At 32.6% G+C, this 72,089-nt stretch overlaps 1 protein-coding gene across 1 annotated transcript; it reads left to right on the forward strand.

Annotated features, from left to right (window-relative positions):
* The first annotated feature begins 4,983 nt into the window (after nucleotides 1-4,983).
* LOC126770629 (uncharacterized) lies at nucleotides 4,984-44,587 on the forward strand. The gene is made up of 6 exons (XM_050490124.1): nucleotides 4,984-5,245; nucleotides 35,593-35,765; nucleotides 36,943-37,129; nucleotides 38,584-38,723; nucleotides 39,800-40,019; nucleotides 44,213-44,587. The coding sequence occupies exons 1-6, from the start codon at nucleotides 5,212-5,214 to the stop codon at nucleotides 44,299-44,301; spliced, it is 843 nt and encodes a 280-aa protein (XP_050346081.1). The 5' UTR covers nucleotides 4,984-5,211; the 3' UTR covers nucleotides 44,302-44,587.
* Nucleotides 44,588-72,089: the final 27,502 nt, after the last annotated feature.

Consider the following 72,089-nt stretch of genomic DNA (forward strand, 5'->3'; position numbering starts at 1 on the left):
TAATTATACATAAGACTATTTGGGTACATAAAGTATTCCTAATTTTGAAAGTTATTAATAGAAATTAATGGGTTGCTATATAATTATAATGATTCTTATAAATAATGTTATGGTACGATATATATACATATATCTGAATGATTTATGTGGTTAACAACTTTTGTTCTATCTACTAGGGTTTTTATTTAAAAAATATATCCAACATTGATCATTTCGTAACGCTATATGTTGCCAGCTGTGATTAAACCGCAATCTGTGCATAGAAAACTTGGATTACCCTTTAAAATAGGAGAGTAATAGAAATTCGAAGTGAAAAGCATGCATCAAGCTGAAATACGGTGCTAGCGGCCGAGTCCTTCGAAATCGAAGCAATATTCTAGAAATAAAACAGGGCAAGTCAATTCATCGTAACGTATGCTACGCATGCGACCAGCTACAATGGATGCTGCGACAATTGCTTTTGATTACACATTGCTGGCCATTCGTATATCTAACGAGTAATTCGGACTTGCCTCTGAATTTTGTGGGGCCACATCTTTGCGCAGTTGGAACATGTAGATTTAAACGTGCGGGCTCAAAGCCATTGAGTTTTCATGTACTTATGTTTTTTTTGCAAATCATATAGAACTCGACGGCTGAAGTTCATCGCAAATAATCTAAACCACAGTAACAGCCTGTGAATATCCCACTTCTGGGCTAAGTCCTCCTCTCCCTTTTTGAGGAGAATATTTAGAGCTTAAATTCGACACATGCAATTTTCTCACGATGTTTTTCTTCATCGTCAAGCACAAGATGAATTATAAACACAAATTCAGCACATGAAAATTCAGTGGTGCTTTCCGGGTTTGAATCCACGATCATCGGTTAAGTTTCACGCATTCTTACCACTAAGGCATCTCTGCTTCTATCTAATCTAAACCACATTTATAAAAACATTTACAGACTGTCGCTTTACTTTTTTTTACACGTTTTGATCAAATTCACATCTTTCACAAATTTTATTCCTACTACTTTAATATTACTTTAACTTAAGCAGTAATATAAATATATCACTTATAGTTTCTGACTGACTCGTTGGTCTAGTGGCTTGATATAAGACCGCAGACCCGGAGTATATATATAGTAAAAAGTTATTGGGTTTTTCTGTCAGAAAAATTCTCAGTAACAGCCCGGAGTCTGGAAGTTGGAAGTGTGAACACTCCCGTGCCTTGGAAAGCACGTAAAGCCGTTGGTCCTGCGCCTGAACTCTTTCCGGTCGTGTCGGATTGCCGTCCTATCGGATTATGAGAATTAATGAATATGTAGTGCACCTGTGTTTGCGCACGCACTTAAATATCTCCTGCGTAGTTGGCTAATCTCTCTTGAGATTGGCCGCCGTGGCAGAAATCGGTCTGGAGGACTTTATTTATTACATTATTATTATAGTTTCGGCTACATTATGTTATCATTATATATTATATAAGTATATCTATATATAATATTTTTACATTTTATTTATATTATTTATGTTAAAGATAAACTAAAATGTACATGGGTTATAGTATCATTTACACGTGATATCAATAAAAAAGTATAGCAAAATCTAGTTGGTATAAACTAAATGAAAAAAAAAGAAAAAAATACTCATTTAAATAAACAGATTCAAACTAAAAACAAGACTCATATTACATTTATTACAATAAATTACGCAATATTTAACAAAGCACGCAACAAACTGGCAACAAACGACAAAGTAACACGTAAAACATCCGGCGCACTTTAATTGCGGCATATCGACCTGCCCGTATAATTAATGGTCGCAGATAGCAGGAGCTAGCGAGATTTGAAATATTGCGTTTCCACATTCATGTGTAAATGTTGGGAGGACGTGGCAGCTAAAAGCAAATTATTTGAATTTTCTTTATCAAAAGCCGAAACATTTAAACAACAATATTATTAGGACATACTATTTGAGCAGTAAAATTTTGTCAGTTTGCATAACATGATATTAAAAAAAATCCAACAGTTTCATTTGACAGCATTAATTGTTTAGAAACAAATATCGAAAAAAAAACATTTATCAACAACGATTTATCAACCCCTGGCCAATTTCGTGCATTGATACAAGAGGAGACCAGGACCCCCCCTAAAAGGTGTCAAATTGGCCCCTGCGGTTGAAATGATTCCAACTTTTTTTTCATGACTTGGTCAAAGTGAAATCTAATTTGTGATTATAATTCATCTCGTGCTTTACGGTGAAGGAAAACATCGTGAGGAAACCTACATGTGTCTAATTTCACTGAAATTCTGCCACATGTGTATTCCACCAACCCACATTGGAGCAGCGTGGTGGAATAAGCTCCAAACCTTCTCCTCAAAATGAGTAGAGGAGGCCTTTAGCCCAGCAGTGGGACATTCACAGGCTGTTTCGGTTCGGAAATGGTAATTAAGGACTTTCCACCAATAAAAGTTTGTGTTACAATTTGTAATTCGAATATCAACTTCAATATCATATTAAATATAGCTGTGTGTGCTGTGCTGTTAAGTCCAATGAGGACTGGATTTATTTGCGGAGAGATCGTTTAACGCGAAACTGATTTTGTTACTGTATAACATGATTATTTCGGAAATTTAGCTATTTTAATTGTATCCTAACTAATTTATTTATGTATAAATAAAGTAAAATAAAAATAAATTGAAGCTAGCATTACGAAATAACCGAAACTCACTGACTGACTGAAAAAAACTGTCAGTCAGAAACTGTTATGCGACGTCGACTAACAATAAGAATTATAACATTAAAAGGATACACATATCAAAATAGCGTATCACGATACCTTTGATTTGTCGAGAGACATATTAAGTGATTTTTTACACAATAACTTTTCTGGAAGAGATCACTACTTGAGTGATAAGACCGCCCTTTGCATGCATCATATTACAGTCCGCAATTATGTTTATATAGCATGACTCTTCTTAAGCTTTTGTTTTCCTTTTTATTTGTATTTGTTTTCTTTTTTTTTTCGTGAGTGTCCAATAAAGTTATTTAATAATAATAATAATAATAACTTTATAGTTTATAGATGAATAGTATTTAATAAGAACTTTATGATAATGCGCAATATTAATTACAATAATTAATAATACCTTTTCACCTCATGAGTTTTTTTCAAGCCAAAGAGAAGTATGAAGCATTTAATACTTAAATTCAATGTTACATTCATGAAAAAAATCAAAGGAATCCTAATTAAAAAGATCAAAGAAAAATAATATAAAACTTTTTCGAATGATAATATCCATTTTTCTCGTTCCAAGGCGTTCGTATGAACACAATAAAGTCGCATTGTTTCCGCGGTTATCATTTTTTGGCATCCTATTTGGTTTACGGTTTTTTTTATATATACAGAACTCCACCTGTTCAAATAAAATAGAGGATTTCAAATTTAGATTAAAATAATTCAATATTTTTGATAAAGAGATTTTTTCGTACATGTTTTATTAAGGGATGCTTTTTTGTTATATATACTTTATTTAAATTAAGGATTGCGTATTTTTGTTTTTTATTTTAATTTTAGTTATAGAATATATGATAAATAAATAAATAGACATAACTTAAAATAAAGGAATTAAAATATATAAATTAAAAATAATATAATAAACAGTATAATTGTAGTACATTCATGTTTTATTTATTAATTAAGTAATAATAACAAATTAATTCGTGATTATAATTGTGTGCTTAGTTTGTGATTATAATTCATCTCGTGCTTGACGGTGAAGGAAAACATCGTGAGGAAACCTGCATTGTAGATTAATTAGACCTAATTTCATTAAAATTATGTCACATGTGTATTCTATTAACCCGCATTGGAGCAACTTGGTGGAATAAGCTCTAAGCCTTCTCCTCAAAAAGGGAGAGGAGGCCTTATCCCAGCAGTGGGACATTAACAGGCTGGTACTGTAATGGATTATAGTGTATAATAATATAATACATTGTGATTTAACTAAATCGCCTCGGATCACTTGCTGACGATTACTAAAATCATTATCATCGACATTCGAATCTAACCTCTTACATAATTCTTGGAAGAGAGTGCTTTATTCAGAATGAAGACTACTAATAAAGCATAGTTTTTCATTTAAAGAATATTCTAGAAAATAATTTGACGAAAATAATAGAGTGTAATGATTATCTAATCGGAACATTTAATTAATTTACAATAATTATTTATATTATATATTATTAAGTTAAAGCTAAATAAAAATTAAAATTGCTAATGTATAAATCATGACCGCGTGGAATGATGGCAGGAATGCTAGCAGCATCGGAACAATTAATATATTCTTAATTAATTGTTTATTAAACTTTTAAAATTCACCTTTATTATTTTAAAAGTAGTGAATTTTAAATTTTATTTAATGATACTTTAAAAAAATAACTTAAATTATATTCTATCTTAATCAAGTGACGGATATTTGATATGAGTTTTGTTATTTTTTTTTAATGCTAGTTATCTGTTGGACTGAGTAAAGTATTGCAAAATTTAAGGTACACACCTGCTCTGCACCTGCGAAAATTTATGTATAAAACATTATGACATTGATATACAGTGCCTGGACAAGTTGAAAAAAAAATCGTATAAAACCACATTATGAAAGTATACGAAAGATAAACCGAAATAAAACAACACATACTAGACAATAAAGAGCGAAACACTAACAGAAGTAGAATACAATACAGCTAATAAACCGGAAATCTCATAAAGAACTACTCTCAAAGTATTTTTCACTTGGGGCACGGAAAACGCGCGGGGCACGCAAAGAGCCCCAAATGACTCGACTTCAGTCTAATAAGAGCAACAAAATTCGCGAAAGAAAGCAAAAAAACACAGACAACAGCAATGACATTTATCTAATTACGGGATCTTGATAAGGGGTGTAAAGGGGGAAGGGATAACGGGGACACGGGATGCTATCCCGCAGTCGGGAGCCAGCATCTGCGCGAGACAGACCTCTATATCACCTACTATCCGCGGAGACATCGCGGAAATAAATTTTAGAACTTTTCTTCAAGCAGAAATTTTCGGTTAAAAACTAAACGGCATAAATGTGTGTTCAATTTATTATTTTTGTGTATTTTATAGAATAGTGGGATATAAAATTGTTTTATGATTTTATAATGTGAAATTATAAGTGAAGTCTAATAGTGATATTGTAATTTAGTTATCGACGATGACTGTCCTTCTCGTGTTTGGACTTTTCGTGGGTAAGTTGCTTTACATCAAGTTTTACAACTATATAAAAAAATATATAATTTCAAGGATTTTTATTTTTTAAGGTATATCAACATTACATATTTTAAATATTTACAGATATAAATATTGATTCAAAAGAGTATATCTGATATAAGTAACAATTACAGACATATTGTCTTTTTTTTCAAATATATTTAAACTTGCTACAACTGAAATTTTTACAAATTATTCATTTAAAAATTATGAGCTATTTATATTTCAATTTTTGCCGGTTTTCTCGGCGAACGATAAATATATATATAGATATAATGAAAGTGCTAAGTTTGTTCGCTTTTTACTTCCTTTAGCTAGCACATATTTAAAACTTTTCTGTCTTTAAAACTTGTTACGTCAACATTTTTTTTTGTTTTAATCTATTTCTCGTCATTACAGTGACGATTATTTTTAATTATCCATTCTTAATTATTTTTTAAAATAAATTTATTGTAAATTATAATGATGATTTTATACGTTATATAAATGTAAATTTTATGTTACAACGTAATTATTTTCTTTATATCTATTTCATTCTTTAAAACTTCAAACGATAATTAGCTTTTTAGTTTAAAATAAAAATGTTTATTATTATCAAATTTTATATCTTAGACGAATTTAGATGAATTTGATGGACTTAGATGAATTTTATATCTCAGAAAGAGGAGATGAATCATTATGAGACTACAGTTTTAGATTTTAATCATTTGCATCTAAAACCTAACGAGACTGGAAAATAAGTTTCTAACCCATCAAAATAGTTCCTTCTTATTTCGTTTTTGAACTGAACAATAAATAAATTAAATTGGCATAACTGTAATTATAAATTATAAAACTAAAACATAATAATATTAAAAGTATATTATTAGACAAAATTTTATTGCATGATATAGTAGTCTTGTTTTCTATATCAAAAAACTTACATACATGGAACGTTATATAGTAAAAATAATATGCGTAGAAAAGTTTCTATGTACCATATGGGTTGATGTTAAAATGTTCGTTGTAATATCGTTATTGATAATAGATAATCGAAGGATAGTCGATGTGTCTTCGTAGTGGAGAGTTTTATAGTTTAAATATGAAAACCATTTTTTCAATTATTTGAATATGATAAAATAAATATTTGACATTATACGTTCAAAGATGGCTCATGAAAACACATGAAAGTTAACCGAAAATTGAGGCTTCAAACCCACGCACCACCGCTTTCTTGTACTTACTTTGTGCTTGTTATAATACATCTCGTGCACGGCGATGAAGAAAAACATCGTAAGGTCTGAGTCGGATGAAGATCTGCCACATTTGTATCCACTATTTCATATTGGAGCAGCGTGGTGGAAAGAACTCCTCATCTCTTAAAACAGAAGTTAACTCAACAGTGGATATTTATAGGCTCTCGACGTAATTTACACAGAGATTTTACAATAATCTCATAATAATATTTTGATTATGTAAAAAATAAGACTTAGCATTGCTCGCAGTCACCTATATTTAAGATAAAATATGTTAAAATCGAGCGTTATTCAATAATTATGAGGTAAAATCATGAATATTTATCAACATTTTTAAATTTATAGTTTCAATAGCTCAGATATAGCACTTCAACCTAGCGTTGTGTAAGTTACAGGTTCCTGAGTGATTGAGTTATTATTGTATGTAATCATAACTGGGGCTGAAAGAAATTCAACGTATTACTTATTTTAAAAACAGACGTTGACAGAATATTAGTTTCTGATTATTCCCATCTAACATAAACGAGTTTTATGAATGTTAGTAAAGGTCGTAAGGAAGTCGTAATCTGCACGGCTATTCTGTTATTTTGTAAGTACTTACTTCATTATTCACCCGTAAATTGTTAATAACCTACTTATAGTGATATACTATTCTGATGCCTTTATTCTTGAAATGTTATAATTATTATTGTTTATTGTATCATCTTCTGATATTTCACGCCCGTTTTCTGTGATGACTTTTAAGTTACTAAGCACTGTAGCAAAATTAGTTTCAAACATCGGTAAGGTTTTTTATATTATTTTTTTATTTACGCTTTAAAAATACGACATAAGGCTTTTGACGTGTACCTTGTATAATGTGTTTCTTGCCTCTTCTTCTTAGTATAATCTACATTCCAAACCAGTGGCAGTTTTACATTTAATTAAATACTGTAAATGACGATTCAAAAGGACCTTTATAAGCCCACTTGAATAAAGAATTACTTTATTTGTAAATAATTTATCTAAGAGATTAATTATAATTTATTATATATTAACATATATTCGTAAACATAGAACATTATTAAAAATAATTTTATTGTTAATAAATAAAATAATGGTTAAATAATATTTGTATCAATAAAAATATTCTTATTCATTTTAATACCGAAACAGCCTGTGAATGTCCCACTGCTGGGCTAAAGGCCTCCTCTCCTCATTTTGAAGAGAAGGTTTGGAGCTTATTCCACCACGCTGCTCCAATGCGGGTTGGTGGAATACACATGTGGCAGAATTTCAGTGAAATTAGACACATGCAGGTTTCATTTTAATACATATTTGAAAAATATTTCTAATAAATCATAATAGTTTTTTCTATTCTATTTAGAATACTATCGTAACTTCAATGGATTTTTACAGTACAGTTTACATTTACCTGAAAGGAATAAGTGAATGCGACTAGTCATAGGGCCAAGATATGTCCGTTTCGCCTGTAAATACTCTGGCTCACTCACTCATATTAACAGAAGAGCAGTATAAAGTTTTATTGTTGTTATACAGCAATTGAAATGTGAGTGATACCTAGGTCTGCACAAATCTCAACCTCCGGATTGCTACCCTTTTCGACCACGAAAGCGAAGACTTAGAAAGGGCACCTCTGTTTGCGTGCATATTTGTGCACAATAATATCACTTTATCACTGGGAACTTGGCTTAGCTCCGTTGACATATGGCCTCCCTTGTTCAAAATATGTTACTAAATAAAAACATTTAAGTTTAATATATTTAATTTAATAAATTATTAATTTTATATATAATATTATTATTTCCTTTTCAAACATTACTCTGAATAGAATAATATAATAAAATTAATTAGTATGAACAAATCAAAATTACTTTCATATGAATTGTATTGAAAGTAGATAAATAGCATTTGACGGTCAGTAAAGATAATTTTTTTATCTTTTTGTTTGATAGAAAAATTATTTATCTTACTCTTGAGAGAGGCTAGGAGCTTCAATCACGTTGCTCCAATGCGGGTAACTAGGAAAAACATGTGGCGGAATTTATTTTGACGTATGAAGGTTTCCTCACGATGTTATCCTTGACCGCCGAGCACGAGTTGAATTATAATCACAAAGTGTGCTTGGAAGTTCAGCGGTTGGAAACACAAGGCAGGATTTGGACCGCAATCATCGGCTATGATTCATGTGTCATAACCATAGGGCCCTCTCGGCATTTTTTAAAATATAATGCTTTATCAGACAAACATTGTATTTAATACATTGAAATAATTTGGTTGAATATTGAATATAATATTAATAAAGCAACTCAATTTCAAGAGCTTAATTGTTGAATTAAGCTCTTGAAAACATAAATATCAGCAATAAGGTAATTTAATAACAAAATAATATTAAAATGAAATCAAGATACTTTTCTATACGCGAAAAATTTATAAATCGGATACGTTATTAATTATTTTATTTTAAAATAAATTGCTGGAAATCTTTGAAACTGAGCCAGAGGAATGAAATATTCTTTAAAATTGGGAGGGTATCTATATGGTTTGGAGAAACTAGGTTATAATATAGATAGTCTATTTGATTACCAAGAAGTTTGTGATTTTGACGTGAAACTTGAAGATTAAGTTGTTAGAATAGTAATGCAATTGCGCTATTCCGTATGATAGTGGCACAGTTTGTTTTAGATCCAAACTTCGGCTTAAGAGCAAATTAAAATTAAAAACTAACTTACTCGCATTAGATAGATAGAGATAGAAAACAATTTAACGAAATAAACTGTTTTAATTTGTAACGATTATTTTCTTAATCATATTATTATTAATAATAATAATAATGTTCTTCAGTCTGACGGCCACGGCGGCCAATCTCAAGAAAGATTAGCCAACTACGCAGGAGAAATTATTGTGTACAAGTGTGAGCGCAAACACAGGACCAACGGCTTTACGTGCTTTGAGAGGCACGGGAGTGTACACACTTCCAAATTCTAGACTCCGGGCTGCTATTGAGAATTTTCTGACAGAAAATCCCAATAACGTTTTATTGGCCCGACCTGGGAATTGAATCCAAGACCTCCAGGTCTGTGGCCTTACAACTAGCCCCTGGACTGATGAGGCAGTCAAAGACAACTGAATAATATACTATAGGAAACACAAGTCCATTAAAAAATCCATTACAATAAAATCGAACTCTACGGAATTTCGTCATTGTGTTATAATATCTTCTATTTAGAGATGATTATTTTCTTACAAAAAATTATATTTATAAGTATATAAGCATCATATTATCTTGTAAAAGTGCTTAAAATTAAGTATTTTACTGTTCTGGTTGATCAACAATACAATTGGCAAAATTGTATCATAAGCCTTTCATTTAGAATTCGAAATCAGATTGCAAGCTTTAAGCACTTACGACATATTACAACTGATACAAAATAGCCCATACTAACATATTGCGCACTATCTCTGTCTGTTATTATATAGACCCTTACAATGCTTTGTCCACTTCTGCCAAATTGCTTTTGGTGAAAAGAGATATCGGTATCTAACTATTCACACGGTATAAAACATTTGTTAGTAAGACCGTAATTGTATTAATCTATAAATAAAATTGACTTTACTTTGAATTTAAGGCAAGAATTATTAGCGTATTTAAATAATTATTTATTAGGTCCTTACATATGGATTTGGCATTCTGTATTATACCTCCCAGAATCTTTTTTTTTTTGTAAAAAATATTTAATTAATCGAAGTGCATCCGTACAACGGTGCATCCGTTGTTATCTATGTACTTTTGCTATCTCATACGTAGTTCATTGATCCCTTTACTAAAAAAACCTTGGGGGCGAGAATCAATAAACTCTGAAGGCGGCTTGGACATCCGCATCGAATCAAAAAAAATCCGAGTTGAATTTTTTTCCTTGTAAGAAGTTGACAATAGATACCTGCCGTAATCGTTTGGCTAGATTTTAGAAAGCTGTAGTGAACGACACCGGCGCAAGTCCACCAAACACTCACAAGTAACTTTTTATGAGCCAATTTTCGTTTAGGGCAGGATTTGGCTGGGTCTCCAGGGTTTAGCCATTGCGGCTCTTCCGATTATCGTACAGTATCCACTTTTCATCACAAGTGATCATATATAAGAACCAGCGCGAGCTTTGTACAAATTAGTGAGTGGGCTTATTTAGAATATATGTAATTACGGGATGTATATAAAGTTTAAATGGTCTGTAAGGACTATGAGAGTGGCATTTTCTTGTCGAAAAAAACTTTTAAAATACGTTTTCCTTTGATTTTTAATCATAATACCTTTAATTAAACTACTATTAACTATGATTATTTACATAATTTTACTGATTGAAAATTGATCGCCTTAATTATAATTTTACTGAAATTATGACTGATGATGCGTAACACGGTTCAATTTTAATGTCACTATTTACATTATAATTTCACGGCTTTTCCAATAATCCTCCACACATAAGGTATCTACGAATATGATCATATAAGTACATACATATATATTGTATATATAACAGCGAGTAAAAAATAAATAAAAGAGTAAGTAAATAAAATAGAAAAATATTTTTCAAAACGTCATCTACTGGTTACCATATTTGATTTCTAGTCTATTCACTAACACCGATGCCAAATCTTGTTAATGGTAAAATAAAATTTTCACTGGTCTAGTGGCTAACTATAATATAACCACAAATCCTTAGTTACAGGGTTCCTGGGTCAGAAAGTATAAAATATTGTGTTTTTCTGTCCATACATGACTAATAGCACGTAAAACCGTAATCCAATACAATCGAATCGGCTTATATCAAAAAAGAAATAAAAAGAATAAAAGAAAAACATAACCTGCATGTATTGCTTCCAAGTCCAATATACGTACGTTTATTAAACCAGCCAAAAGCTTAAGTTATTACATTTTGCATTTTTCATCACTCAGAAATTGAGATAATTAAATTCCCAATATATAAATAAAATCACTCTGAATATGACGTAACAAAATATCTTGCTTTGAAAATCGGGTAAGAGTGACCTTTCCCAGCACAATTGGCTTTTAGCTTCAGTCGTGAGTTGAATAAAGATATTGATTTCACGTATGTAAGTTCAAGTATGTAAAAGTAGTTGTTCTTGGAACTAATAGCGTAGAATTATTATATTGCGTAAGTTATCTTCTTGATGATTGCATTCAGAATATTGGGAATATTTTATCAGAACTTTTTTCGTTTAACTCTATATACACCCGAATACATATAAAAATGACTGTAAAATTAAATGAAATACGTTTATTTGTTATACATTGCTTTGTTTGTTAAAGTATTTATTTAATATTTTATTGTACATATGTATCAGAAATTAAATATATATTATAAATGTTAAAGAGAACTAATTATTAAGAAAATTAGGAGATCTCTATCAGTACTACCAAGAACGAGAAAATAATTTAGAGAATTAAATATAATCGACTCGTATACGTCTAAATTTCTGAACAAAAATAGTTTAATCTTTTTTATATCAGATATTTAATAGATCGAAAAATAGTTCGCTTGCACATGCAATAACATTTTAACACATATTATCGAATGGAAAATGTTAATTTTACTCTACGAAATATTTATAATATAGTAAGCATAAAGTACATAAAAAAGTGCGTCAATAAAATTATATATAGTCATTAGACCAACTGCCTCGTTGGTACTGCACGCAGATACAGAGGAATCTGGGTTCAAATGCCAGGTTGGGTCAATAAAAAGTTATTAAGTTAGTCTGTCAAAAATTCTCAGTAGCAGCCTGGAGTCTAGAAGTTGGAAGTGTGTACACTCCCGTGCCTCAGAAAGCACGTAAAAGCCGTTGGTCCTGCACCTTTCCGGTCTCTCTATCCGGTCGTGTCGGATTACCGTCCCATCGGATTAAAAGAGTTAGGGAATAGAGAGTGTACCAGTATTTGCGTACACACTTGTGCACTATAATATGTCCTGCGCAGTTAGTTAATCTCTCTTGAGATTAGCCGCCGTGGCCGAAATCGGGCTGGAGGACATTATTAAAGTATATATATTTGTACAAAAAGTTGTCAGACCCTTTTTTTTACCTTTTCAGGGATTGAATTAATATTGGTGAAAAACGTGTTTTTTATTTGCTTAGAAAGCTTGACAAGTTTAAGTACAATAGGATCTTTTTTTATAGTTTCTCCGAAACAAACTTCAACACTTTGTGTACCCTTTTAGGGATTGAAAATTAAAATAAAATGCGTTTTATTGGGAATTGGATGTACAATCTGTTGTTATGTATATCAACTACAATACCTTATTTAATCGAGGTGAAAAGATTCGTAGAATCAAATAAGAATTTGTGAAATTTTCATTTGAAAATGGAATAAACTAACGATTATATTAACAGAACGACCAGCAACTTATTTATATTTAATTTATTCTTTCTTTTTTATATAAATTTAAATAACATTTTAAGGTATTTTTGTTATTATAGTAAATTATATACATTGCAATGTTTCGAAAGATAGTTAATATATCGGTAGGCGAACGGGAAATCAGGTCACCTGGTGGTATTTGGTCACCACCGACCATAGACAGTGGCGCTTTTAGAAATATATTCTATTTTATTAAAATATTCCTTAAAACTTACGATTTTATTAATTGAGTGAAAATGGTATCAAGTTCGTTTGAAGTGATAGACCTAAAAGATAGAAAAGTAATGCTAGCAAAATCAATGTCATTAAATTTCCAATTACTATATTTAAAAAAAAAATTGTAAACACATGTTAAAACTATCTAATTAGTAAGTTAGTAAGTAGCAAGTAGTAGGTATGGAGTCAATGTAAACGGCGAGTACATCTCACACCTTCGATTTGCCGACGATATCGTCATCATAGCAGAGTCGCTGGAACAACTCACCGAAATGCTGCGTAGCCTAGGCGAGTCTTCCCGGTGTGTCGGTCTCGGTATAAACTTGGACAAGACCAAGGTCATGTTCAATAGGCATGTCGTGCCGGGACCGATATACGTCGAGGGGAAAGCTCTCAAAGTTGTTAGTGAATATACCTACCTAGGACAGATAATACAAGTCGGTAGGAACAACTTCGAGAAGGAAACCGATCGAAGAATTCGCTTGGGATGGGCAGCATTTGGCAACCTTCGTCAAGTCCTCAAGTCGTCTATACCGCAATGTTTGAAGACGAAAGTCTTCAACAAATGCGTCTTACATGCCATGACATACGGTGCCGAAACGTGGACACTAACTGCGGGACTAGTCCACAAATTCAAAGTCGCTCAGCGTGCTATGGAGCGAGCTATGCTCGGAGTATCTTTGAAGGATAAGATCAGAAATGAGATTATCCGGAAAAGAACCGGAGTCACCGACATAGCTTGCAAAATTATCAGGCTGAAGTGGCAGTGGGCTGGTCACGTATGTCGTAGGACCGATGGCCGTTGGAGCAGACGAGTCCTAGATTGGAGACCGCGAATCGGCAAGCGCAGCGTAGGGCGCCCTCCAGCCAGGTGGACCGACGACCGTAAGAAGGTGGCGGGCACCAACTGGATGCGGAAGGCGGAGGACAGGGAGCTTTGGCACACCTTGGGAGAGGCCTATGTTCAGCAGTGGTCAACGATTGGCTGTTGATTGATTGATTTGAAGTAGCAACCTGTAATCTCCAGCGGCTGGTCTCCTCTACCTCTAAGACGAAGTATTCATCACCGCTGCTCCGATGCGGGTTTGTGGATACGCATGTAGCAGAATTTCACTGAAAGTAGATATATGCACTTTTTTTCAGGATGATTTCTTCCACTGTACACGAGATGAATCGGCAATCACCAGTTGAGACTCAGGCGTTCTTCATCTAATTCACTCGTTTTTCGTCTTCTAGTTCTTTGTGTAATTAGTATTGTGTAATTTTTGATCCTTATGTAGCAAGGCAATTTTAGAAAAAGGAAATACGCTGTAAATAAAAGAAACGGTTTAAGGTCAAAGAATTGTAAATATTTTTAAACGTAAAAATTCTATCTTGCTGTATGATTTTCTACTCCTTATCGGTGATTGCGATTGGATATTGGAACTCATAAAATCAGTAATAATTAAACTAGTTTATTCATTTATATTTTATTAAGAAGACAAAATGGTACTCTAAAAGTACCCACAAACTACGTCCAGGGTGCACAACGAGATTAAGGACTTGCATCCAACGTATTTTTTTATAATTAACCGAACTTAAGCTAAGTAAAGACATTAAATAAAGACTGAAATGAGTTTTTAACCATTTTACCGATCAACGTGACTGTGTACTTGATTCAAGCAATTTGAATCACATTATAGATACTATATGAAAATTAAGAGATACAAACATATATGTAATATTTACAGGTAAGGTTTAGATATCTTCATGAAATATCCATATCCATGAATACCAATTCCACCCCTTTTTGTTATTTACATTTTTTATCGAATCAATATTATAATATTTATTTGAATATGGAAAGAGAATACGGGAAGAAGGATAAAAACGAGGCGCTCCCTGATGATAAGGGAAATAAAAAAAAACAATCATCATTATCATTTGACTTGCTATAGCAAGAGATTAAAATGGGTGGGCCCATTTGTGTTCGGTGCGAGTGTTATTATAAGCCAAGATTTGACTGATTTTTATGACAACTTTCCTTGGGAATGGTTTGGGTTGATTTCACACCACCGTCGATGGTTTCGACACTTAACCGCACAATGTTTTGATAGATGTAATTTACGGTAGCCATAATCAGACTGAAGTTCACGATGAAAACTTAAAGGCAAAGCGATGATGAGAAAGTTTTTCTGTGTATTGAAACATTTCTGCATAACACGGTCTGATTTTGTAGTAGCTACTAAATAACAAAAATGACTGTAATTTTTTAAGCGCGACCGATTTCCGCCTTGACCCTTCTTCGGCTGCAGTTGTTGGGTACCCTATGTAATTTTCAAGTCACTTTTATATTTGTAATATTTGTTAGTATAATATAAATCTCATTCGAATGAAATATCAATTTCAAAATATTTGCAGTGGATGAAAAACAATACGTGTGTTTTATTTTTATGCAGTAGGTATTTTAAGTGACAAATTATTTTATAAAAGAAAATTGTATTCCCATTGATGTACAACTATCTAAGAAAAGACGACACAAGTTTTTGAAATATAATCTTATATTTATTTACTTGAACTAAGCTTATTTTAAAGAAGTAATAAAGTCATAGGACCTACCTACATAAATTAATATGAATGTATAATAACTCAAATAGTAGAAGTAATGAGCAGTTTCCACATAGGTACAGTAAAGTTAGTACAGTATATATAGTAAACCTATAAAAAGAAAAGTTTTAAAAGATAGCGAATAAAAGATTGCTTCAGAAAGATTGTAAGAAAACATAGAATATTTTACGCTCCGTACTTCAAGTAAGAAACGGATCCCCAAAGGACCACTTTGTTGTCCGTATATTGAGGTACTTTTTTATCAATAATAGATTGAATTATCACGTGAAAATACCAAAACTGCTGTTTTCAACTCCTTTTTTATGATGACGACGACGGACGAGCATATGGGCCACCTGATGGTAAGTGGTCACCAACGCCCATAGACATTGGCAAGCAATGTTAATCATCGCTTACAACGCCAATGCGCCACCAACCTTGAGAACTAAGATTTGCCTGTGTTTACACTGGTTGTGCCTGTAATTACACTGACTCACTCACCCTTCAAACCGGAACACAACAATACCAAGTACTGCTGTTTTGCGGTACAATGTTTGAAATTCAATTGAATGAGTAAAATAGTCAGGAGCCAGCTCTTATATATATTCAAGTTTCTAGTTCAATAAATATATGTTTTTATTCAATTATTCGAATAAAGAATACAATGCCTCAATTTCTCACTGATCATCAAATCCATAGGCTGATTCCCAATGGGAGGACAGACACGTCCTCCTTTATCAGGCCTCAGTTGCCCTGGAGAATTGCACCTGTCACACACATGTTCACATTTATATACGAGTTAGAAGTAATTTATAGCCTCATAGATCGATATAATACAGAACGGTTAGTTAATTGCATTTTTAGGCAAATGCCTATTGACATCGCATTCTTAGTAATATTGGAAGAAATATATGTATATCTTCAGACGATAATTATTATGTGATTGCGTTTTAAATTAAGTAGTACATCAAAGTGCCTTTTCTATTCCACATTGCTAGACAACTCATAGACAAAATGTTAAACATACTAAGAAATTAATATCCTATCGTCATGTGTATCCTTATTTCTTTAGAAGGCAGAACGTGTCTTAATAATTAATGTTAGAAGCATTATACTTACCAAAGTTTAACTTGAAAACTAGCCTGTAAGTTACGAATTTCCCAGTAGTCCTATTCCTTGCACGATAAGCAGCTGGATGAATTGGACCCATGTGGAAGAAAGTAATCGATAGTCAAATCTCTTGTTAAAGACATAAAATCTTAGTTCCCAAGGTTGGTGGCGCATTGGCTATAAGCGATGGTTGACATTTCTTACAATGCCAATGTCTAAGGGCGTTTGGTGACCACTTACCATCAGGTGGCCCATATGCTCGTCCACCTTCCTATTCTATAAAAAAAAAAAAATTTTAAATATTCTTTTAAAAAATAATGTGCGAAGGCAAAATTTTGTTTTTATCTACTGCAACAAAAAGTATCGAAAAACAAAAACTGATAAAAATAAATCGTTTATGATACATCCTTTATATAGAGGAACAAGTTAGATTGCACACATATGTGTATCCATAAATTGAATTTTACGCACGTTCCAGGAATTTACGTATTGTTTTTATTCCATGACCAGCAAAATTTGCGGCTTTGCAAGCGTGGAATGCAGTTTGACGAAAATCCTTCTAAATCTGCCATTTTAATATACGTGATGCCTATTTTAATTATATGAACTATACATACCAAATATTAAATTATTGAAATGGCTAGCAACTCTAGTATTTATTAAAAGACCTGGTAATAGTTATATTTATTTTAAAAGAGGAAGTTATTTTTTAATCAAAGACATACACTATTTTTTTTGTACATAAGTCTAAAATATGTTATGACAAAGAACAGTATGTAAAAAGTTGTTATAACTTTTTATAGGCTCACCCTATTTTAATGAAATAAAAATTAAACAATATCTTGGCTTATCTTATAATATTTTAGTTATTTGCATTTGTAATCTTTACGGTTGGAAGATTTTTCCGAACAAACAGACAGTCAAAAATAAAAAATAAATTGTTTTGTTTTCGGAACTTGTGAATTATATTAATTATAACAGAGAGAGTTAGTTTAAAATCACAGACAGGCACTTCAATTATATTTATTTGTATAGAGTATAGATACATAGATAATAGGAAAAAATATTATTCCCTAACGGCATCTCCATAAATATATGATCATTCCTAAGATAAAAGCAAAAATTTAGAGACCCGAGGAAAATAAAACAAATTATTAGGAATGCGAACAAGAATCGTATCCAAATTAATTTTTAAAGAGAGCTGAGAAAGTATTTTTTCTTTGAACTCAAGTTAAAGAGCACTAAGAGGCGTTGTTACTAGTCGTAAGTCGTAGGTTTCTTGTAAATATTATATTTATATAGTATATAAAAAGGTAAGTGATTTCGAGTCGATGTGCCTTTTTATGTGAGAAATGTTTAAATCACAAGTTTCATTTTACACAACTTTGCTTTCGGCCTAAAACAAGTCAAGCTTTAAGAAATTTGACATCAACATCTAAATCCACCTAGATTTTTATACTTCCAAGAAATAAATAAGTCATTTTTTAAGAATATCAAAGGTATTAAATATTAGCTTAGAATAATACGCATTATATACGTATTATGCTTAAAAAAATTAAATTAAACAGTTACAGATTATGTCATTTTAAATCTTACTAATATTACAAATACGAAGTGTATGATTGCTACCAAAACACATAAAAAATACTGAAATCGGGCAGAAAGACCGTCGTTATCTTCACACTTTAATTATATTAAAGTTAGTAATTGAGTGAGTGTAAATTTTTCAGTCCACTCTGAAATTCATTATCATTCAACAGTTTCACCGAATGAAATTGCACAAGTACATCCATACCCATCTGCAGTGCAGCAAAGAATAAGCCTCTAAGTGCTCTTCTAAATGGAAGACGAAGTTTAATAAAGAATACGTAATAGTATTGTGTACCAAATTACGACTCGTCGCCCTTTTCGTCCCACCTATATCCAGTCCGGGTTTTAATAGACACTTAATTTGCTCTGAAGGGCCGGACATATGTACGTACACGTTTTTTTGGATTCATGAACGCGAAGCTTGGTGGTAGTTCGCTATTATAGCTAGAAAATTTAGAATTGTTTTTTAGCAGGTGATAATAATTAAAGTCTTATAATTATTAATTTGGACACAAAACGTTAAGAACAACAAAAACATAACTGAACTGCACACGTCTTAATTAGGATCTGCCTCGTTCAGCTTATTTCGCTAACTGAAAAGTACGTAACAAAATTTCTAAAATAATCGAGATAATAATTATTATTTGGACATTCTGGTTACACGATAATTCTTAAAAGATATTACCGTTTTTTTAAGCATTTTTTCAAGAATAACCGAAGCGTTCCTTTGTCATTAAAATATTTGTAAAATATACCTAATGTATATATTTATGATTACATTACTTAATTAGATCCATAAGAAAATAACAACGTATTTTCTTATTTAACTATAAGGTTAAATATCAAGATCTTAAGATGACACGGCGTCTTTAGCGTGACCCTTCTTAAACTTGCGCTGCAATATTTGTTATGCAAAGCTAGCTTACGCGCCAGAACATGGTCTTCAGACTGCTTTATCCCGAGTAAGCCCGGATTAGCATGCGACCATTTGATTAACGCTGTGAAGCAAGTCGAGTGTACAAAGTGGTTTGTTCCTACAATTGCAGCTTACAAGACACTATAAATATTCCAGATTTTCTCCCTACTTAGAAATTAGTGCTCTGTATGTTGTCGGTATGTTTTGACAAATTGTAAGGTTTATTTCATGCTGTTATTCCATCGCGTGCTTATACGTCCATCTTATTTGTCGGATATTTTTCTAGGCGTGGATTGACCATTGCAGTTTTTTTTTTTTTTTTTTTATAGAATAGGAAGGTGGACGAGCATATGGGCCACCTGATGGTAAGTGGTCACCAAACGCTCTTAGACATTGGCATTGTAAGAAATGTCAACCATCGCTTATAGCCAATGCGCCACCAACCTTGGGAACTAAGATTTTATGTCCCTTGTGCCTGTAATTACACTGGCTCACTCACCCTTCAAACCGGAACACAACAATATCAAGTATTGCTGTTTTGCGGTAGAATATCTGATGAGTGGGTGGTACCTACCCAGACGAGCTTGCACAAAGCCCTACCACCAGTATTCAATCAAGAAACATTTTACTTGGTGGTAGGGCTTTGTTTAAGCCCGTCTGTGTAGATACCATCTCCTATACTCATCACATATTTCAACGCCAAACAACAATAATAGTAGTGTTGGGTTCCAGTAGTAAGAGCGAGTGAATCATTGTAACTACAGGCTCACGGGACACAATATTTTCTACGATGTCAATGTATATGGTGGTTACCACTTACATAACATATAACATATAATAAAAAAAATGAATAGAGGCATACAAAACACTTTTATATTGATTAAAAACATTGAAAAACATTGTTTTAATATAAAAATATATAAATTATAAATAAAAGCTTAGATAAGTCAAAGGAGCTTTATAACAAGATCGCGAAGCACCTACCAATATGATACGTATGCTTTACTGAGAGTACAAAATGATACAACAGTCACATCTGAAAATCTGTGTTATATTAGAGTAAACAGTATCGTTTTTGTAGCCTTGTATGGTTTAAAGGCTTGATAGTAAAATTTAATTAATCAATGTATTTATTTCAATTAGCGATCATCAGTAAAATTAAATTTAACTCGTTACTAATTCATCGGTGACAATCATTTTAACTCTGATAATAAATTGCTGTAATAAATTATTTTAATAGGACAATTATTATTAATAAAGCTTCGAAGTGCGCGTGTGATATTTTAGTACTTTTAATTTTAATCTTTTGCAAATTACACGTAGATTGGATGAAATCGTAATCGTATATAGAAGGTAGCTGCAGAATTAAATCTCAATGACATAGTACGGTGTTCGTTATTTATAAAAATTATCTAATTACAAATCTCACAAGTTTGCCTCACTGTGAACAAAACAGGTATTTATTTTCATTAGTGTTATTTTATTTGTTGTTATAATTTTGTTAACTTAAATTTGAAATAAATTTTCTAATAAAAAATACATTTTCAAATACGTACAATTCTTTCCAATATTTTTTTCGAAGAATTCGTCTCAATTCAATACAATAATAATTTTCCTCAGTAAGTAGTTTTTCGCCAAACTAACACAATGTTATTCAGTCAAGAAAAAGTAGTCATTTTCAGCAAAAACTGCGGGATGTCCAATCTGAGAGCACATTTATTTGGGTCATATATACTCCACTAAAGACGTAGGACAATACAGTCCTTAACACTATATATTTAAAAAGTAATTTTGCTTGCTCATGACAGGAATCGGTATACATTTATTATTTCAAGAATATAATATTTTTATTCACTAAATTCTCCAGAATATACGGTACAGTCGTTGGCTTGGTATTATTTATATGAGCGTCGTCTTACTGACAATGTATTGAAATTCTTGCCGCTAGAATAGACTTCTCGCAGAACTTTAAAAGCACTAAGAAAAGTCTTGCATTAAAATATGAATTTGCAAATATAAAATTATCATTTTGTTAAAGTAAAAGTAATCAACTATGGTATCTATATATTAAAAGAAAAACTTAGATGTTTTTTATAATAAAAAATAGAACTCATTAATTTAAATGTTAAATATTATTTTCATATTGAAACCGACTTCAAACAGTCTTTTAAAAACGCCGTTAAGTTCAAATATTTCACTAAATAAATTATAAAAGTGTAAATTCAGTAATATTTCAATTAAGCTATATATGTATTTTGAGCTGTGCGCTTATAGTGATAAATAAAGCATTTAAAAATTTATATAATAATTGTGTTCCTTAGTGTTAATAGTTCTGAAAACAAGACTAAGGTGAATATGACGAACAACGAAGCTAAGCTAATAAATTGTACTTTTAATTCTACCAATTGAAAGGACCTTTAGGAATAATCACCTATGTTGCGTATGTCTGACAGACAAAAGTCTATCTTGTTAATAGTAACAGCCTGTGAAATGAAGAGGTTTTGAGCTTATTCCACCATGCTGCAATGCGGGTTTGTTTACACATTCCAATCGGTAGACTTAAAAGTACAGTTTATTAGCTTAGCTACGTTGGTCTATGAGCTAGTTTATAAAGATACAAGTAATATTCACCATAGTCTATGGCAGAATTTCGGTGAAATTAGATGCAGGTTTCCCTTACTATGTTTTCCTTCACCGTCAAGCACGAGATAAATTATAAACATAAATTGTTAATAGTGAAGCGTTAAATTTTTGTTGTAGTGTTTATATTTGCATAGACAATGTTGCTGAGTTTCTTTCGCCGGTTCTTCTCAGGTCTGAGGTGTTTATTTCCGAACCGGTGGTAGATTTATGACAATCAATAAGAAAGTGTAACACTTCTATATTGAATAAAGATTTTTGACTTTGACTTTGTCTTGCATTTCACAAACGAGTTAATTTTTTTCGCAATAAATTAAACCTTCAAATTCACACATGATTTTTTTTTTGTTCTACTCTCGTTCCAGTGAGCGCTCCATATCTATCGAAAACGATTTTTTAGTTTCAATGGAAAAATATCCACGTTTATGATTTTGTTCATTGTACATATATATTTGTTATATTTAGAGCCATTCTTTAGATCGTAAGCAACCTTGGGATCTATAAAGTCCTTTGCGCCTGTAATTACATTGCCTCGCTTATACTTAGGATCAGAATACAGGCAATACTGAATATTGCGATATAATAATTAATAGACGGCCTTGTTTAAAGCTCTTGTACCAAGTAAGCAATTTCTTATGAGATTTAATTTTTACAATGATATATTACTAACGTACCTAAAAGTGAACTGACATGTTTAACATACATATGTAATATCTATAACATTATTTTATGAGATGTTTATGTTATAGCTATGACAGTTTGTTGATGTCTTCCCCGAGTTTTTCTTGCATACAAAAACGGTCGATGCGATTACACTTCATTGTGATTAATAAGATATTATATAACTGATATAAAATCAGGCAAGTCAACGGTCAAGCGCTTGCCTATTAATTGTAAAAAAATAATAATAATAAGATTATTAAATCACAATCGATGAAGACATCCAGGAAAATACTATACATACAAATGTAAGGACAACTTAAATAATCTTATTAATAATCTTATTAAAGTTGTTTAAAAAAATGTAAGATTACGTAACTAATGTTTTAATAGAATCAGTTTAACTCCGGCTTTACCGAGCCGTCTGATCTCTTTATCTTAATCGTTGCTAATATAATTTATCGTACGCTCTGAGCTTTTCTTCTTACACGGACTTTTGCTAATATTTAAGTTTCCAAATTAAAATATATACATATAAATTTTTTAACTTTATTTTGGAAAATATTTAAAAACACTGTATACAATGTGAACTTTTTATAACGTTAAATAAAATATTGGTATAATATATCGCGAACTTTCTTCGGCATTTTAACAATACTTTAATTGATAGATAAATCAAATTACTTTTACTGATCCGACCCGAGATTGAAACCCAGGACCTCTGATTAAGAAGTCATTATGAAGAAGCCATTTTCATTCCACGCAGATATGCTTGCATCTTCAAAAAGGTACCCTAGGGTTATATAGGATAATTTCACAATAAAACTCCTGCACTGAATGTCCTTGGCACGCATTGAAGAAGCTGTGAGATTGTTGAAATAAAACGCAACCTCTATCATCATTGGTGTTTCCTGAAAAGAGCGAAAGAGTAACGGCAATGGTACCCTCCACTGGTGCGAACGGTAATGATGTCACCCCAGCTGCCAAACTCATCAGGCACTGAACCAACTGGACATTATTTACGTAGAAGTAGTAGGTTAGGGTAATTTTTTTTTTTTACATGTAAGTGTAATTTGCACGTTATAATTATGATCGATAAATCTGGTTATATAGTAGTAATGAAAATGAACGAACCAACTAACATGGTTTATTTTCATTAAATTACTCATAATATTATAATCGTTAGATTATACTTATGTCATTATGAAATGATAACTAATTCAAAAGGAAAATTTACACAAAGATGCTTTTATCGTTATTAACCGACCCAGCTATCTTGTCGACATTAAACATTTATTTGAAAGCTATTACGAATTACATTATATTTAGAAGAGCCTTAATTAGTCCGTTTCAATTAAAGTGTCAATTAATGTTGTTGATTTTAGTATATTTGATAATTACCACATTTTACACGTGCTCACGAACATTACGCCCGTTAAATTAAAATACCTATCATTCAAACTATACAATTAGTCGCAATTTCAAGCTGAGAACCCATATAATGCCTAATATTTCGGCTGTAGGACTTTGTTGATGTTCTGAATGGGTACAAACTTGTCAGTTTTTTTACCGCCGTATAAGGAAAACACCTTAGATTATGGTTATCAGCGCATTGACAATGCCCAAGATTACTCACAAACGGATTGTTTATCTTTCTGTTTTAAAATAAAAGTTATTACATACACAAAATACATAACAACCTTAATGTATTCTGAATACAGATTTTCTAAGTATATTATATCGAACAATATAATTTAAAAGATAATTTATTTTACTTAAAATGGTTACTATAATTACGTAGCTTTATTTTACTTTAATTTTTTTTTATTTATCTAGGTGTTCGATTTTGTGCATGTTTATTTTAGTACGTGTTTGTGAGTATATTTTATTTAATCTTATTTCGAACTGCGAAGGCTCATACATTATATATTTCGAAATGAACGTTAAAAGCTAAAAGAGGAAAAGTCCCGCGTTTCCATAAATATTACATCAGGCTAAACAGTTGCTACGCATTTGCTCAGGAAATCTATGAATACATGTTATGTTCAAAATAATGATAATTGTTTGATTTAGCCTAATCAGAGAAATGTTAATATACACGAGCGTATATAGTTATCAAAGTACTAAATACAAGTAAAATGGATAAGTAAGTGAAAGACGACAGATATAGTTTTTTTTTGGTAACGCAGGCCATCATTGATGGAATCTAAGATGTTTCTTTTGCATGTTATATTATACATAACTGAATTTAATAATTAATATTATTATTATATTGTAAGTATACGCATAATCGGGCCGTGTTGTGTTGAAATTTTAACCAACCCATAGAAACGCAAAATATCTTTAAAATAATATGCATAACATTATGTTACATTTTTACTGTCACTATTGATTGCCTCGTTGAACTTGTGTTGATCACTTGGGTTTGAAATCGTAGGCCTGATTAATAATTAGCAGCCTGGACTCTGGAAGTTGGAAGTGAGTACACTCCCGTGCATCGTAAAGCACGTAAAACCATTGGTCCTGCCTATGAACTCTTGCCGGTCTTGAAAGATTGCCGTCCCATCGGATTATGAGACTCACTCTCATAAAAGATTAAAGAGTGTAACTGTGTTTGTGCACATACTTGTTCACAATAATGTATTAAATGTAATATGCCCTGCGTAGTTGGCTAATCTCTCTTGAGATTGACCGCCATCAGACCGAAATCATACAGGAATATACCACTGATAATCTAAAAATCTTAAAAACAATAGTGTTTCTGTAGGGTGGTCTGCAAAACACTGACCAATTATACCTTGATCTATTGATTAAATATTGAACTGTAGACTTTTTAATTTAGCTGCTTTTTAAGGCAGTCTTGATATATACAGTAGTTTTACGGAGATATAAAAACTATTGCTGGTTTCAGTATGTATTCGACACATTCACGCATCGTTCAACCGATTGGGATGAAACTATGTAGCTGGTGTTCGCGCTTGCGTGAAACTTTTTGGTGTAGTAACGCGAACAATAGATTGCACTTGGCATTTTTAACTACCTTGTTGGTCTTGTGGTTGATCTGGAGCTTAAACAACTGCAGATTCTGGGTTCAAATCTAGGATCTAGTCAACATTTTATTACCTACACCATAAACCTAAACTCTATCGGATTATGAGAGCGATGATGCACTTGAGTTTGTTCTGGACAAATTGGCTGGTTCCCCTTAAAATAACCGCGGTGGTTGAAATCAGTCACAGGATCATAGAATAGAAAAGAATTAGAATGTGCTTCATCGTACACCAAAAGAGTTACAGAATCATTTTAAACACAAACATAAAAAAAATCATCATCTTGCATAATATTCAACATTAAATAAAAATATATATAATTACCCTTATAACAAAGTTAATGTTTACAAAGCTTTAGTGCAGTTATTATATAGATTAATAAAAATAATTTTGTTATTGTAATTTATTTAGCGTATAAATATACTCGTATGTTAAGTGACCACTGTACACTTAAGTCCGACATAGTGGACATGACCTTTTGTGCATTATCTGGCCCAGCACATTTCACTGACTATTCAATGTGATGAGTCCGGACAAAAGACATATATTCGTATTAATTTTTGAAGTGAAAACTTCTTTAGGCGCGTTGCGCTGGTTTATCGTAGCGAGTAGACTCGTAGCTTCGCGTCACCGACATACTAATATAATGGAATCGTTGAAAGTACAAATAATATAAGTGTATTTTAAATATTATTTATTTAAATTAAGCTGTAATGTTGTATATTTTGATGAATAAAAAGCTATTTAATAAAAATGGATAGAATTATTACGTGGAGTGCCAGTAGATGTGGTAATTGGACAAATATATTCAACAGTTTCAAGTTTTTATTTCGACCGGCAGTCCCTATGACTGTATGTTATGTTTTAATCATTCTTGATTTTCACTCAAAATTAAATAAAACCTGTTTTGATTACTTTTTTTATTATAAATTATAATCCCTAGAATTTAATTTTTGAATCGATTTACATTAATTGATTGTAAAATTTAATGATAAAATACTGAAAGAAAAATTGATTCAAGACGAATTATTCTAAACATTTTATGGTAAATTATCGAAGTTTCTTAAGCAATAATATAAATTTGTTGTAGGGCATGGAAGCAGGGCAAGTACGATAAAGATAATTTTATTAATCCAATAAATATATTTATACAAATTTCATTCAAATTTGATAAATAAAGAGAATACATTATCGGAAACAAAGTTAAAACAACATGCAGCAAAGATTTAAACTTAGAAATGAAATGTTTTGTTTTTAAAAAAAGCTTGTTAAAGTCATATTTGTATTGAAAAAGAAAAAAATCTGAATCTGTACTCAAATCTGATTATATGCGGGTCCTTTTGGAAGTTTCATGTATTTGCTGTTTTTTTTTATATCTATGGATTTATATTGTAATATACGTTTTACATACAACACTATAGTGTATGACTTTTATTTTGAAGAGGACATAGAACGTAATAGTCACAAAAAATATTTTGTTTATTAAATTATTTATTGTTAAATATACATTTTAATTAAGGATAATTGATTATTCACAATTTTTCTGAATACAAACTTTATGTCTACAGATTAAACGCCTACGTAATGAACGCATTCACTTCCTTCTCTTAATCATTTGCAAAATATACTTCATCTTCAACCAAAAAACTTTTTGACTTAGTCTTCTTATTCTCGATTGTTCTGATGTGAGTTACCTTGATAAGAATTAGAAGCCTACACGACAAACCTACTCGACTTCAAATCAATGCATCCGTTTCATTTCCAGAATATGCTTTTGATACTTTATCATATTTTTAATTCCCTTAAATGTACTTAAATTTGCTGTACAATCCAAATGGTTGCTTTCAGTTATTTTCTTTTAGAGAGAGAACCGTGCCCGTGGTAATAGAATATTTTTAGGTGCATTCTTTTTAAATTCTCCGTCAAGTCTTTAGCGACTTTCGAACCTCCTTCCTAATTACATTTTCCATAATAATTCTACGAATTTCAGTAATATTTCTAAGAAATCGAATCTAAAAATTTAAAGTAAAATAGCACACAGATTTGTAACATGAATGCTGTGACCGTATATTCTGTAAGAACTCACTTCATTACTAACCTGCGAAATGTTGACAATCGACTCACGGTGATATACTATTGTGATGCGTGTATTCTTAAAATGTTATAATTTACTTGGTGGTAAGGCTTTATGCAAACCCGTCAGGGTACTTACCACCCACTCATCAGATATTCAATCGTCAAACATTACTTAATATTGCTGTGTTCCGGTTTGAAGGGAGAGTAAGCGACTGTAACTACAGGCAAAACGGAAATTACATCTTTGTTCCCAAGATTGGTGGTGCGTTGACGATGTAAGGAATGGTTAATATTTCTTACAGCGCTAACGTATATAGGCAATGGTGACTATTTAACACCAGGCGGCACATTTGCTTGTCCGCCTTGCTATTCTATAAAACAATATATATATATTATAGTCAATGTCTTATATTACTTTCTATGTCGTATCACGATCACATTCTGCGGTGATTTTCGAGTCTTACAGTCCTACAGAAATCACACCGAGCGAAACTTTCAACTTGATGTACAAAAGAAGCCATGATAGGCAATAAAACAAAAATATTAATGTTCTATATTTGTTAATTTGCGTTCTTCTAAATAATTTGAATTAATATATAAATCAACAGCAACAAGTAAGCTAAATGGTAAATATTTGTTTGAATACAAAGGTAAGACTAAATTATATTTATAATTTATTTTTGTTTTGATTTTCATAATCATCGTTTATTTTATTTATGTATTTTATGGTAAATAAATAAAATAATTTATAGTCACTTAGACGCATTGTAATAAATTTATTTATTATTATTATTTAAATTTATATTATGATACTTGTAATAAAAAAGGTGTAAAAAGTTTTGTTCAATTGTAATGTTTATTTTAAAATAGTAATCGGCTACAAACGAACGACGAATGAACAACAGTCCGACGGGAAATACATCATTCATTTTTAATAAAGCCGGTTTTGCAGCTTGTGATTTAAAAAGCATTAATGTTGTATATAATTTAAACAAAACTAATAATGCCTCAATAAAAAAAAAACATTTTTTCCATTTTCTCCCAGTTAAGTGCAGAAGTGTTCGAAGTGAGTATGACAAGAAACAAAAAACGGTCAGGATCTGTGTACTCATCCCAACCCTATGATCAGCAGTTGTTGACTTGACATTACACCAACGAACCAGTTATCGTAATAAAAAATTATAATGGGAATCGTATTATTAATTTAAGCAGGCGTATGAAGAAATGGGTGCCAGCTACTAACGCCTATTCGCACAGTATGAAATATCAATCTTCAACCGTTAAAGTTTTCGGACCTAATAAAACTAAAATGTTTCAATTGTTTGTTAAATCAAATCAAAACAAAACATTTTAATTTTAATATACGCGTATAAGTAATAAATATATAACTAATAGTGTTGTTATCGATTCGGAATGTGGATTTTGCCGTGAAGAACAAGCAAGAACATCTGTAACTACGAAGATGTTATTGACCCTTGTGAATATACACTAACTTACTCACCTTTCAATGAAAACAAATGTTTTTTTTTTATATAGAATAGGAAGGTGGACGAGCATATGGGCCACCTGATGGTAAGTGGTCACCAAACGCCCTTAGACATTGGCCTTGTAAGAAATGTTAACCATCGCTTACATCACCAATGCGCCACCAACCTTGGGAACTAAGTTTACAGTTTTTTTAAGTTTTGTTTACGCTGAACTAATATCGGGGGATCAACCGGTAAATGAAACTAAGGAAGAGCTTTCCACTGTTCATCATATCAGCCGAAAGACGTCCACTGCTGGACAAAGGCCTCCTCCAAGGATTTCCACGTTGGCCGGTCTTGCGCTGCCCGCATCCAACGGCTTCCCGCGACTCGTTCTAAGTCGTCGGTCCACCTTGTAGAGGGCCTGCCCACGCTGCGTCTTCCGGTTCGTGGTCGCCACTCGAGAACCTTTCTGCCCCAGCGGCCGTCGGTTCTGCGAGCAATGTGCCCCGCCCACTGCCACTTCAATTTAGCAATTCTTCGGGCTATGACGGTTACTTTGGTTCGCCTACGGATTTCATCATTTCTGATTCGATCTCGCAGAGAAACTCCGAGCATAGCCCTCTCGATTGTCCTTTGAGTGACCTTGAGCCTTCTTATGAGGCCCATTGTGAGCGACCACGTCTCTGATCCATAAGTCATCACTGGTAACACACACTGGTCGAAGACTTTCGACTTGAGACACTGCGGTATTTGGGATGAGAAGATATCGTGTAGCTTCCCGAACGCTGCCCACTGTTCACTGTAATTTATTTTGCCTAATCATTTTAACACAATAACTTTCACATTACATATATTCAGTAGCGAATCAGACGGTGCGATTCAAGACTGACAGATTTTACTACCGCCATCTGTCGCTTCCCAGTAGTATTACACGCTTTTATACAGTTTAATTAATAACTTATGTTCCTTTACAATACTTACTAACGTTTTTATTTGCACCTCCTATGAGCTGCTAGTAGTAAATATTTTAGCCATATACCACAATATATAATGTACATATTGTGGTGTATTGCTATGGTTGTAGCTTTTATATTATATATTTATACATAGAATTTGTCGTTTTTCATCGCTTAAATTTAACATAAAACTATTCTAAAATTATTATTATAATTATTATTATTACAAGAGATAACTATATAAATTTGATTAATGACTTTTTTTTTAAATCAAACTTAAAATTGTCCCTCCCGATCCCCAACCGACGCAAAGCTGTTCATAACGAAGGCCGCATTTCCACGCTGTACGGCAATGAACAATGAAATGTTGTAGCTTAGTTTACTATATATGTTGTGTAATAAATTATTAAATAAATTACAGATGCATTACTGGGAGACACAACAAAGCTTTCGTATAAGATACATATTCCTAGCTCCTTGAAGTAGATGAAAACAACCTAGATTGGTATAAATTTATACACGTATAACGTGTACGTCGTATGAATATTATTACAATAAAGATCTAGATTACAGAAATGATGATTACTCAGCTATTTAATTAATGTATAAGGAATTAATTTCATTCATATTAACTAATATTATTATTTACAAGTAAGTTTGCTCATTTGTTTTTTTACGCTTTCGTCTTACTGAACGGATCATTTATTCACTTACGCATTATTAAAGGTGCAGAAAGATTGTAGGATACCTAAAACCTAAAGCGCATGTGAAATTGCAGTCGGAAACTAGTCTCAAATAAGGTATTTATAATATACAATATTATAAGGGAATTTAAGTATGCATGTCTCGTTAAGCTGGCTTTTATTTAAATGAATGCAACATAATACTCTTGTTTATGAATAAGAAAAGTTTATTTTATGAATGTATAAGAATTCGTCTTTTAATTTTATTCAGGTCAAGCCTTTTTAGTATAAACGTAGTAATTGCTATGATTTCAAGGTACTTATGTAATGTAATGTAAATGTAAAATGTAGTCGTGTTTTTTTTTGTGTGAAATGCTTAAGATGTTTAATAAACAAATAATACATTTAAATCTTATGTTAGAAAATTATTAATAAATAATACAATCTATTTGTTATGTTAGCTCTTCTCTAAACAACTTCTTATCATCAAAATATTTTATATAATATATAATGATCACTGCTGTTTTGCGGTAGAATATCTGATGAGTGGTACCTGGTACCCAGCGAGCTTGCACAAAGCCTTATCATTGATATATATGTAATAATTGTTTTTATATACATTTTAATTTCGTATAATATATATATATATATATATATATATTATTTTATTTTATAATTATATATATATATATATATATATATATATATATATATATATAATTCTGTATAAGTATTAACGAATATTAATGTATTAATAACTATTTATGTTTTTATACATTTTTTAAGTTTAATATAAGTTGTCAGACAGTTAAATAGTTACATAATGGTAAATAACGTTTGTGGAAATATTATTCATTACGCTAAACATAGGAGCGTTATAAATTTCTCGAACAAAAAAAAAACACAGAACTGCACCCTTAAGCTAGCTACTAGATCAATTTTTGATCAATTTCGCTGGAAAAACACATTTAAGCGTTTTCCCTTCACGAGGTGTGTGTGTGGGTGTGTTTATGTGGGACTTACCGGCGCTGAAGGTGCCGTAATACTCACAAAGAAACCAGGTAGGTGACGTCCTAACACCCTAACGGTTCCATTCCTAAGGGGTAGCCACTAGATCAAATTACAAGAAATACCTAAATGGTATTCGTTTGTAAAATAGAGTGGATATTCGCTTAGGTATGCTAATGAAACATTTATGATTTAAATGCGGAGAAACTTCATTAAATAATACAAGGCGCAGTATATATTCCAGCAGCTTAGTGCTTTAACACTAAGAACCTAAGTGCCTAATTAAAATTTCATACGAAGACACTTCGTGTAGATGAAATCTGTATCAAAGCAATGCTAGATTACGTGCATAATGACAAGTACTACAAAAACGAAGTGTTTTGTTACAAATTACGAATTATGAAATAATTAGTCATATCCTACAAGATGCTAACACAAAATAAAAAATAAGTAGAAGTGGTAGTAGTAGTAATTAAGGTTGTGTAGAAAGATTATTAAAAAAAGAAAATGAACTTACGACAAATGTGATGTACGACATCGGTACGATTATATATATAAATATGTTATCGTTTATGTAAATATTCATATTCTGGAATACCATGTTGACATAACGTCGAAAGTCGAGACCTTCGACTTAACCTTTATTTTTATATCGAACATTTGATTTTTCAACCATACTTTGGTTTATAATTAAACTAGCGTTCGACTCGATAATTATATTGTGGATATTTATTTTAATTTTCTTTTATTATAGAATTAGTAAGTGTCAGCGATTGGAGACGTGAAATAAAAAATTGCATATCGGTTACAAATTTTTTTTTATTTCTATTTGACAGCATACGAGTAAAGTGAATGAGCCTCCAAGAAGGTTTACAATGGTGTTTATAATATCGGTGTATGACGTCAGTCCGTAAATGTCGCCACTAGTCACTCAACTATTTTAAGAAAAGTAAATTACAAAGCCAGCCAATTGGTAACACATTGAGTAAATAAATTAAATATATTAATATACTGAGAGGTTGAGTAGAACTAATGACTTACAGCGCTATAAGTTGATATAATGTAGTGCTTAAATAATGCCTAGCATTACATGAAAAATAAAATAATTTGTGTTCCATTACCATTGTTTTTTTAGGCTACACTCCTTTTTGCATTAATTTATTAAATGATCCGACATTACCGTTTTTTATATGTATAGATTACAATTGTGTTTGTCTAAATAATCTGAAATTTTTATGACGAAATATGAGAAAGTATGAGTTAAGAATTGTTATTGTGGTAAAATAGAATAAACTTCCATTGTTTATCTATCTATATCTACAGGAAATATTAATTAATATAAACTTGCCGCGGTCCAATTTGTCAAGTGTATTGGCAACGTAACTATGGTGAAATTAACGCTTAATATTTTTAGCAGCATACAGAGGCTATGGACTGTAATGAACACTTGCCTGTATGTAACCGTAACAAATTATATAACAACAGAATATTTAAAGCTTCGTTATATACATAATAACTGGTGGAATTTCTTAAATATACAGAGAGAATTATAAAGAGAGAACAGATTAAATTCTATTTAATACTGTTTATGATATATTTATATAACTTAAAATACTTGTTATATATTTTATATATTACATATTAAATGTTACATTTGTTTATGCGTGTGTTCTTAGTTAATCATCGAATTCTCATTTTTTATTCATGAGGCCTTTAGTAAACCAAATGTTTTATAAACATATTTAGTACATTTTGTATTACCTTGTATTGTTATACAAAAAAAAAAACTGTTTTGTTGTTGTGGTCTTTGGGCTTTCTTGATCAAATATTTATTTTGTATATATAAATTAATTAATAACTACAATCCGTTTATCCGTATGATATTTATACTTAAATAATATTAACAAAACAAATTATTGAAATTGAGAAGAAATCTCTGTTTTAGCAAAAAGGATGCCTTTGGAAATATTATAATTTTCTTCTTTTTGTATTCATTTGTAAGTTATTATTTACAAGTTACCACTCCCGGTTACGTACGGTTAATGAAGATTTACATAAAATAGTTATTGTTCAGATAGATAGACAGACAGACGCGGCGAAGAGACTTTGTTATATATCATAATACGTGTTGGTAATTAAAATTACTGAAGATTTACGAATCGTTCATTTTTCCATGTTGTCGATTTTTATCCGATACATGTAGGTTTCCTTACGACGTTTCAAAGCGCGAGATTATGGATTATTAAAATGAAAGTACAGAGGTGCTTGCCCTGATTTTAGAACTACAATCTTCGAATTTTGTTCATTTGTTATAATCACTGAGCCATCATGTATTTAAAGGTACTTTAATTGTTGTGAACTGATCCCGTTCAAGTTTCTTTATGATATAATGTTAAGTGGGCAATCATTATAATTTATTGAATGGAAAAACACATTCATTTACAAAACAAAATATTTACTTATCAAAGCCAATCAAAGCTCGGTCGGCCACTTACTACATTTATATATCAATATTTGAGTTTGTTTTATATATTTAATATAATAATATATAACATGATATTAATAAAAAAGCGAACAAGGAGCTAATGAATGAAACTAAGACTAATTAGTTTCGAAAACACAATTGATCATGTTTTTTTATGTCAGAATTCATTGTTTACAAATGCCTTGTAATATATATATATATATATATATATATATATATATATATATATATATATATATATTGTATTTAATTAGATTATTTACGTAAACAATACTCATTTTATTTATTTTGGAGTTTTAGTATAAAGTGCCATCTATTTTTAATTTCAATGAACTAAAACCATTCAAGTTTATTCATAATATTTATAAGTGAACCGATAGAATCAAACAAAACTTAACAATACTTGAGAACATACAGAATCATCTAAGACTTATCGTGTCGTGTCTAATCGTGTCGTATCGTGACGTATCGTATCGTGTCGTATCGTGACATATTGTGTCTATCATTCCATAATACAAAATCATATTATGGTATCTTATTTAAAAATGAAGCAACGTGAGAAATTAGAAAATAATTTTAAGTAACTTGTAATATTTATTATGACAACATGCAATGACATAAATAATTAATATAAGGATTCTTGAATGTTCAAGCAATAGATGAATGCTAACATATTCTAAGCAGATAAAATAAAATAGACAGACAGATACAATGTTCGAAAACAAATTGAAAGTGTACATACCTACATCTCATCATTTTTGTAAGCACCTAACTTCAAATTACAGACAAGGTTATTTTTTTTAATTTAAAATATATATAGATAATAAAAGTTTTAGTGATTCATTAACAAGAGTTGAATACGTGTTAAATTGTATTTCACATCGTTTTTACAATCGCGATGATTAAATTCTGGTAGTTTGTATTATCCGACAACATTGGACTCGACTCATTAGTATGCTGTGGTCGTGTTTGAAATTCTGGTAACTGTTTGCAAATGTACATGTTTTATTGGTATAATTTTATTACTAGACTGCCACAGATTAAATAAATAAAGAATCAATTTTAATTAAAATGAACATAATTTTATTTATCAATTTGAGTTTTTACGATTGTAATGATGATAATACTTGTTTTTTTTTCGAAATCGAATTATTGTTTTGAACTATTTTAAGTATAGATCACATTTCTTAAATTATCCTTTTTGTTTGCCAGTTATAGCGACGGCACACAACATCACCTACTTAGAAGTGCCACAATACGGCGACCCGCGACGCGATGGTGACCTGATATGTCACTATGTCAGCGAGAAAGGAGATCCGCCCCTCCATTCCGTGAAGTGGTATCGTGACAACAATGAGATCTTCCGATTCACGCCCGGACAACAGGTGTGTGATTAATAATAATATTTAATACAATCGACAAAATATTATTTATGCGCAATGTTTAACAGCTCATCAAACATAATATTCATACGTGAATACCGAAAGTTTATTGTCTGCTTGTTGGCATGGTTTTATCGATTTAAATAAAAAACTACTAATTCGATTCATGTGGAAGTTTTGTATTATTTTAATATGTAATTTCAGGACAAGATTTTCACAAAGAAAGTTAATGTATCGCATACTTTTTGAGCTGTAAATAAGACTGAGTTTCTTTTGCAGATTTTTCTCAGATTATAATATTTTATTTTCCGATTCATTTTAATTTGAATAAAAATGATTGAAGAAATTTATTTAGTTTATTATACAATGGAGCGGAACATAAATTTCCTCAATGAAAAGAAAAACGAACGCATCAAACCAAAACACAATCAGCAGAAATATTTTATTATTTAAAATGTAGAATAAATAATAAAAGTTTTTTCTTTTCAATCTCTATAAGACGATAATATCTTGAAATAAAAATAAAAATATTCAATAAAACTTGTAAATAAATAATATATATATTATTTATTATATAATCAATTCAATTCACATGTTATTAATTAGCTAAAAGTTTTAAATTGTAAAATGAAAATTCGACATTCACAGATTCATTGAACTAACATTAAGAGCGATTTTTTAAATTTTGAATTGAGATTATGTTAACGTTAATCATTCAAGCCTAAATTAAAAGCCACTCGACTTCATAAAAACAAATGGAAGAGATAAATTAGATTAATTTACCAAGTGCCTAACCTTCAGGTTGTTGTTGAGCTATCTTAATTATTGCATTAACTAGTTTTCCCTACAGAAATGTCTTATTATACCTTTGGCTCACTCCAATTAAACAATTATTATATTATTAGTGTTCAGTCTTATGAAACGACATGACTTTATGATTAAATATTTTAAATTACGTATCTTTTTGAATGTGTCTTACGAATTTTTATAAGTCATAAAAATAAATAAATAAATTGTAATTGATAAATTCGTCTATAAATATATAATTTTATATTTTTTATATATAAGCAAGCGAAGTCTTATTATTATTTTTTCAAAAAAAAAATTTACAACATGAATTTACACTGTTGATATTGTTGCTGTAAAATTAAATATTTAAGTTCGATATTTCTTTGCTTAGCCTCCGACAAGAACCTTCAACACGACAGCCGGAAGCGTTTCTCGTGGCGCATGTAACTTGAATAGCTGTTCCATCAGCGTTGTTCTACCGAGGAGGTATAACACAAGGATATCCTTCACTTGCGAGGTCTCCACCGAGGGTCCGAGATTCGCAGTCGTCAATCAGACGAAATATTTAACCGTTGCTGGTAATTTTATTTTCTGTTAATAACAAAAATTAATAAAATATTTTGATTCAAAAATTTCAAAACTCATTTAAAAATGTATAATACAGTTTCATTATTATATCTTTTGACAGTGTGTGTGACATTTGTGTGCATGAACATCTCTGTTTGTCCTGAGTCTGGGTGTAGTTATCTATATAAGTATGTATTTACTAAAGAAAAATAGTATAATATGTAGTATATCAGTTGTCTGGTTTCCATAGTACAAGCTCTACTTAGCTTGGGATCAGATGGCCGTGTGTGATTGATGTCCCAGGATATTATTATTATTATAATTTTAACAATATCTTTATATTTCGTAACTATAATCTTATACACCTCTCTTCTATAAAAAATAGTTTACATATAAATAATATGTATGAATAATCTCTTTATTTTTAAATCATTCTTCCGTACCGTAACAGCCTGTGAATGTCCTACTGCTGGGCTAAAGGCCTCCTCTCCTCTTTTTGAGGAGAAGGTTTGGAGCTTATTCCACCACGCTGCTCCAATGCGGGTTGGTAGAATTCACAGGTGGCAGAACTTCAGTGAAAAGACACATGCAGGTTTCCTCACGATGTTTTCCTTCACCGTAAAGCACGAGATGAATTATAATCACAAATTAAGCACATGAAAATTCAGTGGTGCTTGCCCGGGTTTGAACCAACGATCATCGGTTAAGATTCACGCGTTCTTACCACAGGGGAATCTCAATCATTATTACAAATACTTAATAAACAATACAAACTTTTATTGATAAATGAACAGTGCTTTCGAAAATTTACATTGATACGTTGCTTATAGTGTCCTGGTACCGTTATCATAGAATTGTCTTTAAGGACCGTTTAATTTACCGGCTTTTATTTATGATTTCCTAGTAGTTTAGTTATATGTTGTCCAGAGGGTGGATCTACCAGTTATCTGTCCGATAGCTGGTTGGAATCACTACGGGTACGCGACCCCGGACTGCTCTAGCTACTAGTGTCACATTCCTGTATCTTCCGTGATCACAGTATCCTCACCCCTCTCCTTGATACGTTGTTTCCCAAAATTATCCCAGCGTCACGCCAAAGAAGAAGGAAAACTAATATTAAACCCGGAGCGGTGCCTCCGTTTAGGCGTAAGCCAGTCACCTGCGGCCAAACCAGCACCACACGTATTGACTCGTCATTCCTGCGGATCCTGCTGGGGAGGAGGAGAGGGTGGCATGGGTACTGGGCAAGCCCGTGTTGCCATAAAGTCGCCTGCCCAGGCGTAGCAGCATCCACGGAGAGGACACTTCGCTCACCTGTCTTGCAGGTGGAAAACAACACGGAGAGTGGCTTGCTTAAATCATCTGACAAAGATGCAGAGGCCTATATAGTTAAATATGACTAGAATAAATAAATTTAAAGATAGAAATGGACACTTAAATTTCTTTTTTCGTTTTGTAAATATAGTAACGTTGAAAGAAGATCCAGTGATATCGGGGGCTTCCGGGAACGTTCAGCTAGGCGAAGATGTCTTGCTCAATTGTTCAACTAAACCAGCCATGCCACCAGCGAACATTGTGTGGTACGTCGATGGAAGACCTGAAAAGGTATGTTTTTAATAAATTTTTTCATATATAAACTCTTTTTAACAGGTAAAAAAAAGACTTCATTTCCGTATATTTAAAAAAAATCGATGATTATCAATTTAAGTCTAAAAATTGACGCATTGGAGATGTAAGGAACGGTTAATATTTCTTACATCGCCAGTGTCTATGGGCGGTGATGATCACTATCAGATAGCCCATTAATCAGTTTGTCTACCTATTTCATGTAATAACTTTTTTCTGTTTGGTAGCTATACAATTAAGTGCAATCAATAAAAAAATTCAAAAACAGGTAGAAAAAAAGTTTGAAACAAATGTTAACATATGTGTTCCCAAAAATCGATAATTATTATTATTTTGGTCGATTTTCGACCTCTGGGCGATCTATAGTTTATTTAAATAGACGATTACTATATACTTAAATATCTATTCATCTTCGCCGAGCTTTGTAAGACTTTTATACATTTCTTAGACCAATTCCTCTATTTGGGACAGCGGTTAAGTGGAAGAGATCGCTCTTTAGCGATAATGCCACCTTTTGTAACATCCATTATTTTGTTTTATTTATTTTCACTGTAAATGTTTTGTCTTGCTTTGCAGTGAAGTGTACAATCTATATATATAAGAGTAACATACTGATTGGCATATCAACGCATAGCTCAAATTACTGCGACTAGTACCATGAAAATTTTCATATGGGTTATTTTTACATAATAGGTTAGATCAGGACTATGGTAAGATTTTTGAAAATTTAACGCCTAAACCCAAAAGTGACATCCTTCATTTTTAGAGAAAAAACTGTAGAATTTTTTTGTTTAATAATTCTGCACTATGACGTGCCGTGAGTAAGGCGCTTGATATTATATATATTTACAACTCTCTTAAGGTATTATAAATATTGTTGTTTTATTACTAACATATTCACCCCATTACAACAAACATTTAATTATAGTGTAGCTCGTATACCTTTTGTAATTTAGAAATAGATAAGCCATACTAAAATGTGGAACTAAGCCTGGTAATAAAATTAATCCATGTGCTGTAAGACGGAGAAAATTAAAAATGTAATTTACCCTCAGACGGAACCTTGGATGAGCGACAACACGGAAGTATCATCGGCTGACGATTTCGGCTTACGATCCAGCTGGCGTCCTCTTCGCGTGAGAGTGGCCACCGCCAGAGGTTTCATAGCGGTTCGTTGTGAGGCTAATCAGCCTACAAGACCGCCCTACATGAGAGCTACGAACGCAACTCTGGTTGTCGCGAGATCACCACATTTATCTATGTACACCGCGTCTGGTAAGTTCAGCTAATAACAGGTATATCTGTAATATATAATTTTCGTACTAGCGGTAAGGTTTAATTCATCGAGGTTTTGTACCATCCGCAGTACGGCTTGAAAGGTGTGTGAGCCAATGGAACACGCAAAGAACATATCATCTTAGTACCCACAGTGTATTTGCAATGAATCGTAAATATTTTATAATGAAATAAATATTAACGATTAAATTTACGAAAAGAAAGAGAATAGAGATAGAAAAAAGGCTAATTGGTGAATTTTACAATAATAATTCTATCAAATCAAAAGCACTTCTGAATACAATTTTTGAAACAATAGTGTATGTAGGTTCGATTTATTTAGGTTAAGTCATCGGGTAAAAATATAAAAACTTCGTTGATTTAATTATGAATATGTTTACTTTTATGTTATTTATCACAAAAATTAATTGAATTTCATTTATGTAACTTGTTAGGAAGTCTTCTTGGGGTAGAACAAATAATTGTTTCCACGATATATCACTGCAAAGTTTTTCAGATGCATTCATTTGAAATTTAATTCAAAGCTTTTTTTAAACAAGTATCAATGTGACTTACTATTCTATAAATAAAATAGAAATTAATATTCGTTAATTTTCATGCAAGGCTTATAATTTCGTTTCATTGAATTAAAGTTTATAAAGATTGAAAGCAATTATATAATCATAATATGTAAAAATAAAAAATAATAATAAAAGCCGAGATGGCCCAGTGGTTCGAACGCGTGAATCTTAACCGATGATCGTGGGTTCAAACCCGGGCAAGCACCACTGAATTTTCATATGCTTAATTTGTGTATAAACACAATAAATTATATAAATTTGTGTATAAACAATAGTTTCATTTGATTATACGACATAGACTATTTTAATTTTAATTTTTATTATTTGCGTAATATGCACAAATACGGCAAATAATTTCGCAAATCCGTGTAGGTATGTCTCGACAAAAATGTCATATAAAAGAAGATATTACCATCAATGTATTTTGAAACATTTTCATTGGCAATTATCGTGTTGGAAAATTTTGCAATTCCACCAGCACAACATTGCATTATTTTCTGTTGACAACTTAATTTAATTACATGAGCTTTCATCTCCAACACGTGTTGATGATACAAAAGTTTCCAATTTTCATTTGGTAGTAACGCAGCTTTAGATCACAAAGCATTGGGGTAATTTGGAAAAGCCGTGCTTTCGGAACACTAGCTGGTTATATAATTTCGTTTTCTGGTCTTTTTGATTTAGTCCTATCCACATTAGGCCACAAGACGAATATCATATTACGATATCACTAGCTTGTAATAAGGGTACCTGTTTGTAAATGAAATTTATATTAATTTTACAGATACTTAAATGCGGATTAATACAAACTGTTTTTGTAATATTCTACAAACAAAGGTAGATGGTAACTAATGAGACAAATTTCGATAATCTAAAGTAAGGTATCCCGATGGAATACCAGCCATAGTGCTGAAGAAGTGCGCAGCGGAGCTGTCTCCTGTGTTAACGCGCCTGTTCCAACTTTCTCTCTCTTCGGGAAGTGTGCCGGAGGCTTGGAGAAGAGCTAATGTGCAAGCGGTTCCCAAAAAAGGGGATCGGTCTGACCCGGCAAATTATCGGCCAATAGCTATCACCTCAGTACTTTGTAAGGTGATGGAACGGATTTTAAACAACCAACTGATCCATTACCTAGAAGATCACTGTCTAATTAATGATCGTCAGTACGGGTTTCGACCAAAACGGTCCACAGGTGATCTTCTAGCGTACGTAACACACCTCTGGGGTGAAGCTATCGACAAGCATGGAGAATCGTTGGCTGTCAGCCTCGATATCTCCAAGGCTTTCGACAGGGTCTGGCACAGAAGTCTTCTCTCCAAGCTACCGGCATATGGTCTGCCTGCTCAGCTATGCACCTGGATTGCCAGCTTCCTACACAAGCGTAGCCTTCGTGTTTTAGTAGATGGTTACGCTTCACAATTCTATGTAGTGAATGCTGGGGTCCCCCAGGGATCTGTGCTATCTCCCACACTCTTTCTTTTGCATATCAATGATATGCTCTCCCTTGGGAACATACATTGCTATGCAGATGATAGTACAGTGCATGGTGGATACCACGGACGCGCAGTGGCTGGGCGGGCGGAAACTGAGGAGAGGCGGGAGAATCTTGTCATTGAACTCGATAGGACGTTAGATCTCATCGCCAAATGGGGCTCTGATAATCTTGTTGAGTTTAATGCCAAGAAAACACAGGTATGCGCTCTCACGGCGAAAAAGTCAACATTTTCCCCTCTTCCCTCCCTCTGTGGTACTCCGCTGGTGATGCAAAGCAAAATCGCCATGCTGGGGATTGACGTTCGCTGCGACCTTAGTCCAAGGGATTACATCGAGGCTGTTATAAAAACAGCTTCACGGAAACTCGGAGTTCTGAACAAGGTGCGGCGCTTTTTCACGCCACAACAACTGTGCCTGCTGTACAAAACACAGGTACGGTCTTGCGTGGAATATTGCTCGCACCTTTGGGATGGCTCCGCTAAGTACCTACTTGAGGCCTTGGACCGGTTGCAGCGACGTGCCGTACGCATTATTGGCGACGTAAAGGTCACAAACACCCTTGAACCTTTACAATTGCGTCGTGAGATAGCAGCACTGAGCGCTTTCTATCGACTGTATCACGGCGAGTGCTCTGAGGAATTATTCTCTCTAATTCCTGCTTCCCCCTTCCTTCTTAAGTCCACGCGAGCTGGTTCTCGATGTCACCGCCTAACTGTGACATCAATTCCATCGCGAACAAAGAAATTTGGCAACTCCTTTCTTTGTCGCACTTCCAAAAAATGGAATTCCTTACCAGCTCACGTATTCCCCTCCTCTTACAACCCGGGTTCCTTCAAACGAGGCGTGAAGAGGCATCTTGCGGGCCGGCAAGGCGAAGGCGGCTAGTGCAGAACGTTTTTCCCGTCTGTACTGGCCGTCGTCGCGTTTGGACTCTACTACCACTTACCATCAGGTGGAGTAGAGTCATTTGCCCTCCCGGCGATATAAAAAAAAAAAAAAAAAAATAATGTTCCAACGGCTTGGCTGTCTGGTCAAAAACCTCTTACCCTCCTGAGAAAGAAGCGTCTATAAACTTGTATCAGATTTTCATCGAGCACGAAATTATACAAATTAAGCACATAAAGTTGCAGTGCTTTGGACCTACTACCTTTGGTATTTCAAGTCTTGGCCGTCTCAGACCGGAGCGGCAAAGAAAATAAAAATGGCCTGTATGTATGTAATACTGCTTAATATTCCTATTATACCAAGTCAAATAATGCCTTATTTGACTTGGTAGAAAGGCATTGTGCAAGCCCCTCTGGTACGTATATATATATATATATATACCAGATGTATTATATATGTATATAATATGTCACAAAAGATTAATCAGTGTGGATCAATTAACACTATAATATATACTTGGATTTACTTTTTTATAAAATAGATAGGTAGACGGGCAAATGGGCCCCCTAAGATAAGACCATAAAAATAGGCGCTGTAAGAAGGTACAAGCAATTTACATCGCTAATGCGTCACCAATCTTGGGAACCAAACTTACCCACCCTACAAAGCCGATACACAGTAATATTAATTATTGCAGTTTGACGGTTGAAAATGCGTTGAGTGGGTGGTACCCAGACGGGCATGCACAAAACCCAACTTAAACTAAAACTACTAAATAGGACTTTTTTTTTTTATAGAATAGGAAGGCGGACGAGCATATGGGCCACCTGATGGTAAGTGGTCACCAACGCTCTTAGACATTGGCATTGTAAGAAATGTCAACCATCGCTTACATATCCAATGCGCCACCAACCTTGGGAACTAAGATTTTATGTCCCTTGTGCCTGTAATTACACTGGCTCACTCACCCTTCAAACCGGAACACAACAATATCAAGTATTGCTGTTTTGCGGTAGAATTTCTGATGAGTGGGTGGTACCTACCCAGACGAGCTTGCACAAAGCCCTACCACCAGTACACTAATATTTAACATTTATAATTGTAATAATTTATTTTCTTCTTGATTTTTTCTTTCTATTTATTAGTATTAAACAGTGGCCCGGTATAATACATAAGTATCTTTCTCATTGTCCTTTTTTATAATATGTATTTTTATATATAACGTTTTGTCAACAGGTTCGAGTTCTGCAGACGTCGCTATGGTGTTGGCGTTGTGCATCTCCGTACATATATTTTCAAAATACAGTGCCTTGAGTGAAGTCTAACGGAGTTGGATAGTAAATTGGTAATTGTATAAACGAAGGAGTCTTAGTCTTTAGGTAGTTAATTTTTCCATCCACTTCTGACGCGAATTTAAATAAAATAAAAATCGATGTTATATATGTTGTCCTGCATGCATGTTTTCCTTATGACTCGATTCATTCTGTTTTTTCCTGTTATAATAAATACGTGTTCAAATTTGTTTATATTGTTTAAGTGTGTGCATAAAGTTTTTTTTTATTTATTTGAAAAAATCTCATATGGTTATTATTTTTTGAATCATAATTGTATTCTGTGTTAAGTAGAATATCTCTTACAAATATTTATATATATATTTGAAAACGCATTGTTTTTCAATTGTAATTTAAATTTGAGCCATAATTATACAAATCGAGTTCACATACCACCAGAAATATGTTAAAAATTAAATTGCTGAAATTTTATGAACATTAATCAAAGACTGGAAATGTTTTGTTCAAATAACTCTTCATATTAAAATTATAAATCGTAGACATAGTTTTTGCCTACGATTTATGAAGTCTGTTCATTTTCACATCTTTTTTGTGATTCTTTTTATTGCGATCTCAAATAGCTTTGTGTTGTCAGTTCTGTTGCAGACAAAAGGCTCTATTAAACAAGAACACCGACCGATGTTGAATTGAAACGGAATTTCCTTCTAAATATTGTAATTTAGAGTTTGCTTAAAAATCTTAAAAGCTTTTAATTATAAATTGAGTTTTCGTTTTTAGAATATTTGAAGTCGTGTGAAGTGGATGGAAATTTATACGAAATTACATCAGAAATAAAGTATATGAAAACAAAAATTATCTATAAATATAGCAAGCACTGAATTTCGATGTTTTATTACACTTAAAGTTTGTAATTATATTTACATATGTTGCGACGGGAGCCGAAATAAATAAATTTAAATCTGTAAATTTAAAAAAAATATAAATGTTGTCTAAGAATATAAGATTTTGCTTTGCAACGAAAATAACGAATCTATTTGTATCTAAGGGCCTATGATTTACCGCATTATGTGTCTCATTTTTGCTATATATGTATATATTAATATATATTATACATGCAAAATTAATTACCGTCGATTTTATTATTTTATAAAATAATATTGTTTATTACGAGCCGCGATTGTTTATTTCTTAATTGTATCTGAATATTATAATGTTATTAAATCCGATAAAATCTTTAACTTAGGATAAATTATGATTATAGCCCAAGTTTCATGTCCACATCCATTATAAATGTTTGCAAGAGACAGCTCCGTCCGCGTCCTAAAAACCTTCACTTTAATATTTTTTCCATTAATAATTATATAATTACTATTCAATTTTTAATTGTATTTATAATAAATCTTCTTCATTAAATCAAATTAATTAAATTTCTGAAGTGTAATGACTTTAAATATTTAATCAACAAGAAGAAAACTACTTTTAAATATTATTTTCAAAGTTAAAATTAATTATCGACTGAGATGTAAACAAGTTTAAATTTCTAATTAAATGTATGGAACTTAATCGTTTTTTTTTTAAATCGAATGATTTATTTTGTTGTCGAAATAGAACTTATAAGACCTAAAATAGTGCGATAAAAAGTGAACCGTCAAACGTTCAATAATTTTTTCGGGTTTTTATATGATTCTAAATTCGTGTGACACTTCTGACTACAGAAAAGCGTAAAGCGTGTTCCTGAACGCTTCTATAACTGTGCCAAATAATTGCGCTCTGAATAGGAAATACGTAAATTCAATATACAATAAATATATTTCGATTCGAAAGTACAAGTTCTGAAAATCGGTCGGATATTTGAATGTTTTGCTGACGTCACAAACTTACGATCGAACAGTTTTATAGACTTTCTATATGTTCAGTTTGATTTTAATTAAATATAAATATTGTTTTATAATTATATTATCTGCTCTTGATTTTTCACTATCTAGGACGTGCTCACGAGTTTACGACTCATAATGTCCATTCTAATCATCGCAGCTTTACACTTTCTCTTCGTCGCTGCCCTGGTAAGAACACATAAATCTTCGGGTTCGGTCACTTAGCTAACTTCTCATATGTTTTTTATGTATTTATAATTTATCTCGTGATTACCAGTATATAAAATAATAAAACCAGCATGTGTTGGATAAAGTAAAACACATGTGTATTCACTCACCTGATGCAGCAACACCTGACGGAGCAGCGTAGTGAAATGAGCTTTGAACCATCTCTTCAACGTGATATATTTAGCCTAGCAGTCATACAGTTGCGGTTTTTTTTACTATGATCTATAATATTAAAATCCGGTTAACTTAACTTGGGAAAGGCTCTTTCAATTGTTACGATAAACTCACCTGGCTTGGCTGATATTTATAGAAAACCAGAGTTTCACATAAATTCGGGGTTTCTCATAATTTTTCTGAACATGTGTATATCTATATATTGAACATGGACTTATATTAATGTACAAAAATCTTTGATATGAAACTTGGGCTTAGTTAACGCATTGTTGTGCCAATTTGTATAATAACGCTAATATAATTTACAAGTGTGTATATATATGTAAACTTAATAATTAGGTACTAAGGTGTCTAAATTAATCATAAGGATAAAATATTTGATTGTTCGTTTGGTTTTTGCGTAGATAAGGGATGAATTACTAAGACAATTCATATATTTTAGAAGCTAATGTAAAGATGAGTTTATAAATTACTTCTCTCTGTTTAATTTGTATATATAGTGGGCTATTTATGAGAACTAATCATGCCATCATTTTACCAATTTTACCAAATTGTGCCAAAGTCCTGTTCTTTATTTTCTGCATCCTGTTTTTTTCGACCACTTTCGTCAGCTCATTGGTCTAGGTTCGAGCTGCGTTATCCAGTCTACGAACTTAACTCTAAGGCTCGTTTGCTTTAACAGCTATTAGTTCTTCGATATACCACCACCATCACCGCGTGTGACCAGCCACTACTTCTTCATACACTAATTAAAAGTAACTTAAGATAATCATACAAATTCTTGAACAAGTGGAATAGTCATACAGTTTATTTAACGATGGGTAAGACGTAATGTTTGAAAACTGTCGTCTTTAAACAAAGTGACGTAACAAGTTGACAAAACTTGCTAGGTATATTCACGAACAACTTCAAAAGTTTTCGACGACAATCAACTAACTTATGTTGTAATTTAAGAGTCCTTTAAGTTTTTCTTACAAGTTTAATCGAAGTACTGTTGTTAGTAATACCGTAACTAAATTTGTCTGTTTTATATAATTATTAATATATAATTGTAATTGCTTGACGTGTCATTTTTTAAAGTAAACTATAAACATTTCACTTTAATGTTACTGTTATTTTTATATAAGAATTAATATTATACAGGAGTTCAAAAACAAACTATATACGAATAACAAAGTTGTAATCACTGTTTGTCTATTTGCTGTTGCCAGAATATGATATTCTCGTATCGTATGTTGTGCTAACATTGGCAAACTTATGGCCTTTGGTCTTGACCTTCGATTGTAAATATCAGTAGTTAAATATTAGTTTTGGCGTCACGCTCAAACCTTACAAAGCTTACACTGGCTATTGACTGTTACAAATATCTTAGTATCTATATCCCTCTAAGCAGTATTTGTGGGCGTATACCGAAAAATTCGTGCACGTTTAGATGGTATTAGTTGATAAGAGAGATTGAAATATGCCTCTCATTGTTTAGCACTTATAAGTAAAAATACCATTCCAAAAATCATCAGGCTTAATTTGCTTCCTAACTATAGTGTTTTTGAATCATGATATCTAACTAGTATTCTTTTAAAATTAGCGTATTAAAAAGAATATGTAGTCTTAGTAATTTATCTCTAAAATTAAATGTTTTATAATTTTCGTGTGACCCGTCTTTTGAGTATTTAAATTGTGATCGTCCACCTTTTAAAGTATGGTCAATTTCTAGCACTATCAAATTATTCTGTGATACATGTGTTTATTAGTTTGTATATTATATAATAAACGACCAAGACATATAGACAAGTGGCTGAAATGCTGCCGTCAAAGATAGTTGTCTAATTATTTTGGTCGTGTTACATAATGTATTATATGATATTGTCATTGGGTGTCACGTTCTTAATGGCGGCAAATAAACGTAAATAAAAAAGTGTTGTTTTATTCATACAAATAAATTATAGCATGACCTTCCTTATGTTTTGAGGTTTCGAAAAGATAAACTGCGTTAATGAGTTGAAAAATAAAAACTTATACATACATACTCAATCACCTACACACACATTGAAAACAATTTTTTTTTCGTGTATTATTTAATTCTTATGATCCGGCCCTAGGTTCAAACCCCGGGCGGACCAAAGAGATGGGCCGTAGTCTATCAAGTCTAAAATGTATTTTATGCTAAAATGTAGTTATTATCCCCGTTTAAGTTTTTAATTCATATTAAACGAAGTTTGAAGAAACAGGGTGAGTCTTTTTTATTTGCATAATTTATGCAAAGGTACACTTAATGCCAAAGTAATTCTCTCCAAGTTAACAGAGAATATGTGCTGTAAATAATATAAAACAAAGAAAAAGAGAAAATTTTTGCTTTAAACATTTTTTATGATATGAAAGATAACTATGTGTATAAAACTTACTTACTAGGTGGTAAGGCTATATTATGCAAGGCCATCTGATTAGGTATCACCCATTCATCAGATAGGTATTCTATCACTATACAGTAATATTGTTGCGTTCGGATTTGAAGGATAAGTGAGCCAGTGAAACTAGACGCAAAAGGGACATAACTAAATATTGGTGAAGTAAAGTTTATTTAGTAGTTCTCTAGTTCCTAGTAGTAACCTTTATATCACGCATAAATTATTTATCTTAAATTTATAAAGCAAAAGTAGGGAAGGGATATGCAAGTAATGAAATAAATCACTGCCATTGTTGATTTTAACGATTGTCATTATTGATTTGACATTCGAAAGAAAAAGATACATGATTGTTTAGCTAATAAATGTCATTTTTGTCAGGTGTACCACTTAAATGGTATTCTCGAAGCTTTACCTCAACAACTAAATTTTAGGATGTGCTCGAGGAAAGGTAGTTCTCATTCCAAAAATACCATCCATGATCCACATATCATCCATATTTATATTAGATAATAGAGAAGTGTGCTTCCTCATGACAATCGTTGAACATGGCCGGCATTGATTTTAGTGAAAGCTATCATCACATGCACAGTTTTTATGTTGCATGTTCCAGAGTGAGCTCTGCGAGTAACTTTGCAATCTTACCCACAAAAGGAAATATAGCAAATGTAGTTTTTTATGTTATAGGTAGGTGGATGGTTAAATGGGCCCCCTGATGTTAAGTGATCACAATCGCCCATCGACATTGCCGATGTAAGAATATTAAGCATTCCTCACATCGCCAATGTGCCACCAACCTTGGACACGAAGATGTTATGTACCTTGTGCATGTAGTTATACTGGCTCACTCATCTTTCACTCATTATAAAATATTATATAAAGTCAAATTAAAGGAATTCACTGTAAGTTTATTAGAATTAAGAGTAATCATCGATCTAACTACTTTTTTTCTAATCAGAATGACATTTCATGCTTGCATCACAGACCAATCCAGATTCTAAGCAATCATTTATCCTTTACTGATACTTAAGCGCGAGCGAAGCCGCGGGCAACTGCTGGTATTGTATAATAAAATATATCAAAATACGTTTACCATAGTCTGAATCGCGTTTCAAACACAAAAAAAATTGCTGAACTTATTTTGTGCATGAAATAACCATTGGAAACCATGAAGTGGTTTTATTTTTGTTCTTTTTATAAAACTGGTTTTTTCAAGTTATTTGAATGATAAAAAATATCACTGAAAATGTACGAGGATAGGGTGGATTTTTTTAAAAGAATACTTTTATTCCTATTTTCTCTTCAAACTTAGCGAATCAATTTTTAATAATGGTTTTTTGGGCCAGGTAATGGTAAATTATTACCGCCCATAAACATTAACACTGTAAGAAATTTTAACCATTCCTAAAACTAACTTCTAAGTGTAGCATTTGCATCGGATATCATTATATTGATAGAAAAATAAATACAAATAAAAAAATTCTACTATCACCGTAGTGATTTAGAGTTTACTTCAATGAAAATACCTCTGGTCAAAAAATCAGCGATGTATTAACTGTTCTGCATATTTTTGTTGTCACATGCCACGCTTCTGTATCGATAGGCTCCCAGTTGCGATAGGTACGCAAAATCATTTCATACACATTTTTAGACTGCAACTGAATCATTAAGGTATGTCTAAAAATTATTATATATATATATATTATTCTTCTAATATATATATATATATATATATATTAGAAGAAATCGCCGACGATTTATCCGTGCCAGGATAGGGATGAATGTCATGAGCAAAACCGATTATATACTATCAAATGGATTACTTGTCTGCTTTTAATTATTTGGAAGAACGAATGTATTAACCTTTAGAAAGATGTATTAAAAGCCGAGATGGCCTAGTGGTTAGAACGCGTGAATCTTAACTGACGATCGTCGGTTCAAGCCCGGGCAAATACCACTGAATTGTCATGTGCTTAATTTGTGATTATAATTCATCTCGTGCTTGACGGTGAAGGAAAACATCGTGGCAGTGGGACATTAACAGGCTGTTACTGTGCTGTATATGTATTATGTACCTATATATAAATGTATGTGTAATGTATAAGACAAATTCATATGCAGATATGATGCAAATATATTTTTTTTAATTGTGATATATATAGCTTGAATAGACGCTTTAGACGAAAATCACTCGAGAAAAACAATTAAAAAGTATCTTTAAATTAAATATTTGCACTATACCTCAACTAACTTGATTTAAATTGTAGAAACTATGCTGAATCTGCTTTAGTTATGACGAAAGATAATTCTTCTGTTTTCTTTACGAAATTGCAATATTGAATCCATTAAACACTTAAAATTTTAACACACAATCCAAGAAAAATATCCAAAATATCTAGAAGAACATAACAAATAACAATATGTTTAAAAACAAAGAAAAGCATTTTTCAAGTGTTAAGTATTCCATATTTTATATTTTAAAATGTCTTAAAGGCTATTTAAGCGTAGAAGCATATTTTCAGATGTTATCACTTCGTCTAGACCAGCGCTGGGTGAAAGCCATTACAGCGCCGCAAGATAGCTAACGATTAAGGAGCCAAGTGTACGCCTCAATAAATTGTTGTGATAACTAGGTGTCCGTTTTAATAGGTCCGTTTAATTTCTTTCTATTATAAATACAATGAAAGTTCATTTAAAATAGTATTAATTAATACTAAGATAATACAAACTGGATACTTGGCGGTAGGGTTCTGCGTATAATACTTGTCTGGTTAGATATAACTGACTCGTAAATGATTTCACCAGTAATATTTTTTTATTACTTTAAGAGCGAGCTTAATTAAAGGAACAATATATTTTTACATTATATAAAATAGGAAGGAGGACGGGATATATATATATATATGTTTTATGAGATAGTCAGCAACAGAAAAATTAAAACTAATATTAATAATTAGATTCGATCGTATCATGAAGTCTAACAATTTACGAATGTTCTATAAATTTAAACTTCTTTCTTGTTTCTAGTACATTAGGCATAGTTTAATAAAAACGAGTTTTATAAAGGTGAGCGCTTATAATATATATACGTGTTTGAACATTCTATATGTAAATTTACAAATATTCATATAAAATTTGCTTGAAATTGTGCTAAGAATGCTAACAATATTGCACAGCTGGTCGCAATATCTTTTAGAGAAAATTTTCACGGTCTCCTGATACCAGTAGTTATGGCTATATGAGAAATTCAATATGGTTCACATATTGCGAATAAGCTATTCACTTGTATGTTAATTTGAAGAAACGCTTGTAGTGTCTTTATAATTAACTTATAATTATTAAAATTCGTCACGGGACGCCCAGGATAATTAAATAAAAACAATAAATAAACATGAAGTAATAATTATTTAAAAAAAAAGTTTATAAAATAAATATTTTTTTTCTGCGTGTGAAATACACACACACGAAAAAGAAACGAAGTGTATAATATACGCGCCACAGAGGAGTAGAGAGCGACGGCGAATAGGAGGCATGACGTCATAAGAAAGCGTCATACCGTTTGCCGTCACGGCGTACTAGCCGGTCCAACTCCCAAGCCGCGCCAACAGTTTTACGTCAAAAACATTTCAAATTTTTTACAATGATTACAATGTCGTAAGGACATAAATAATATTTCGAAAATATGATTAAAACTTATGCTTTGTAATAATATGTATATATAGCTTACGACCTTTTCGATATAAATATTATATTTGAAAGAAGAACAAACTTTTTTTTTAAATATAAATCTGAAATACAAACGTTTTCCATCCTTTTATACTTAGATTCTATTATGTTTGCATCTGTAAATTTTGTCAGGGTAAGCATAAGAACTGAAGCGATACTTCACGTCTTCTGTTCTGCAAACAAAACGTCTTTTATTCAGAACTCCTATTACTTTATACACTACTGGTACTTCAAGCGGACTAAAATGGGACAGGCTTTTACTTTGTTTTGTTTTTAATTATACCAAGCTAAATTAAATTTTACTACATCTGAAAACAGTCTGAAAATATTGTGCCAAGTGACAATCTCACATGTATGTTTGTATATTTAAAAAAAAATGGTACCTTGTAATTTCACGATAAATATATGACCGCATTTTCAAATATATGTAACATACTATACTTTTTAAATATATTTTATAAATAATTTTAAATTTATTATAAATAAAACAATTGCGAATTAAAAACCCTACCATATTTTTGAAGACTTATGACTATGGTTCTTTTTGTATTGTAATTCAAAAAACATTTAGAAAATGGCTAGTCCTTCTGTCTTCGCATGCGGGGATGGATTTATTGATGGAGTATATATAGTACTGGTATTTTTTTTCAAATCTCACATTTAAACACACACACGTGAAATATAATAACCAGAGTATTATCAATACGTTATATTGTTTTATAATATTATAAAACCAGCTCTATTCTTCATTCGCCATTGTTGGAATTAAAACATACACAAATTTATTGGCAGACGAATTATTACACCGTTCCGTTTTTGACTCAAGTCTGATATTATGTTCTGAAGAAAACAACCTAAATTTATATACCTTCTATTTTATTTTCTTTAAAGATTTTATGCTAAGTCGTTCGCAATACAAAGGTTGCCTAAAAGGTCAAAAGCTGTTTGTTAACTCGTAGCGAAAAATCTTTCATAAATACAGAATGTCGTCTCGGCAATGTCGAAGATAAAAATGGCACATTTTATATGAAGATATTAACCGAATAAAATAGGTTGTAAGGAAGGTAAAGCGTAATTTATTTTTTATTTATATACATTTGATTATACTTTACTCTACCAATATAGATCTTTCGAACTCAAAACTCTTACGTTGGTTTCTCAGTCTAATCAAATAGCTTGTTATTAGGGTAAATTAATAAAATGTTACAAACTAGACGATGACTAACAAGAGATCTAGAATAAAAGCTAGCTATAAAAGATAAAGACAGAAAATAAAGGCGAGATTAACTGAAGATAATTATTATTATATAATACTAATCTATATAATAGTGTATATACAATACTAAATGTATTGTATATACACTTGTAAAGATCAGTATTTTAGTTAAATTATGATATTTACTATATCATTTTCCGTTCTCTGTGAGGTGTACCGTGTGAGGGCGGGAACGGTGGCAAGTATTAGGTATGTCCTTTATACAACACAGAAATTATATTTTGAAAAAAAAAGTATGTGTAAATGTTATCTGGGGTGTATCTCTTAAATTTAGCAGAATTTGATTATCATCGGTTGAATAACTGAGACGTGAAAGCGTAAAAAACACTCACTTTCGAATTTAGTAGATAGAATAAAAATATAATTAAAAAAATATGAGAAGAAAACACGTTAGACTTTTAGTAAAATGAATTATTTAGTGCAATGAGTGCAGAATAGACAATTATATTGTTAAAATTAAAATAAGAATTCTTTACATTTTTATATAAATAAAAATTAAAAAACCATACAAATCATGACGGCGTTAAATGATGGAATTTAAATTTATTTAGCTTATTCATAATCTTTACATACATCATGCAGACTGTAACTTTTTATATAATTACCAAGTATATAATGAGTATGTATTTACAAAAGAAAAGTAGTATATATAGTATATCAGTTGTCTAGTTTCCATAGTACAAGCTTGATTTGGGATCAGATGGGCGTGTGTGAAAAATGTCCCAGGATATTATTATTATATTATATAATTATCAACTTTAATCAAATTGAAATATATAAATATTTCATCACCAGTAAATCAATAAATGTTTTAAAATACTGAACGTAACCGAAGAAAATCGTGATCTAATCTCATAGAGATATCTGCATAAAAATGTTAACAAATGTACGCAGAAAATTGTCTGCAATAAAACTCCATACAAAGCACGTTGCTACATGCATTTTTAAATTTATGGCTAACGGCTAAGGCACGTCTTATACCTTCATGTGATGTTTGAGTTTGTTCTTGGAGAGATAGACGATGTTAGTACGACACTACATTGAAAATTTTTCGATAAAATCTTATCGACCTTTTAATATTTTGTTATGAATAATAAATAGAATTATTTAAATACAAATTAAAAAATACGAGAAATAAGTCGAGATAGACCAGTGGTAAGAACGCGTGAATCTTAACCGGTGACCGTGGGTTCAAACCCGGGCAAGCACCTCTGAATTTTCATGTGCTTAATTTCTGTTTATAATTCATCTCGTGCTTTTCGGTAAAGAAAACATCGTGAGGTCAAACCTGCATGTGTCTAATTTCATCGAAATTCTGCCACATGTGTATTCCACCAACCCGCATTGGAGCAGCGTGGTGGAATAAGCTCCAAACCTTCTCCTCAAAAAGGGAGGGGAGGCCTTAGCCCAGCAGTGGGACATTTACAGGCTGTTACTTACTTTAATTATAGAATACACAACTCTTACAAAAATAATAAGACATTTTTGAATGAAATATTTACGTTGTTAAATGATTTTGATTAATTTTCATAAATATCGAATTTACATAGTGAAATTATGTTCAAATAGGTATGTTAAAGGTTTGTATGAAATTTGATATCGACGTACCTAAAGACATAAAATCACAGGCGTAGAACAATTTTTATGTCAGAAAAAGAAATATTACTGAAGGTTAATTTAAAATTCTCCTTTCACAAAGGCTAGCATACCTTAAAATAAGAAAATATAGTAAGATTTTGTTTTAAATATCAACTTAAATCCCTTTTTTGCTTAGCCATGATTGGTCCAGAATAATACCGCAGCATTAATACTATATGACATTTCGGAAGAACCCGCAGACCGGCTACGGGCAAGTTGGCACGTTTTCGATTCTATTTAAAATCGCTGAATTGTTAATAAATAGATCCTTTAACGTACAGAGAAAGATATCGGCTGAATATCCTCGCCCTGAATTATGCATGCATTTGTGCCGCTTAACCGTTTGTAAGAGCTTTTTACCTTAACGTTAGTCGAAATTTTATTGTTCTGGTAATTGCTTGCTGTAATTTTGTTTCGGATCTTTTGTAGCTGAACTACTGTCTTAATGCACGCCTATACGCTTAACTATTTTCGTTTGCTCGTGCAAACGCGTGCTTTTGAGGAAAAATAGTATTTTGGTAACTTTTACAGCTATATTAAAGTAGCGAAAACTTACCATTATTTTGCAATAACGGCTTGACTATTGTTATTTATCTTGAACGTACAATTTTAGTTCAAAACGTATTTACTATCCAGTTTTCATAACCTAGAGTTATTGGTAGATGAGATGTTAAAGTAACCGTTCGATCTTGACCATTGTCTTCTCTCCTAACACAAATATTAGCCTTAAGGGTCAATCGGAATAAAGTTATTCTTTAAAAATAGACATTGATAGAATGTTTAAATTTCACAACCTTTTCTAACCTTTCTTAAGCGCTTTCGATTGAAAATGGATATTTAAGGACTGTCAAAACACCAAATATTTTTTTATCAGAAGTCGTAAAACTACCTACAGAATGGCAACAAGCTATCAACAGAATGATATGTCCTCCAGACCGATTTCGGCACGGCGGCCAATCTCAAGAGAGATTAGCCAACTACGCAGGAGATATTATAGTGCACAAGTGTGTGCGCAAACACATGTGTACTCTCTATTCCTTAACTCTCATAATCCGATGGGACGGCAATCCGACACGACCGGAAAGAGTTCAGGCGCAGGACCAACGGCTTTACGTGCTTTCCGAGGCACGGGAGTGTTCATACTTCTAACTTCCGGACTCCGGGCTGCTACTGAGAATTTTCTGACAGAAAAACCCAATAACTTGTTATTGGCCCGACCTGAGAATTGATCCCAGGACTTCCGGGTCTGCGGTCTTATATCAAGCTACTAGACCAACGAGGCAGTAAATATATATATATTATAATCAAATGTAAATAAATTATGTTAAAAAATATCTTAAATTTGTATATAAAATGCGAAAAAACTTTTACCCGACCTTATATCTATTTTATGTATTTTACACATTGTACAATAAACAGGATAAGGATAAGCTAATGATGAAAAAGTTGATCTTTGCTCTGATTCGCACAGCCTTCCAAAAAGATAAAGAAAATAGACCAATTACTTAGCCAACTTATTTTCGTACTTTATTAAATTTAGTGTATAAGAATAAAGTGGTCTTTTTACGATTTGTTATATAAAAGGAAGTTTTGATGTTGACATGCTATTTAACTTCCGATTTAACGTCAACGAATAAGTGATGAGTTGGTGATGATGACGATGTTTTTTGCCTGATTTCCGCCAAGCCCGCCTGGCGGAAATCAGGCAAAAAACATCGTCTCTCAATCTCAAGGGATAGTTGCCGATAGGGCAGGACATATTAAAGTGCGTAAGAGTGTACACAAACACTGTTGTACTCTTCATTTCCTAATTTTTACAATCCGATGGAAGCGCAATCTGATACGACCGGAAAGAATTCAGGCGCAGGACCAAAGATTTAACGTGCTTTTCAAGGCATGGGAGTCATCCAACTTCCAGACTCTGGGTTGCCGCAGAGGTTCTTCCACAGAAAAACCCAATGACTTTTTATTGACCCGTTCTGGGACTTAAATCCAGACCTCGAGATCTGCGGCCTTATTTTTAGCTACTAGACCAACGAAGCAGTCACGTGAGTAGATGATACCCGCCCAGTGGGGGCCGTAGAAAGCCATATAACCGGTAAAAGCATTAGGCAGTGAATTGAATTTACCATTCATTGCACTGTAACGCGTGGAATAAAATTGGTTTGATGTCGATACCATCAAATGATCTTAAGAAACGCGATACGAAAAACATTAACGGATAGGCGTAAATACTTACTTATGTCTATGTACTTAAATATACATCATTCTAAAACAATATTGTAAAGTAACAGCCTATCAATGTCCAACTGCTGCCCTTCTTTTCCCTATTGATGAGATAGCTAGGAGCTTATAATAAATATGTTCTATTCTTATTCCACAACGCTATTTCAATATGAGTTGGAATACACGTGTATCAGATCGGAAAATTTTCATTCGACATGTGTGGTGGATAGACATATCTAATAATGTTTTCTATCACCGTTGAGCACAATACAAATTTTAAGCACAAATTAAGCTTATGAAAATTCGAAGGTTTCACGTGTTCTAGCCACTGAGCCATCTCGGCTCTTGCAATATTGACAAAACATAAATTATAATAAATGAAATTACAAATTGGAAGCTTCAAAAATAACAGTATTTTATAGTAAATTAAATAATTTGATATTTATAACGGACAAAATGTTATTACAAAACTTATACAAGATAAGTTTAGTCAATACATAGTTGAATATTTCTCTGAGTTTGAAGATAATGGGCACAACAAACATAATGAAATCGATCTAAAACTTTTCAACCCGAATCATTAGTATTCAGCGTTGCTTCGAAACTCCTATTGTTAGAAGTTTCTAGATGTCTGAAACCTTACATTTAAAGGATCCTTTTATGATAACTTTGGGAAGAACGCGTTGATATATCAAATTCTAGTTATTAAGACTGACAAATAAATTTCATCTGGTTTAACAAAATGATTTTTTGCTTATCCAACTTCTTTAGAAGACAAAGTCATTGACCTTAAAGTACTCGGTTCATGTAAGCTTAGTTAGACAATTAAATTGTTATAACTAAGCAAAATTGAGCTTAAAGTTTCACAATAAGTATCTTCTTGTTCTAACTTTTTATGCAGACAATGCTACTATTTAATTAGACAGCCTGATTATGAGGAGTAACATTAGACACCAGTTTTAAACATTTTAACCATAAACTAGTACTAAATATCTACTACTCAAACTACCTAGTTTGAGTAAAATAAAATGACACGTTTTTTAAATTTAATAATCAAATCAAACGGTATGTTTTTGTTTATACTTTGCACGTTTAAAGTATATAAATTTATTAATAATTAAAAAAAGAATTTGCTTTCATTTCAGTATAACTGATATTAGTATAACTGACAGTAGTTGTGTGAATGGATCATTTACAGGCTATTTCATATAACATACCTACATCAATATTCTTCACATATAGCTACGATTAATATACATTACTATTATTATTTATTCTTATTAACGTAATGTATTTGCGTGAAAGCTGTGGATACATCGTCGTTTTAGAAAGAAGGCGACATTGTCTAGACATAATAAACAATTATTTTGTTAATGGCTTCAATCAGTCAAATAGTTTAGGTGTTACAGTGTCACAGCCGTACCAACAATTATATTATTTTATAATAATATGCTTAAAATTAGAACAGTTATTTTATTTTATATCAAATGATCGATATAGTCTAATTAATAAAAAGAAAGGTAGTATATTATAACAGTATTATAGAAGTGGCAGCGTTTCGCATTTTCAGCCGCCTTGAATTTACACTATTGACGTGACAAACGTGTGTTTAATGTTCAATATTTAATAAATAGATATGACGGCGAGACTGTGGCGCGGTCATCGATTTAGACTATTACATTTGAAACGAATGTAATTGCATACTTTATGCTGTTGTGTCACTCTGGCGGAACGTAAAACGGACAACCATCTCGTGGTTGGACGTCATCGACGAGTCGCCGTTAATTTTTATTACGTTTGAATATAATATAAATTGAAATTACCTAATGTGTTTACTGATACTCCGATTTATATTATAATTTAAATATTTTATATTTAAATATTTATACATTTTTAATGACAATATATTAGTACAAAGTCAAGTTACAGCTTATTCAATTTCGTCTATAATACCACCTTTCTCTAAAACAAATCATCAAATAGCTTAGAAGTATAATCCAATGTTAGGTCAACACCACATTAGTAGCTTGGAATCACACAAAGGACAATACTTCCTACAGCAGACCCTTGATCAAAGGGGTCGCTATTCCAAATTGAAAGGGGTAAGCGCTCAGAGAAAATAACTGATGCATTCAAGTCTACTGTACCTTGTTTTAGGAAACACGATATTCTAATTACTGAAACGCTGTAAGCTCGTATAAATATTTAATATAATACTTGAAATAAAATTAGTTATTTAAGGACTGTTTTATAAATTACACGTTTATTCAAGACAAGCAGGGATTGTAATATAAATTAATAATTAAATGTTAAACATAACACAAAAAATAACTCAGTAAGTTATTAAAAAGTTCAGTACGATTATTTTAAAAATAAACAAATATGTGGTCCATGCAATCATATCTGAAACGAAATAGTAATAATAAATGTTTGTATTAACATTTTCGATTATATATTAAATTGGATTCAAGTTTTAATTTGGGGCATTGATGTTGATATAATTTTTCATCCCAAAAAAGTTCATGATATACATATCACCAATGTATAATTCTGTGACAGACCCCTTAAATTGTGTATTTCCAAATATTCATTATATATACATTTCTTTATTTTTTATTAATTAAGAAAAAAACTAAGAAAACAATAGTATAATATACTCCATTATTTTCAGTTAAGTATAACAAAAAAGCCGAGCCGAGCCGTGGAGTACCGGCTAGCCGTGGAGTACCGGCTTAGAATAGTACTCCCCCAATCTCATCCCGTGGGTGTCGTAAGAGGCGACTGAGGGACGGGGAAAAGGGGGGATGGGCAGCAGCGTCCCCCCTCCCATAAACATCTTACCCCCTACTGCGCTCGCCAACACGCCTGCCCAGCGCGGCGAGTATGGGCAAACCCCTCCCTTAATGGCAGATGCGCCCAAAAAAAAGGCCCCCAGTTACCGGCAAGCCCGCTAGGCCCGACCAAGGTAGCGGTCGCGGTATCGGCAGGGCAGGGGGTGCTAAGAATCACCGGTTCACGGCAGGCTACCGTATAAAACGACTGAAAATGGCAACGTATAATGGACGCTCGATGAGGCTGGACCATCACCTCGCCGAATTAGAAGTAGAGTTAAGTCATATAAACTGGCATATACTGGGGTTATCTGAAGTCCGAAGACAGGGGGAGGACACGATAACTCTAGAGTCCGGTAACTTACTCTACTTCCGCGAAGGTGATAACCTCTCCCAGGGTGGTGTCGGTTTTCTTGTCAAAAAGGATCTCATTAGCAGCATTGTGGAAATCAGTAGTGTGTCGAATCGGGTAGCGTACCTTGTCCTAAAACTTTCCGACAGGTACTCCCTGAAGGTTGTACAGGTATATGCGCCAACTTCGACATACTCTGATGATGTGGTCGAAGCGATGTATGAGGACATCGCAAAGGCCCTCAACGACACCTCGAGGGCCCACTACAATGTTGTTATGGGAGACTTTAATGCTAAAGTGGGAGTACAAGATAGCGGTGAATCGAAAGTCGGACCTTACGGCTTGGGCTGCAGAAATCACAGGGGGCAAATGCTGGTAAACTTTCTCGAAGCGCAGGGGCTTTTTTTGATGAATTCTTTCTTTCAAAAGAAGCCTCAGAGGAGGTGGACCTGGCGAAGCCCCGATAACGTGACAAGGAACGAGATAGACTTTATCATTTCGAATAAAAGGCACATATTTAGAGATGTTTCAGTGATCAACAGGTTTAATACCGGAAGTGATCACCGCTTGGTTCGAGGCACTCTAAATATCAACTTAAAAGCCGAAAGATCGAGAATGATGAGGTCTACTCTCCGACCTACCATGCTCCAAGCTGCTCAAGGCTCCGAAAAGTTCCAAATGGAACTTCAAAATCAATTCACCGCGTTGGAAACCATAAGCAGCATTGATGAGAGAACCGACACGCTGGTCAAAATACTGCAAAACACATCCCGCAAGTGTTTTCCGCCACAGAGAAGAGACAACGCACCAAAACTCTCTGCTGAGACACTCGAGCTCATGAGAAAACGACGAGAACTACCATCGTTTTTGTCAGATAAGGCCTTAAACCGAACAATAAAAACGCTGACGCGACGCGATCTCCGACGCTCCAATGCCCGTGCCATCAAGGCTGCGATTGAGCAAAATCGGGGATCGAAAGTGTTCGCTCGCAAGTTTGGGAGGCCGCGTCTGACAAAACTTAAAACTGAAAATGGTGGGGTCGTTACCTCTAGGCCTGAGATTATCGGAGAAGTAGAGAGGTTTTATGGGCAGTTGTTCTCTTCAAGATCGGATAAACCCGTGGGAATCAGTATTGATGACCAGCGCGCCCCTCTTATGCGCCATTACTCCGAGGAGCTCCCGGTCGTTGACCAAGGAGAGATTAGGGCGGCTCTAGAGCAGCTTAAAAACAACAAAGCTCCGGGAGATGACGGAATCACAACAGAGTTGCTTAAGGCAGGCGGGACTCCGGTCCTGAAAGAGCTAGCAAGCCTCTTTAATTCCGTCATCCAACATGGCAAGACCCCGGAAACGTGGAGCGGGAGTGAGGTGGTACTGTTTTTCAAGAAAGGTGATAAAACCCTCTTGAAAAACTACAGACCAATCTCCCTCCTGAGTCACGTGTATAAGCTGTTCTCAAGAGTCGTCACGAACCGTCTCGCCAGACGACTTGACGAGTTCCAGCCCCCAGAGCAAGCCGGCTTTCGATCAGGCTACAGCACCGTGGACCACATCCATACTGTTCGGCAGATTGTGCAGAAGACCGAAGAGTACAATCAGCCGCTGTGTATGGCATTTGTGGACTACGAGAAAGCCTTCGACTCCATCGAAACCTGGGCAGTGCTCGACTCATTGCAGAGATGTCATATCGATTGGAGATATATCGAGGTACTGAGATGTCTGTACAACGCCGCTACAATGACTGTCCACATCCAGGACTGTAAGACGAAGGCGATCCAACTGCGCAGAGGGGTGAGACAGGGGGATGTAATATCCCCGAAACTGTTCACCAACGCGTTGGAAGACGTTTTCAAAACGCTGGATTGGACTAGGTATGGAGTCAATGTAAACGGCGAGTACATCTCACACCTTCGATTTGCCGACGATATCGTCATCATAGCAGAGTCGCTGGAACAACTCACCGAAATGCTGCGTAGCCTAGGCGAGTCTTCCCGGTGTGTCGGTCTCGGTATGAACTTGGACAAGACCAAGGTCATGTTCAATAGGCATGTCGTGCCGGGACCGATATACGTCGAGGGGAAACCTCTCGAAGTTGTTAGTGAATATACCTACCTAGGACAGATAATACAAGTCGGTAGGAACAACTTCGAGAAGGAAGCCGATCGAAGAATTCGCTTGGGATGGGCAGCATTTGGCAACCTTCGTCAAGTCCTCAAGTCGTCTATACCGCAATGTTTGAAGACGAAAGTCTTCAACCAATGCGTCTTACCTGCCATGACATACGGTGCCGAAACGTGGACACTAACTGCGGGACTAGTCCACAAATTCAAAGTCGCTCAGCGTGCTATGGAGCGAGCTATGCTCGGAGTATCTTTGAAGGATAAGATCAGAAATGAGATTATCCGGAAAAGAACCGGAGTCACCGACATAGCTTGCAAAATTAGCAGGCTGAAGTGGCAGTGGGCTGGTCACGTATGTCGTAGGACCGATGGCCGTTGGAGCAGACGAGTCCTAGAGTGGAGACCGCGAATCGGCAAGCGCAGCGTAGGGCGCCCTCCAGCCAGGTGGACCGACGACCTTAAGAAGGTGGCGGGCACCAACTGGATGCGGAAGGCGGAGGACAGGGAGCTTTGGCGCACCTTGGGAGAGGCCTATGTTCAGCAGTGGACAACGATTGGCTGTTGATTGATTGATAACAAAAAACGACATCTCATTAAAATATATACACATAAATGTAAACTAATATAAACAAAACTTATCCCAGAAGATGCAATAATAATATTGTTATTAATATTGCTACGCTTCGTAGTTTTTCTTACTTTTTTAGACATTGAGATGAACTGAAATTCATGTTCTTAATCAAAATCAAATTATCATATGACATTATATAAGAGATATTTAACTACCAAGGGGATTTGGTTAAAGACTTAAGAAAAAAAAACTTAAATTTTCAAGATGTCGCTTTGAAGGTATTCGATAGACACTCAATTATGTTTAGGATCGACGATGCTAACAAGCGGAAACTGGCTGTTAACAGGAACATAGCATAGCTACCTACAAAGGCCTTGCAAAGGCGTCCGTTCTAAAAGGAAAGGTGTAACTACAACGATATTACATGATAGTATATAATTAATTACTAAGCATTTGAATACGTATTTACTGGTGGTAGGGCTTTGTTAATGGTGGTAGGGCTTTGTTACTGGTGATAGGGCTTTATTACTGGTGGTAGGGCTTTGTGCAAGCTCGTCTGGGTAGGTACCACCAACTCATCAAATATTCTACCGCAAAACAGCAGTACTTGGTAATGTTGTGTTCCGGTTTGAAGGGTGAGTGTGCCAGTGTAATTACAGGCACAAGGGACATAAAATCTTAGGTCTCAAGGTTGGTGGCGCATTGGCTATGTAAGCGATGGTTGACATTTTTTACAATGCCAATGTTGAAGGGCATTGGTGACCACATGCCATTAGGTGGTCCACATGTTCTGCCTACCTATACAAAAAAACAGAATATTTTTTATTCTATTTATTAAGTTTACTTACAATCACACTAATACATTTACAGAAACAAGAAATATAAACTTATTATCTAAGTGTAGAGATCAATTAAAAGTAAACAGAACATGCGAATAATAAGTGGAAAACAGTTTATTAAAACACAAAAAGAATTTGAAAGAAAGAAAGAAACAAAAAATAATATATATATCTAAAAATGATACTCTTAACTATTTATCATTCATTTTGTATATCGAATGTTCTGTACTTCAACGTTCCTTATTTAAATATCTATAGTTAAAACGAAATTGATGGCACAACTAGCTGTCGGTTGATATGATTTTGACGTGTACATCGATACAGCTTAGCTTACTGATACATGACCGGTAATTTATAACACCCTTCGCCAGGTAAACATTCATACGGATTTACAACGACTCATGTCATACAGCATCGATCCTTGTAAAGCTTACTGTGAAGTAAAATTTATATCTAGTAATATTTTACTATGTAAAACATTTTATTAATATTTTAAAGTCACACTTAAACAAAATTAACTTAATTGTACGTACTTACTTTTTAATAATCTTTTACTATTTAATTATTTTTTTATTTATATTTTTTGCAGTAATATTTTTTCTTAAGGCCTTTTTATGTTAAATGTTTTCTTTCTTTCTCTTTCTAAATTCTCAAAAAGATTTTAGTTACCTGAGAATATAGGAGATACATTATACACATCTTTAATTAAGGTATAATTTAGTCTGTATCTTAAAGATTGTTTTTATTTTTATACTAGTGATTTAGTGCTTACTTTGTTGGTGTTCTATTAATAAATAAAATAATAATAGTGAAAGTTATCAAACAATAATACTTTAAGAAAAAAACATATAAAATACCATATTAGTAATAGAATTTTGCAGTATTTCCTAATCGTTTATTCAAAGATTATTTGATCTTATCAAAAACCTAATAATCTTAAAATAAATTGTGATATTATTTTTAGAAGACAAAAGATCACGGATCATAAGCATATATTGGAACTAATATAAATAGAAAGTTATATAAATTAAAAGTAAATTAATGGGTACAACTGCGATTAATAAACGAATTTGACAAATTTAATTTTAGTAGCGAAAAAATAAAAAGAATAGAAATAAGTTTTTTCAATCGGTTATATTTAAATAGTTATATAAACACATACGCACTCGAATTTAAAATAACTAAACGTGAGAATCGGCAATATTGATAAATGCTTTTGAATATCAAGATTTTTTTTAACTTTATATGTACATGAAAAATCAATGTTGTGATTGTTAGGTTAAACCGAAAATCAGAGCAGCCAAAGCTAATGAACATTGCAACACATAAAAAAATAAAAATAGGGAATTGGAACATACGCTTTAATTAAACACACCTTTTGGAAACAGGACAAGCTAATTGGGCTCTAACGCCGTAAAATTGGGCTGATTTGAAAGATAAACAAAAATCGACATTATTTCAAATGCAATAGTGTTGAATTAGCGATTACGGTTAGGTGAAAAAAATCTGGAGCTATAAAACAGTAAGATAAGTCTATGCTAATATGATTGAGGAAAATTTGTATGTTTAACGGAATAATCTCTGAAACTTTTGATCCAATTCAATACAATCGTTTAACGTAATATCGCTCATATATTGAGAAAGGTTAACTTTACGTATAGTCCCTTAGGAATAGAGGAATATCACAAACGTTACTCATCTTCTAAATTTCTCTTGTATTTAATTATTGAGATGCACACAATGTACGTATTATCTATATGAAACAGGTAAGCAAATATCCATTTGAAGCCACGGAACATACCTAGTTGTATAATAAAAACAATGAACTCATATGAAGAACTATAATTAATAGTATCTTCCTGTAAGAAAAAAATCGAAAATCACCGCTGATTACGGTCGTGAAATGTCAAAGAGTGATATACGATATTGATTTTAATAATTATTAAATTGAAAAGAGAAATAATTCAAATACATCATAAAAAATGAAGTGAATAACCACACACACACATACACACAAAACAGTGAACACAAACACAAACAATACAACGATTTTCTCGCATTAATATTAAGCAAAAATGTTTTTTTTTACTGTGAATATTAATACTTATAATATGTCTTTACTTTGATTTTTTCTCAAGCTTTGTATTATAAAATTGTAATCCTATGTGGCCTTACTTCAGTAATGAGTAATAACTGTACAACCATTTTTGTAACACTGTTGATTATAAGTAAAAATAAATAAATAAATTATAATACTTGGAGTAAATAAGCATTAGAATAGCGTATCACTGTAAAGTAAATTATGTCCCATTACATATGCCAAATACAGGTTTCCTCACGATGTATTCCTTCACCGCCAAGAACGAGATGAATTATAAACAGGAATTAAATACTTGAAAATTCAATGGTGTTTGTCTGAGTTTGAATTCGGAATCATTGGCTAAGATTCACGTCTTCTAAACCAGTAGTAAGAAATCAATTATTAAAATATTTGATTTATTTTAAAAAGCTCACATGTACACATTCCAAAATATATATTTGTGTTATTCGTTCAACATAATAGTGCAAAAATGTTTTTAAGATTTCCAATTCGGTGACAGGAGAGTTCACTTTTCCCCAAGCATTGCGGAAACGGAAACGCTGCTACTCTTGTGGGCACCACTTCCCTACGAGCATGATTTGTAGTGTCTATTATATAACTGACCATAAATAAATAAAAAAACTTATAAAATGGGCCAGTGCTTTCTATATATATAAATTACATTTCTTAGTTGCTTGCACTTCGATCATGTAAGAGTAGTAATAGATTTTAAATTACCATCTTTACTATAAAGGGCAGTTTTGCTGGTCTGCCTGTTTATTAAAGTTAAAATATTCATTCATTAGCATACAAGTCATACAGTGGAAGTTGTATGGTAATATACTATGACTGTATTTGTAATTTCTCATTAACGTCAAAGTGGAATACAATAAGGTACCTCTTACTACCCTCTTTCATTCTTAATATCCAATTAAATCAAAACATACTGTACTCAAGTAGGTAGGTATTTCGCTCAAGTTTTTTATAAATCATTTTACGAGATAATTAGAAGTAACGCTACTGGCAAAATCTTAGTAGTTTCTCTATTTTATTATTGTATTAATTGCAGGTAAAATACAATCGAGTCAATAAATCGTTAACGAACCGAAGCATCAGATGTATTTCTGCAACAACATACACCAACACGAATTTCATTTTCATTAATCAGTAAAAAAAATGTATTGGATGGATTTATAATTTCTCCACAAACTTGTGGTACCTGTGTCTTGGGTCATTTTTGGTCACTTAATTTTTATATATGAAAATGGCGGTTGCCTCGACAAATGCGTCCGAATACGTAAAGTAAGTACAGCTTTCGTTAATACGCACTGTGATAACAACGTAGCAAATACTGCTACGATTCAGATCGTTTCACTCATATACACCCAATATTATGAAGACAAGTAATGAAGGTACTAAATATAAGTAAATATTAATCTCTTTTGCTACTTAAACGAAATAACTAATAACAGAACTACTTCTATGGACTCTTATACTTTAAGTGCAATGGATTTTAGTAATCACCGGTAATGGAGGTAATGAAGACACCGGTAATTTCTGTCCGTCGTACAATATTAATATCTTACTAGAGAGGATGTCGCCATCGATAATCTCTCGTTAATACCGCTACTAATTGAATCTACTACCGTTACGGTTCACAGAGTAAACAAAACAGTATTTGAAAGTATTCTAGTATTTTTATATTTTATAACATTAAAAAAAAATTTTCGCCTAAAAATCTGATCATAAAATTTTTGACTTAATATAAATTTATTAAACTACCAAATTATATATATATATTTTTTTTAATACGTAAAAAAAATATGTAATACGTTAATAATTAACGTTTTTGTGCTGATTAAAATTGGTTGAATCTTTTTCTTAATTGAAAGGCAAAATTCATTTCATCACAAGAGAATTGGTAATTTATAATTGGATTTAATTTGATTGAAATCATAATTTAAGATTTTCATTTTATTAGGCAGCTCATGATATATCGGCGATGAAAGAGCGTTCAGATTGAAGCCAAATAAAATTGTCTGACTGACTTGTATTTCAGTAATTGGAGATAAAAATTCACTTATGACTAAAATAAATAAAAACAAGCGGGAAGCTATAGAATTGAACTCGGCTATTAAGCATTGTAATTTTATCGTACTCGTATGAACGAAGAACGATGTAATAAGAAGTATAATTATATTATACTACTATTACATATTATCACAATAACTTTTTATTTTATTAATTTTAATAATATTTAATGTTCTCAACTGCCAATAACTTTTTTAAATAATATTCTCTTATATAGTATACCTACGATGTAGGATAGTTTTTGTCATACTGATATTTCTACGCTATGTGAATCACTACACAAATTCACTACACTGCGTCGGATGTAACATCGATGCTTGCGATCGGCATTTCAATCAGAACCGATAAAGCTCGTTTTCAAACGTCTAACAGTATGCTAACAAAACGATCGAGCTTTGTAAATGATAGTCCAAATCATTTCGGGGTTTACGGTTTGCAAGGATTAAAATACCAATCAAAAATATATTGATTTATATTTAATGAAAAAAATGTCCACGTCATTCTTCAACAAAAATCGTGAGTAAATCTAATACTATTAAAATTTCTAGTTACTTTTTTTTATTTATAATTCACACCGAGTCCAATGGAATAGTGACAGAAACCCTATATGTGCTGAATGAAATTGCACTCGTATGAAATAAAAAGAAAAATCGGCTTCAAATATTGCTAGATTTTTTACTAAAACTTAACTATTTATTGTAATAAAAATAAATATCTACAATAAATAAATAAATAAATAGTACAATTACTCCACATGCTTCAAATAAATATTATAAAATTCAAAATAATAGCTTAAAAAAAATTAAATTTTTTTTATAATATTCCTTTTATATTCCTCTTATATTCCTTTTATCACCAATGCGATATCAGCCTTGGAAACTAAGATTTTATGTCCCTTATGCCTGTAGTTACACTGGCTCACTCAGCCTTTTTACAGGAATACAACAATATTATGTATTACTGTTTCGTGGTGGAATATGTAATCAGCGGATGGTACTTGCACAAAGCTCTACAGGCATTATAAAGGATAAATAAATATTAACATTTTTTAAAACATAAACAATGTTTTTAATCATAATAGTGCTTACTACTTTTTAAAAAAATAAATAAAATGAAGAATATACAGTGTGCTTCAATTTTAAACAAACAAATTTTAACTATTAAGTATCTATTGTTTTAAGATGAAATGAAGAACTGAAAAACTTATATCGTATAAGCGTACATTGTAAGTTTAAGCTGTGATACTATAAGAACTAAGCCCTTTCCGGTCGTGTCGGATTGCCATTTTATTGGATGATGAGAGTGAGGCAATAGAGAGTGCACCTGTGTTTGCGCACTTATTTGTGCACTATTATATGTGCTGCGCATTTGGCTAATCTCTCTCGAGACTGGCCACCGTAGCTAAAATCAGACAGGAGAACATCATCATCATCGTCATAATGACTATATATGATATAAGCAATATAAGTTATCAAGCGCAGCCTCACGCAGCGCCTCACTCAGCGCAGATGACAATAATATTTTATAGTTATTTTAGTTTTGCCTGGGGCGACATCGGACAAATTTATACATATTATTATGAAACTTCAGAAGCGACTTACTCATTTTGATAAAAAGATTGGTGCAATTTATGTCAATAATAATGCTATATCTTTGTGATGTTTTTATATGTAAGTTGTAAGTAACATTTCAGAACTAAAGATAATTTCATTTCTATTACAAAATTTAACGTTTTTTAGATGAATGACAAAAAACTACATTCTATAACCAGCTTGCTTAAAATAAATTTAAATGAGAAAAATCGTAGACAAAGAATTCCAGTCAACAAATTGAATTCTCAGACTATATTGTTCAATCACAGTTTCCAGTACTTTTATCTTCGCCAACAAATCTTGGAAATCGCAATGCTGTCGCATTATAGCACTATGTGGTGATGTATTTGGACCGTGGCCAGTGGAGTGTGACCTTTAATGCAGCAAGATTGAGATAAATGCGATTTTCTCAAATGGTTAAGTAGTTAATAAAACAGGTTTATAAATTTTCTATTGAAGATTATTAATTTAAAATTATTTAGCTTAAAATAAAGTATTAATTATTAAGATATATTATAGTATAACTACGTTTTATAAAACAAAGTCCTCCGTTGCGTCTGTCTGTCTATCTGAACGCGATAAACTCAAAAGGTACCGAACGGATTTTCATACTGCTTCCATTCACGGATAGAACGGTTAACGAGGAAGGTTTTGGTGTATAACTCATCAACGTTTTGTGAAAATTATAATATGAACACTGACGATAGTTTTGTTTAAGTTGGATCAATTGTTCAAGATGGCTTTGCATTACGAGGCTTTTAATTATTTTTCTTTCAATAATTATACGAATATGAGTCAATTAAATAAGTTTGTGATTATGTTTGATTAAGTAATGATCATTTCAACTGGTGAAAAAAATAGTAATAAAGTCCATTAAACAATTCTAATTAAAAATAAATTACTTGGTTTCTGCGCGCCTGAGTATAAGATTTATTTTTAATTATTAGAAATAGCTAAGAATTCCTTACACCTATATGCTACCAATCTTGGGAACTAAGATGTTTTCTCTTGCGCCTGTAGTTACTTCAAGCCGGACCACAACAATAGTAAGTATTGGTGTTTGGCGCTAGAATATTTAATGAATGCTATCCAGTCTGCTTTAAATAACCCTAATTCCTGAAACTGTTAATAACATTACGTTTAATTTATTTTGTAAAGTATCCGTGCAGTAACGGAGAAAGAATACATTTCACTGCCCCTCTCTTTCCCATGGGTGTCGTAAGAGGTGACTAAGGGATATCTGAGCGACCATCTGCTCATCTGGTGGTAGGATGCTAACATCCGCCTGGCTTGTTACCACCGTACGCATGGTGAAAAACTCGTGAAGTGGCTTGCAGCCGCGTTTCGAGGTCAGCCAGCGTACAGCCAGAGCCCGAGCGAGTATTGCCGCGATGGGTAGGCGTGAAGAGGCATCTTGCGGGCCGGCAAGGCGAAAGCGGCTAGTGCAGAACGTTTTTCTCGTCTGTACTGGCCGTCGTCGCGTTTGGACTCTACTACCACTTACCATCAGGTGGAGTAGAGTCATTTGCCCTCCCGGCGAATATAAAAAAAAAACCATTCAAAAGTACTTATAATAAGTCCTAATATAATTGACCACCGGGTGAATTATAAACACATACATCATTGTTACTTGGGTTTAAGCCCGTCCTCAGTTAAGATTCACGCGTTTTAACCACTGGGCTCGACTCTCACAAGGCCTACTCGAATAAAATAAATTTTTATAGTATAAAAATGAATTTTATTAAAATAAATTTAATGCATAGTAAACGTTAACTCATTCCATTAAAACATATTGAAAAAA

This window comes from Nymphalis io, chromosome 9 (assembly GCF_905147045.1).
Source record: "Nymphalis io chromosome 9, ilAglIoxx1.1, whole genome shotgun sequence".
NCBI lineage: Eukaryota > Metazoa > Arthropoda > Insecta > Lepidoptera > Nymphalidae > Nymphalis > Nymphalis io.

Coding starts and splice junctions, on each gene's coding strand:
- LOC126770629 (XM_050490124.1), top strand. CDS start 5,212: ATGACTGTCCTTCTCGTGTTTGGACTTTTCGTGG. Junction 5,246..35,592: donor CGTGTTTGGACTTTTCGTGG/GTAAGTTGCTTT, acceptor TTTGTTTGCCAG/TTATAGCGACGGCACACAAC. Junction 38,724..39,799: donor TCGATGGAAGACCTGAAAAG/GTATGTTTTTAA, acceptor ATTTACCCTCAG/ACGGAACCTTGGATGAGCGA.